The 72,089-nt window shown below is 42.3% G+C and overlaps 1 long non-coding RNA gene across 1 annotated transcript; it reads left to right on the forward strand.

The window, feature by feature from the left end:
- The first annotated feature begins 15,139 nt into the window (after positions 1 to 15,139).
- LOC128312215 (uncharacterized) lies at positions 15,140 to 43,849 on the forward strand. Its single transcript, XR_008291222.1, has 3 exons — positions 15,140 to 15,292; positions 15,388 to 15,550; positions 39,475 to 43,849. It is a non-coding gene; the product is annotated as an uncharacterized LOC128312215 (long non-coding RNA).
- The last annotated feature ends 28,240 nt before the right edge of the window (positions 43,850 to 72,089 follow it).

Here is a 72,089-nt window from a genome sequence, read left to right on the forward strand (position 1 = left end):
AATTTTCTTCAGCGATAAAGGCTCAGGACTAAAACTGGCACACTCCCTGTGGCTAAGCGGCTTTCCAGTGCAATTCAAAAGAAGTTCCATAGTGGTCCGGGAGGGTCATTTCATGAAGTTGACATGTCCATCAAAGCCCCGTTCACATTCCATAGAATGCAATAACTGTAGTGGCTGGCTGATTCCTGGAAAATGAAAAGGATCGTCCCAGGTTTCTGAAGATGGCTGTGTGAGCTCAGTGTGGCCACCTGAGGATGGTTGTTTACAGCCTTGTGTGTTGGTTTTGGTCGTGAGGCCAAAGGCTCAGTGTGTGTTGCTCAGAGCACTTTGTCCTGTGTGTAAAGTGTTCTTAATCGACTCAAAAGAGGTGATGGCATCCACTCTCAGCTGCACCCTTGCCTTATCCTTTCTCTTTCTGGAAGCTTCGGTCATATCTTATTTCCTCTGTGGTTTGAGTGTCAGATGAGTGTTTTTCAAAATATGGCATGGGAAAAGAATCAGTTTCTGACATTTAGCATTTAGCCTGGAGTTTCTTTGACACTATTAATGTTTTCTCAGTCAGGTTAAGTCACTGCAAACTTACCTCTATATATTGGCTCTGGTTCTTAGTCAGAAGTTTCAAACATGGGTTAGCAGGTTTTGCCTGACTCCAAATATCAAGGGGAGAAGGAAAAGTTAATCTAACAAGCACGCCCTTCCCGGGTTAAGGTGCAAATGATTCCAACCCCCATTCTTCCCTGGATGCATTGCCTGAACAGCCACCCTAGAAGGAAGCAGAGACACTGATCCCCTTCAGGGTTCTGCTGCATGCTTGTCTGGCTGGGGATCTGCGCGCATCTGCAGGGGAGGAGGCTGGTCTTCTTGGTTCTGTATCGTTGCGCTAACTGTAGTGTAGGGTTGCAGCTACCTAGCCGACAGGGGCCTCCATGAGTTTGCCCAAAGTACAGGCTAAGTCCTTGGCTTTCCAAAGGGTCCAGGTGCTCATGGGACGTCCCCCTCATGGTAATTAATCCACGTTCCTCTGTGGAAGGGTTCCTGGCTGTATTACCTGGAATCTTCGGCTTCAGATCTTCTAAACCTCTGTTCCTTGCTGAAGTCAGGGCCTCCAAGGAGCCTACATCCTGGGAGGCCATGAGATGTCTGAGGAATGTCACATTGAAGGCCGTCTTTCGGATGTAGACCAGAAGCTTCTCAGTAATATGATGGCTGTGAAGTCTCTCCAAGAGAGGACAACCGACTCCTCGGGTAGATGAACAGTGCTATTTATTTTATGTGTTGCACACCCACCCCTAAACACCCAAGTCACTTAGCCATCGCCTCTGAGTTCTCCTGTACAGACAGGTCCCGAGGAGCAAGTGCACATGAGGAGTATGGGGTTAAGGGCAGTTCTGGAATCTATCCATTGGAACCAGCGCCATGTTTCGACCCATCCACAGCCTACATGACCTCTGTGGAAGGGGCCGATCCTTCTCCAGGGTCATGAAGCTGTAGCCTCTGCACCTACCTTTCTGTCCTAATCTGAATTCCCCTGCCCAGGGAGACATTATAATAGAGAAGTTAATAATGTGTGAGATAAGAAAGTGGTTTATTTGGGAGGGGATTCTAGGAAGCACAGTTGGGAAGGGAGTCAGAGAAGAGAGGAAAGATAGTAAAATATGTATTAGTAAACAGGTAACCACCAAGGGCGACGGGGGCTCAAGGTGACTGAGGACCCTCTGAGACACTGTGCCTCAGGACACCTCAGGACTGTTGCACTCAGGCACAAGGAACCTGGGATACCCAGCCACCAACTAGCACCCCTTACTCGTTAAGAGTCAGGGCCTTTCTGGCCAGCCCTGCCTGTGGCACAGCACTCACCTGCCATGAGAGGGCGCCCCACACAGAGAGAGGCGAGGAGCCCTTGGTGTGCGAGGAGAAATTTGCAGATGTATTCCAGAAGGGCTGAGGGGATTTGGGTGGGGCATGGAGAGTGTCCTCTTCTTGCAAGAATACTACACCCAGTGTCTGCAGCCTTCGCACTGTCCCTGCCTATTCTCTGGAGTGTCCGGCAAATCGTCTCATCGAGAAGGACGGAGTGGAACGCACATGCATACACTTGATCCCTCCCAGGGAAGCCCCACCACGTTCAGAACAGGAATCTGCAGATAGGAAGTGGGGGCGGACAATGCGAAACACCAGAGGGCTGGTCTTGCCTGGAGGTAGGGGGTGGGACCTTTGTAAACCCTTCCCTTCCAGCGGCTAACTGAGGAGGTGGCCTGGGGCATCGGCGATTCCCGAGAAGGGGGCCACGTGTTGCCCACAGCGGCCGGAAGATGGCGCCCTGGCAGATGAAAGGGGCCAGAGTGGGAAATGACACCATCCGGGACACTCTTCTTCTCCATCAACGATTCTAGGACTTAATAGCTATTTAAAATTTTTCTTTGATTGTGGTTTAGCGCACTGAAGACACATCTCGTGTAATGTTGGGAGCATCTGACGACTAGATGTTATCGGTGTTGCCCATCCTCGCCCTCTCTCTCAACATGATTTCAATTAAGCCGACGACCGTGCAAGTCAGAGAGATGGAACATTTCAGGTAGCTGCGTCACCTGTGGGGGGATGATCTGAGGACGTGCAGTGTGGCATTTTGTCTGCCCCCATGTGCTGCAATGGAATCAGTAGTATCTTTTTTACCTCGTCCCGAGAGGGTGTCATGATAGGTTCCCAAGCGGATGGTAGCTGCTTTACACGAAGAATCTGAACAGCCTTCTTGGTTGATCACAAATTAAATAGTTGTGGATGTAGAGATAGATCCAGAAGTTGGGATGGAATAGATAACCAGGGGAGTTTATTGCCTCCTTCTGAGCAGAGAAGCAAAGCGTCCACCCAGGAGAATAATCTTCTAATGGCTGGGAAGACGTTCTGGGATGGCTGGGATGGAGACGAAGGTTTTCATAATGGGGGGAGTGGGTTGGCGTTGCAATCCGCCCGAGCCAGAAACAGAATTTACTACGTGCTTGTGCTTGACCTTCAGGCTGACACAAATTGAAATGGCAGAATTGATCTCCTCCTTAATTTATGACAGGCAAAGAGGGACAACAGACGCTTGTTTTCCTGCGTCTCAGAGAATCCTCGCCTCTATTCTCTTCAGAGAAGCATTTTTGTACCCGGAAGAAAACACCCTTGAACAGTAGCATTAATGCCAGAAATCTTGCTTATCTTTCTAAAAGTATCACTACTTTTGTTAATTTGCAGAAGAAAAAAGCAAGGCTCACCGCAAAACAAAAAAATCTATAAAAGTTGTCTTACTCCTTGGATTTATAGTGGTTAAGGGAGGGTTTAGGAGCTTCAGGGAGAAAGAATTTTTCCCAGATTGGGCTTTGAGTCACCATTCCTGAAGTTAGAACGAAAAAATGAGGCAGTTATAAAAGATGCCCACGTGAACTGCTGGTAGCCAGCGAGGTGACTTCGTGCTCAAAAGCCTTTTACTCCTTACCAATGGCACAACCCTGGTGAATGTCTAAACCCAAGCTTCAATTCCTTCTGTTCTTTTTTACTTTTGGCCTAAAGGGAGTGATATGAGGAGGGGGTTGTTTTCCAGATGTACTAATACACCAAGAAAATGTTTATTTTGGAAGTCAGGAATGTGAAGCGCTTGTAAAACAGAAAATCGCTGTACCAGTGAGAAGCATCATTATGGCTATTGGAGACAGACTCCGGAACATGCAGAGGTTGGAATGTGTCATCAGAGTGCTGGTCCCTGCAGAGACCTTGCAAGTCCTTGATCATCTGCTCTCACTGGCTCATTTGGAGTCAAGGGTGGACCCCTCGTGCAGGAACTAGCCCTGATTGGACTCCATTCTATAAAGGAGGCTTCCAGATAATCTGCCCACCCAGATTCAGACTTTTTTTTTTTTAAGTTTATTTATTTGTTTCTGAGAGAGAGAGAGAGAGAGAGAGAGAGCGCGCGCGTGAGCATGTGAGCACATGCACACACGGGGGAGGGGCAGAGAGAAAGAAAAATCCCAAACAGGCTTCAGCACAGAGCCAGACTCAGGGCTCGAATACACAAACTGTGAGATCCAGACTTGAGCTGAAATCAGGAGTCCGGCGCTTAACCAAATGAGCTGCCCAGGCGCCCCTAGACTCAGACTCCTGATCACAAATTTAGTCAGATCCATCTGATAGAATACCCTTTTAAAAGTACATTTTATATATTAAATATAAATTTATATTTATATAAATTTATTTAATAGTTACATATTTATGTTAAATATAAATATAATTATAATCTTAAAATATAAATATATTTATATAAATTTATTTAATAGTTACATATTTGTTCTATTTATGTTAAATGTTTATGTTAAACATATTTATGTTAAATATGTAACTATTAAATAAATTTATATAAATACATTTATATTTTAATATATTTAATATATAGCAGAAGAAATACTTGATAATGGCTGAATATGATAAACTCACACCATGCACATATTTAACTAATATAAAATCAACCGCTCCAGTTAGCAACATGGGAAAATATTTCCATTGTTTGCTCTGAAAGAAAGAATTACCCCCAATCAAATTACATCTCCCTCTTCATATTCCCAGAGGAAGGAAAGCCACAGACAAAAGGCAAAAAGAAACAATATAACTTACTTCTTGGTTTTTGAACACCAGTGGCTCTATGTCTTGGTGAGTTCAACTCTGTTGAAGGGATTTGCAGGCCACAGTTAATTTCCAGAGTCCAACCTCTGTGAAATGCACGTTGTGGGAAAAACTATTTATAGCAACTAGGGTTTATTTAAGTGGAAATGTATGCACATCAGCTACCAACTTTGTAGCTCTCTCATTGTATTTAGTTACATTTGCAGCTCAGCCCTCAAAGTAAACCTCAGGGAATCTGTTTCACTGCATCCTAAGGGACAAGAGCAAGGAGTTAACCACCAACCTTGCCTCACAGAGCCTTGGGGAACCCCCCAGCAGGTCCTGGTGTGGTCTGATTCCTCCTCCTCTTTGGGTTTCCGGTTGGTTCTGTGTTGGCTGAAGAGATCCATGCCCCCACAGTAAAACTGTAACACTACTCGCTTCCTCCTGCTTCCACGAATCCTAAGGCATTCTTGATCTTTTTAATCTGCAGCGACTCATGTTCAGCCTTAAAGTGCAGCCTCATCTTTCATAAGTCTTTTCTTCTTTTAATTTTTTTTAATGTGTATTTATTTCTGAGAGAGAGGGAGGGACAGAGAGAAAGAGAGACAGAATCCAAAACAGGCTCCAGGCTGTCAGCACGGAGCCCGATGCGGGGCTCGAACAGATGAACCGCGAGATCGTGGCCTCAGCCGAAGTCAGACACTCAACTGACTGAGCCATCCAGGTGCCCCTTTCACAGGTCTTTTATGTTGAGTGATTTCTAATTTTGCCATCTGTAAATCCATAAAGTGCTTGAAAGGTGACACTTCTCAGATGGAATCTTCTCTGCAAATGCCTCCCGTGAATGCTGGTGAAGTTTTACAGCGCTGATTCATAGTGGAAAGAGAGTAACTCTTGTGCTGAGTGATACCTGAGGACTTCCAGCCCATAATGGGGAGAAGCCTTTTACTTTCTGGTAGTTTCCCATTTGTTCTGTCATCCCTCAGGCAGCTCACTGGTGATAAAAAATTAATCTATTTGTATTGCTCTGGGGATAGGAGGGTTCTGTTTAATTGCTGTGGCAGTGAAAATAAATGCTCCCCCCACCCCCAGCCAAATGTCCACAATGCCTGGAGCCTGTGAATGTGTCAGGTGACAGGACAAAGGGGAATAAAGCTTGTTTTTATTTATTGCTTCCATGAAGATGGAAGTAAGGTTGCCAGTCAGCTGACCTTAAAATAGGGAGATTATCCTGAATTGTTCGGATGAGCCCAACGCAATCTCAAAGGTTCTGAAAAGTGGAAGAGGGAGGCCAGAGAGGAGGTCAGGGTGATGCCAAGAGAGGAATCTCAGCCCTCCATTGATGGCTTGGAGATGGAGGAAGGGATCTAAGAGCCAAGGAACATGGGCAGCTTCTAGAAACTGGAAAAGGCAAAGAAATGAATTCTTCCCGAGTTTTCAGCAAGAAACACGGCTGACACCTGGATTTCAGCCAGGGAGACCTCGGTTAGATTTCTAAATGCAAAGAATTGTCAGGTAATAAATTTTTATTGGTTCAAGTCACTAAGTTGGTGATCCTTTGTTGCAGCACCCATAGAAAACCGAGACAATTGTGTAATTTCAAATTATATGTGGGGTTCCTTGGATTTGGGCAATTGGTACTATAATTTTGCTGTTGTTACTTGAGAGTGGCTACTGTTTACGGAGTGCTTACCGCAGGCACAGATGGATTTTACAAGCAGGTTAGGTTCAATGCCTCTCTGCTATACCGTCGCCTTGCTTTGCCACGTGGGAAAGCAAGCCGATTTTGTAGGTGGGAAACTCTAAGCCCTGAATTGCCTGATGAGATGTTACCGGAGCCAGAGCAAGCCCCCTCTGGGCATGTGGTCCCCAGGATTGGGCTTTTTAGTCAATAGTGGTGCTTTCTAAGAAGCATGAATGCTCCCCCATCTAGATGAAGACAACTGTTCAGCTTGCATATCATAGAAGGGGCAGCAGGGGGAGGTGGGAGCGGGATGGGAAGAGGGGAAGGCATGGGATGTCAGGACAGAAGTTGTAGGCAGCCAACTGTGAATGGTCTGTGGTCTCCTGTTCTGTGACCTCTTTTAAACTCTGATATGACACACAGATTTTTTAATTAATTAATTAGTTAATTCTGAGAGGGAGGGAGAGCATGAGCAGGGGAGGGTCAGAGGGGGGTGGAGAGAGGATCCCAAGCAGGCTCTGTGCTCTCAGCAAAGAGCTTGATTCGGACTCATTCTCATGAACCATGCGATCATGACCTGAGCTGAAATCAAGAGTTGGACGCTCAACCAGCTGAACCACCCAGACTCCCCCTGTGATCTCTTTTAGTAAGCGTGATGGCTTCATCTTCTGGGGCCAAGAGTATGGCTTGAGAGTCCATCAAAAACTAACGAATGTGGCATGACAGTGGGGTGGCAACCTGAAAGGGTAGGTCTCACGACCACGGTTCTCCTACTTTTGTGGGCCATTCACAGGGTGCAGCCACCCCTTAATCCACCTGCTTCCACTTGGCCAACTAATTAAAAAAAATCAGATGACCACACTGAAATCAGCACAACAAATCTCGCCACTCTGGATGAGAGAGGGGCCAGGTGTCTTCCTGGCTTTTATTTAAGACTACAAAGTGAAAGTATTCAAACATGACCCCCCCCCCCCCCAAATATATAACCGTTGTCACAGAAAGATAAAAAAAAATAGGATCTTCCAGCCCCGCATCAACCTTTCCATGACACTTTAAGGGCCTTGCTTAGGACATCTGCACACCACTGATCTGTGGTATGAGTGTGGGAGTACAAAAACATGTTCTCCATTGTCTCAGGTCACATAACGTTCATTTTTCAGCATGCTGGGCTGATTTTTTTTTTTTTTTTGTCTTTACTCTCTAGTCGTTCCAAGCTTTAGGATTGTCCAACCAAATTAAAATTCATCTCAATAATTTAGGTTAATGTAAGTCTTTTCAGTGGAGACTGGTATAAGTTGCATAAAAAAAAAATGAGACCATTAAAAGACTCCTCTGGCAGCGTTACATAGAAACACAAGCACGGACTATGATAGTAATATTAATAATATATTGTTTTATGTGTTTTTCATCCCAAAGGATTTCAAAGAGCTTTACCAACTTTGCAAATAATGCTTGTGTATACAAGTAATGCATGTATGCATTAACCTTGTGGATATTCCCTAATATTATCAGCACCTACTCCCCCCATTTGAGCCTTAATATCTTTATTAGGATTCTCCATATTTTCATATTATATACTTTATCCTCTTATTTTTTAAATGCAGTGAGCACCCTGACTTTTTTGCTTGAGTACTCCCATCAGTAAAAATGCTGAGGTCTGTACCACTATTACACATATATGTAATTACATACCCCATACTATGGTATTGATATATACTGTGTATTATAAAACATAACTAGAAAAATATTTTTTAAATAAAACATACCTAGAAATATAGAAATTAAAGATGATGATATAAAGATGAAATATACAAAGTTTTGAAATGTTAACTACCTCTGAAGTCTTCGCACTTTCAGTAGCTTATATCTCAAGACCCAAGAAACACCTAGAGAGAAATTTAGTAATGATACTGGATGTATACCTAAATTTCAAATAGCATCCTTGATAATTTCTTCCTCCCTTTAGCCAACTTAAAAATTTCTCTAAACATTTAATTGTGAAAAAAAAATTAAGTACATAAATGTAGAAAGAATAGTATAATGAAACTCCACATTTTTATCATTCACCTTCAACAATTATTTTTTTAACCTTTTTGTTTTTAGAGTTTATTACTTATTTTTGAGAGAGACAGAGCACGAGGCAGGGAAGGGCAGAGAGAGAGGGAGACAGAATCTGAAGCAGGCTCCAGGCTCTGAGCTGTCAGCACAGAGCCTGACAAGGGGCTCGAACTCATGAACTGTGAGATCATGACCTGCGCCGAAGTTGGATGCTTAACCAACTGAGTCACCCAGGTGCTCCTCACCTTCAACAATTATTAACGATGATCATCATGATTAGATCATCATTAACTGGTGATATGGTTAATAAACACTTTATAATGGAAGCAAGGTCACAACTCTGCTGTTTTATTTTTGTTCATTGTTCTTGCATTTTTTTTTGGTAAAGATACAGTAAATAAGCAAGCCAGCCTGTGTGTGTGTGTGTACATGTGTGTGCACATGAGTATGCATGAGTGCATGTGTGGGCCATTAGCTTCACCTTGATCACTGTCACAAGGTAGATATCACAAGGTTCATCCTCTCTTTAATACTCTCTTGGTATGGGAAGAAGGAAATGCAGGCAGAGAGAGTCCATACACAAAAAGCAGTCAGCAACTGCAGTAAATACTGGAAAGAGCAGAATCTCTGCAAATTGATTCTCAGAGAGCAAAGACGAAAAAAAAAAACTTTTCATATGCCAAAGGATAATTTTCAAAAATGTAAAGACTCATTCAAATACAGAATGAACAAGTGTCAAAATGTATTAGCTCATTACTAAGGGAACCAGGAAGTTGATAAAGCTACAGAGGGCATTTAGAGAATTGGAATTTACTAAGTCTGTTAAGGGAGACACACATGGAAATGTGCACGTGTGCATGTGCTTGTGTGTGTCTGTGTGTTTGTGCACATGTGTGTACAAGTTAGAGGAAAATCTGGTTATTATCCTACAGGACAATGTAACCGTAACCTTTGGGGCATCTCTTCTACTGAATAGAAGTAATTTGCATTTCTACCAGACACAAATCCACAAGTTAACATTTAACTTCACAGTGTCTGGGCTCTAATCAATAGTAAATAGAAATGTCAACAGAGGTACAGTCTCCAAGAGAATTAAATAACCCCTCCAGGGCCAGGAGCAGTATTTCAGAATGGCATTGTAACTGTGCAGTCATCCTGCCGGCCTGGTTGCCAAATCTGGATCCATTTTCTTAACACAGGCAATTGCTTTAATCCAGTTTCCCCATGTAGGGGAACTACTTCAGCAACCCAATACCTGTCTTGCACAAAGACTGATCAGGAGTTCCAGACTGCATCAGCAAAACATGACCAAGGCTGGGGCGGGCGTTTGTCAGGATGGCCCACAGTCAATCCTTCCAGAGAAACACAGATGCTGGAGGCCCGTCCAGTCAAGCCCTTATTTTAAAGGTGAGGATTCTGAGGCCCAGAGAAGCAAAGTGACTTGCCTGGCATGCCCTTTCTTGCTTTGTCTTTTAACACCCAACCCCAAAGCTATCTTTTTTCTAATACCCAAATCCTACTCGCGTTGGTAGAAGCTAGGTCTTCCCTGCCACTGTGATCTCATGGTATTTTATTCCCATGTTTACCGTAAGGTGTATCATATTGTTTAATACCCATTGGTTTGCTTGCTTATCTCCCTGGCGGGGCTTTGGGTATTCAAGTGTACGAAGAGTGACAAATTCATCTTCCTTCCTGAGTGTTGAACTCTGTGCCTGACATGTAATAAACACCCCGTAAAGGTCTATTGACTTGAACTGCAACTGACATCCCACCAGGTTGTGGCAGAGCCCAGCTCTCCCAGATCCTAGACAACAACTCAGAACTGCACTCCTGTATTATCATAAACGGTAGCCCAGTATCATGAATCACGTGTGTAACAAATGGTATACGCAGGAGTTCAAACACATGGAATCTTTCCTTCCTTAGACTTCCTTGGTTTCAGTCCTTATAAGGTGAGCAGCACGAATGCTAATCCATGCGAGCTCCCAGCTCTGGCTACAGAGCTAACAGTCTTCATTGGTTGGCAGCTTTTCAGTCTCTCCTAAAATTCCCTATTCCTATAACAATTTTACATATTATAGTTATCTGATAACTATGTATAGTTATGATCAATAATTATATATATAATGATATATATATGATAAATAACTATATGCAATTACTTTTTAAGTAACTTTTATGAGATGATATGTAAAAAATAGTAAAGAAGAAAATGAAAAATTTAAATCATCCACAATTTCATCATTCAAAGGCAACTGCTGGTAACAAATTGTGTGTACATCCTTCCAGTCATTTTTCTGCACATGTATATCTGAATATGCATAACATATTTAGATGAATTGTGATCATACTGCCTATACTTTTTATAGTCTTCATTTTTTTTTTATCTGCACTTTTAAATTACCTATGTGGTATGAATGTCCTGCTCTGTCAATAAGTATATATATTTAAAAAAAGTTTTCTAGTGTTTACTTTTATTTTTGAGAAAGAGAGAGAGAGCGTGAGTCGGTTAGGGGAAGACAGAGAGGGAGACATAGAATCTGAAGCAGGCTCCAGGCTCCAAGCTGTCAGCACAGAGCCTGACATAGGGCTTGAACCCATGAGCCACGAGATCATGACCTGAGCTGAAATCAGATGCTTAACCGACTGGGCCACCCAAGTGCCCCACAATAAGTATATTTGTATCTATAATTTCTAATAGCTACATATCTTGCCATTGTTTTGATTACCATAATTTATTTAATAATTTTAAAAGGTTTTTCTTGGCCACTTTGGTTGTTTCTAATTTGTTGCAATTATAAACAATTGAGAGATAAATATCATGGAGACTAAATCTCAGCACATATCCTTTGAAAATCATATTTATTACATGAAGGTTTTGTTTTTCTATTTACAAAATTTAGGTTCTTTATTGGTGGTAATTTTCTAAACCTTCTTTCTTGCTTCAATTCTTTCTACCTCAGTGTTTCATCATTTTCTTTCCCTGGGTGCTTTGAGCTAATGGTGTGCCTGTCTCTGCCTCTTCTCCTCCCCATTTGCTAATTCTTTTTTTTTTAATGTTTATTTATTTGTTTTGAGAGAGAGTGTGTGTGTGTGTGTGTGTGTGTGCATGAGTGGGAGAGGGACAGAGAGAGAGGAAGAGAGAGAAACCTAAGCAGGCTCCATGCTGCCAGTGGAGAGCCCGACATGGGGCTCAATCTCACGAACCGTGAGAACATGACCTGAGCCGAAATCAAGACTTGGACACTTAACAGGCTGAGCCACCCAGCAGGCTGGTGGCCTGCTAATTCTTTCTTTTTTTTTTTTGAAAAGAGGTAGTGCCAGAATGAATGAACAGAGAGTCTCTGCCACCATTGTTTGTTCTTTCTTATTTTTTTCAAATTCTCTTTACTTCCTTGCCTTTTCTTCAGTACATTTCAGGGATGCTTCTCGTGGCCAGCCACTTGGAGAACCAGACAAGCAATATGGTAACTGCAGCCAGTGGACAGGTCAAACAACACCTTTGATTACTATTACCAAGATGTTTCATCTCCATTGATGTCATCTATGCTTCTTAAAGAAAAAAAAAAAAGCTAACCAATCCATTTGCCTAAGAAAGAGCCATACGCTTTTAACTATTAACGAATCATTGAAAATTATCATTTCAACAATCTTCGGGGAGTGAAATGTTTTCCACGTGTGAGATTGCCCAGTCATCTTCGTAGCACCTGCCATCTGGAATAGCTGTTCTACATGAGTTTTCTAACTCTTTCCTAACATCCCCATAAGATACTCAAGTCTTGAAATGCTTATTTTTTTTCTGAATTTTAATGAACAATGTGGCAGCTGAGGGCACAGTTGGTTGGAGAAATGATTTAATAATATCCAGCCCTGTCTGGATGTGCTGGAGTTGAGCATGATTGCAAGGTTGCCTTCTTGCCTTCTTTTCTCTTCTTTTGGTTCTTTGTTTTGCATGAAGACCCTCTCCCTTTCAGAGAGCATTGATCTTACTTCATCACATATGGGAATGGCAACATGAAGTTAATGCAGCTGTGAAAGATTATAAGTGAGAGAACGGTGGGGTGGGGGAAGGTGGGGAGACCATCACATGTGGTTAATAGTTTCCTCTTAAATATTTCAGTAAACTATGAGATGATTGTCTTCTCTGCTCTCCCTTTCTGCTGACCTTACTCAGAAGATGAAAAAAAGTGTGTGTGTGTGTGTGTGTGTGTGTGTATGCAGTGATGGGATTCTGTCTGAAAATTGGCTGAAGCCCCACAACAATTATTATCAACTGTCTCACATTCCAAAGTCAGGGGTCCTCTCTGCCTCCTAAGATGACATTTAAGTACTGACTTAGAGACCATAGCTGACCACCCATTCCTGGTTTATGAGCGGTTGAGAGCCTACAGAAGAAGCTGAAGATTAGGTCGAGGATTTCTTCGGAGGGATCTATGCTCTGGGTCCTACTCCTACTCCTCACAGAGGGGGAATGAGGGTGTTTCTCTCTTTTCTCATAAGCTGAGCTTCCAGAGACCTTTGGGGTCCTTTGATATGTGACCCCTCGAGTCTGAAGGATGGTGCAGGGTCCCTACTCCAGAAATCTGAAGGATTTCAGGCTGGCTGATGTAGTCTGTATCACAGAACCAAAGGAAGCCTGCAGTTAAGAGCTGGGGTCTTCACAGGGAGAGAGAGGGTGGAGGTCCCAGGCAGGGAAGACATGTCAGGACTGTGCTGGGAACCTGCAGGTTGGAGGGTATGCCCATGAAGGTGTATCGGCCAAGATTCCAGCAAAGCACCTCATGACAGGACATCTCCCACTGTGAGAAAACACCACTGTAAAATCAATGTCAGTGAAGTTAGAGTTTTCCGCTCTACCTCTCTCTTTCTCACCCCTTCCCCCAACATGGGCGGAGGGTCCGGGAAATTCCAAGTGAGGGAAATAAGCCAATCATGCCTCTCTTCCTCACTGTGACATTCCTGCCTGAAGGGGCCTGGCCTGGCCAACTGTGAAGCTTAACTTCTAAACGAAGTTTCGAGTTTGATTATTACCTTGGACTGGATACACTGATAATACTGAAGTGAGACAAATTGAGAGATTAAAGAGAACAGAGGTGGTTTTATTACCTGACGATCTGCAGACAAGCATCCATGCCTGCTGGGAATTGTCTCTAGGGCAAGGGAAGAACTAACCATGGACCAATCACGTCATTGGACCAAACAAAATCCCTTGTGATTTGCTTACACGAGTATTACTGTTTCAACATACAGGTTACCTTACATATTCAAAAGCAAACTTGGACCTTAAATAGACACTAAAATGCTTCTTTTTTAATTATGAGAGAGGTGTAAGCTCTATATCTATTATGTAACTTCTATAATGACTCAAAGAATACTACGAACTGTAATAAACGTAATAAATCTTGTCAAAGTATTATATCAGTCATGGCACTATATAAGCCAGTAAGAAGATACTGGTTTTGATTACTGGGGACATTCCCCCCAGTTTAAAATTAAAGTCCACCCATGGCTGGGTGGTTGGTCTAGGCCCAACTTGACCTTTTATCATCGAAGTGTTCTTTCCCTCTGTGAGGAAATGACCCAAAGCATTCATTGTTGTGTGCGGCAGTGGATCAGGTCATTATCATGGCGTGACAAACTCAGTGACGTGAGACGATAACCTTTAATTATCAGTCTTGCAACTGCGGGTCAGCCAGGGGTCAGTGGATCTAGCCTGGGCTTGACTGGGCAGCTTGTTCCTCTGCCCTGGGCTGGCTCACATATCTATGGGTTGGTCAGCTCTGTTCTAGTGTCCTGTCCTCCTCCTGGGACCAGCAAACTGGCTGGGATGTGTTCTCACAGTGACAGCAAAGGCCCTAGAGGACAAGAGGCAATGTGTGAGGCCTCTTTAAAACTTAGCCGGGCTTGAAACTGGCACATCTTCACTTCTGGCACATGCCCTGGGTCACATGTCTAAGTCCAAAGTCAAGATGCAGAGATGACCACTTCATCTGTAAAGGGGCCATGGCAAGGGTACGGAGGCAGGAACTGATAAAGAATTGGAGCCCCAAATAGCATCTACCATAGATGGACCTCTCAGAAATGTCGAAGGTCCAATAAAAACATCACATCCTGGAGGAAGTGGGTACCTACTGTTTCGGCAATGTTTGGGCCTTTAATCCAGATCTGTCTTGGGTGTAGGAGGTCATACAAGGAGCTGGGGAGGGAGAATCGGTAGTGAGTCCACCCAGGGCTGAAAGTTCAATGTTCTTTCCTTTTGCCAATTCGCAAGGCAATCGGGACCAAGAAGCTGGCGGAAGCTATTATTTACTGAGTACCGACTACGTTCCAGGAACTAGGCTAGATGATTTTGTAGAGCGTCTGGTTTCATCTTCACCAAAATGATGCTGTGTGGTGGTCCATAATCTCCCCATTTAATAAATGCGAGAACCGACACAGTGAGCAGTGAGTCGCTTGTCCCAAGCCAGCACACTGGTGCCTGGATGAAGTGAGTGGACGAGGTGGTCCGTGTCGCATCTGCCACTGCCGTCACGCCCGAGACGAGGGCTTCGCTCCAGAGAGAGTTGCTCACAATCCCCAGAGCACCAGGCTTACACACTTCTGCCACTTTGCACACTCTCACTGAGACTCAGGCAAGTGCCCGGTGGGAGCAGGAGAGGTGCCTTTTCTAGACGAGGCACGTGATGGGGGGTGATTGGACTATTTGACTGAGCCCCGTATGTAACACTTCCAGAAATACCGAACTTCCCCATCATTATGAAATCTTGCCTTGTCTCTGAAACTGAGGCGCCCTGTTTCCCAGAATGGAAAAAGTCAAATCCGTATCTGGTTTATCTTTCAGCAAGAGAGCGACTCTACCTTCCTGAGGTCCCAGACAATCTCTGCACGTGCATCCTGCCCGTGGCAGGCCCGGAGGTATGCTCCCCTCGGGCCCCAGCCTTCACTAGTTTCCAAGAAACAAAAACACAGGCTCCGCATCTCACTGTCATCTTTTCCTGGGCCAAATGCAGGAGAGGGTTGTCATGGCAACGGCGGCCGAATTTAGGACACGGAGGATGTTTGGGCCCTGCTGCATCGTTGACCGAAAGTTGTGCCGTGTGACTGTGACAGCATCGCGACTGCCCATTCGGGGCTCTGGGTGCATGTCTCCCTCTCAAAGTTGTGAGCATTTTGGTGAGTTATTTTCTGTTCTCATAGGCTCAACTCTTGTTCTTGGTACCCTGCTTCCCCTCCAACTCGCCAGTCAGGATACATTTTCTGTAATCAGATGGACTCTGGCCAGGCTGGCAGTGGAGGAAAGCATACATGTGTGTTCTGTTGAGCTCCGTTTTCCCATCCTCTTAGCCTTCGTAAAGTCTCGCCCCTAGCTTCCTCTCCAACACACCTTGAAACATCATTCCCAGATGGCCCTCTGATGCCAGTGATTGAGTCGGGGTCATCTTTGAAGGAGTTCTTAAAATGACTTTTAAAATTCATATCACGGTTCTCTTTGGGGACAACTGGAGGAAGTTTGAATGTGGATTGGATATTTGATGTGGTGAAAATTCACTGACAAAGTGGCAATCGCGAACAGACCTGATAGTTACACTAAGATGTTAGTAAGATTAATCTCTGACTTATGGGAAGATGATGTATTTGCTTTCTTTTTTGCTTAATTTTTAAAAAAAATGTATTTTTTTTTTTTTTTAGAGAGAGAGGGAGAAAAAGAATCTCAAGCAGCCTCCACGCGCAATGCAGAGCCTGACTTGGGGCTCTGTCTCATGACCACGAGATCATGACCTGAGCCGATATCAAGAGTTGGATGCTCAACCAACTGAGCCACCCAGGTGCCCCCCATTTTTGCGTGATTTTTTGCAATGCACATATAGTGCTTTTGTAATTATAAAAATTTGTCTTCACTATTAAAATAAGAAATCAATGTCCTTCTTTAATATATTAAAATTCCCAAACTGGTTAAAGTTTGTGACTAAAATCAAATCAAAGCAGAAGATATAGTTTCTGCTTTCTTTTCATGCTGCACACAGTCTCAGAAATTCTGATTTGTAACCCTCGCAGAATCACTTTTGAGTATATAAAAGTAAAAACTGAATGAGATGATAGAAATGGGTACTTCTTAACCTATTATTATCATTTCCTCCCTCCAAAAGCCCAAGAGCCTAAGATACTCTAAGTCCACGATGAGAAATTCAATGGTGAATCTATTCTTCCTCTAAAGCATCTTACCTTCCACCAATCTGGCTTATCACATAGCCAGGACCCTTCGCAAAGGGAGATGTCCTACCACCTTGCCCCTTATGGTGTCATCTGGGAATCACCAGCATCGGCAACACATGGGAACTTGTTAGGAAAGCAGAAACTCAGCCCCCACCCTAGATCTACAAAATCAAAACTTGCATTTTGGTAAGATCGCCATGAGATTCAAATAACATTAAAATTTGAGGAACACTGCCCTGTATACTACCTCTGGGCCTGAAGAGTATGCTTACCTTTCAGACGATGGGACCTTGGCCTCAGCTCATACCCCTGTCAGACACACGGCACACCCTATGAATGGGCAGCTTTTCGATCAAATTCAGAACAGGAAAATATAGATGTGGACCAACATTTGGCTCTTTTGGTGCTACTCCCAGAGCTGTTCCTCTTTAACTCTGCCTTGCTCTGTTACTTCCGTTACATATGCCCCTTTGTAATAGTTATCTCTGCTGCAGACCAAATTACTCCAAAACATAGTGACTGAAAACAACAGGTACCTGTTATCTCGCAGTTTCTGTCGGTCAGGAAAAACGAATACAGTAGAGCTGGTTGATGCCTCCCCATCAAGTTGCCAGATTTAGCAAATAAAAATATAAGGTGTCTAATTAAATTGGAATTTCAGATGAACAATGGGGTATTTTTTAGTACAAGCCCCATTCAATATTTGGGACATACATAAAATAGAAAAGTTATTTTTCGCAACACTGTCCACACCTCTTTGGAGGTTGTGATCAAGCTGTTGACGGGGACTGTTATCATCCCCAAACATGACAAGGATTAGCGGGATGGTTAGTTTTTGTGTCAGATTGACTGGGCCACGGGCTCACAATACTTGGTACTTGGTCAATTATGATCTTGGATGTGTCTGTGAAGGCATCTCATTTTTAGATGAGATTAACATCTGAATAGGTAAACTGAGTAGTCGAATATGGGTGGGCCTCATCCAATCAGACAGCCCGAATAGAACAAAAAGGATGACCCTCTCATAAGCAAATTGGAACTCCTCCTGCCTGACTGCCTTGAGCTGGTTCAGCTGTGTTTTCCTGTCTTTAGATTTGAATGGAAACATTGGCTCTTCTTGGGTCAGGCTGCCAGATTTTGGACTAGTACTCAACATCATCAGCTCTCCTGGTTCTCAAGTCTTTGAACTTGGCCTAGAACTACACTATAGTCTCTCCTAGGTCTCTGGCTTATTAATTGCAGATCTTGAGATTTCTCAGCCTCCATAATCACATGAGCCAATTCCTTACCATAAATCACATCACACATGCGCGCACACACACATATGTGAACACACACGCACAAATCCTATTGGTTCTGTGTTTCTGGAGACTAATACAATCTGCTTCTGATCACTCTCACATGGCTGTTTGGTTGTGAGTAGGCTTTGGGCCCTTACCACGCATGTCTGTCTACAGGGCTGCCTCATGACATGGCTCCCCGGTGAGCCATCCATGAAAGAGCCATATGAAGAGAGAGTACAACCAGGGTGAGAGCCAGTCTTCTTATAACCGAATCTTGGAAGTCACATTCCAATACTTCTGCCACGTTGTATTGTGAATCACTATGTCCAGCCCACATGCAAAAGGGGGATTTACACAAGGATGTGAAAACCAGGAGGCAGGAATTACTGGGCCATGTTAGGGGAGGTCCACCATACTCTTGCTTCTTTCCGCCAACCTGGAAATAGGGGTTAGAAGGGGACATAGATACTAACTTGCAATTTATGTTCTGGAAGGCTATAAAAGTCACAGGAAGGTAGTGAAGTCTGAGCCTTACTCGCGAAGACGTCTGGTGGTCATTCCAATGATATGAAGATGGTACAAAGAACTGTGGGAAAACGGATCTGGAAATTAAAGGGGCAGGAGGGCCCTGTAGGGTCTGAAGGTTCCTAGCTGGGGATGCCCTGAGCAGAAGCTCAGTTCCTGGATCCACCACCAGGAGTTTTGTTGGGTTTCACGTGGCGATTCTTACATAGACTCCCTGATTTTCTCAGGTTTGCCACAATTACATGCTAGGATTGAAAGAGAAATGTCCCAACAACATTTTTTTTTAGCATTTTAAACACAAAGTGTCTTTAGAAGACTGAGAAAGTAGGTTCAGGGATAGGAAGGAGAGGATGTATTCTAGAAAAATCATCCAGAGAGGATTCTTGTTTCCAATTGCATTCCCAGAGCTCATTCCCAAAGGCAGAAAAGTGACTCCTCCCCTTCCATTCTGCCTTTCCTCTCCCTGCTTATAGACAGAGGAGTCACAGATGTGACTGCACCGTAGGCCAGCCCAATTCTGATCCAATCGTGCTCAGAGCATTTTATGGTAGAGGAAAATGGGATCAAATATAAAGGGAAATAAAATGGTAGTAATGAAGGGCTTTGAGCCAAAAGCGCCATTAAAATAAGAACATGAAATAAAATACATTTAACTATCTTAAGGTCTTTTTGTTTTTGTTGTTGGTGGGTTTTTTTTTTTTAACCATGCTATGCAAACGTTACAAAAATGATTTTTACAGAACTCACTCAGCTTTGTTTGAGGCAGCCATGGAGAGCCAGTTTCTAGTAATTATAAGGCAATCTCACAAAAATAAAGCTAATTCCATGGCAGCCTATCAATTCAAATTCTCACAAAACAAAACGTCTTTCCAAAGTTTCCATTAAGCATGGGGTGGGCTTGCAAGCATATATGGATTAAAAAGAATAGGGTAGAAACAATTGAAGTAAGTGATTTTTACATTGAGTTCCCAGAGCATTTTGCACACAATATAACATCAACTGTATCCCAAAAGTAGTCTGTACATTTAAGTTTAATAAGATACAATTGAAACCAGGTTCAATATGGAGATATCCCCAGTGACCTGGGAATTTTCCTTTTACTTATGTTACAAAATTTGGATCACATCCTTTGTTTAAATTTATTGCAGAAACAAAGCTTGTTGAAGACTTCTCTTCTAATCCTTCCAATCCCTGTCAGAAAGAAGGAATTTCTTGGTGGGTCTAAGCGCTGTCACAGAGTTGGTTAGGCTAAACATACTAGCATTGGTATTTTCAAAAGGGGCTTTGGTCTTAAAAGGCAAGAAACAAAACTGGATTCGTTTTTTTTTTTTTTTTTTTTTTTTCACAGAGCTGTGTGCAGCTTATGTTTTCTCAGTATGTCTCTGTTTCAGCCCCCAGCCAGTATGGCAGTTTTTAAAACATTCATTAAGCATTCAAGTCAAAATATATTTATTTTGTTAAAGGCCGTGTCCTAACAGCAGAAGAAAAAGGTGGATATGAAGAAACTTCTGCCCTCTAGAACCTTCCATCTGTTAGTGGGGTCCAGGCAAGTGTGCCAGGCATGGCCATTGTTAACTTTGTTGCTGCATGCATTTACATTCTAGGCATTGCTCCTGGTGCTTTACGGGAGGTAACTCATTTCATTCCTACCACAGCCATATGAAGGAAGTTCCATTATCATCCTCATACTATGGATGAAGTAACCAAGGCTAACAGAGACGTTGAGAACTTTCTCCAAGGTAAAGCAGCTAGGTTGTAGTATAGACCGTGTATGAGATGGAATTGTATCCCTCCAAAATTCATGTTAAAGCTCTGACCCCCTACGACCTCAGAATGGGAGTGTTTGGAGATAGGGCCTTTTAACAATTAAGCTAACATGAAGCCACTTGGGGGAGGGGCTGCCTAATCTCATATGACTGGTGTCCTTATAAGAAGATGAAACGCGAACGTAGAGAGGTACAAAGGGAAGACCATGTGAAGCTATAGAGAGAAGACGGCCATCTGTAATCCAAGAATTCAATGCCATAGACACCCTGCTCTTGGACTTGTAGTTTTCAGTACTGCGAGGAAACACATTTCTGTTTTTGAGCCACCCAGTCTGTGGTCCTTTGTTGTGCCAGACCGAGCAAACAAATGCAGACAGGATCCAGACCCAGACTGGCTGATGTAAGTGTCTGTGCTCTTTACCATGCAGAGCTTGGTTATGTCACCTCTTTTAATTTGAAGAGGAACAGAAGAGAGGTGCAAGCATGTGGCAGTGGAGACTCAAAAATGGGCCAATCACCTCTCTGATGGTTGTGGGAGGGGCGTGGAGAGGCTCCTATATGAAGAGGCACTTGAGATGATCCTTGAAGGTGGGAAGGATTTGGACAAATTCCGACAGTAGGGAGAAGGCATTTCCAGTGGAACAAACAGATGGGACAAGAGTGCTATAGTCAGAAAGCATGGAGTAAATTTATCAAACCAGGAGCTGTCCCGGCCTGGATGGAGCCCTGGGTGTGATAAGTTAAGATGAAGAGGTTCTTAACCCTTTATTACTATTATTTTGGTCCCATGTATTTCTTTGATGTTATGGCCAACTCAATGGATGTCTGCAGATTATGTTTTAATTGCATAAAAAATACCAAAAAAAAGTTTAAATACAGTCCCCAAAATAAATATTAAAAAGTCAAGGTAAGTAATTAAAAAACACATGTGCATCTTTGTTAATGAATTTGATGAGCAGATCTATTGGAAGGTCTAAGAACCACCATAGTTTTGAAATAACGCACATGTGTGGTATTTTGAGATGTCTGCTCTACACGCAGCATAATAGGAAAGGGCTTATAATTTCTGCCGAGAAAAATATGTGTTGCAATTACTTACTGTGCTTTGTCACCTCATTCACAATCAAAATAAATGCTAAATTTCAGTTCGAGATTAGTAAAAATAAAGATCTACTTTTTTTTTTCCATCCAAATTGATAGACCCCTGGCTTCGAGCAATAATTTTTTTATCTCTCTGGGTTCCTTCACTCCTTCTAGAACCTGATGCAAATTGTAGATCTTCCTGTGTCTCCCACTTCTGACAAATAATAGTAATAAAAAAGCCCATATACATGAAACCCAATTTTGCATGCAATTTGAGAAGATAAGTGGACTGCTAGCCTAGAATCGGACCAGACTGGAAAGACAGGTTCAGACTATATTATGGAGAATCATGAATAATAATGAGACCTTCTACTGAAATTGATAGCTAATGATAGATAATTGGAAGGTTTTCAGCAGCAAAATAATGCAATTGGAGATGTGCTCTCAGAAGAGTTATCATAAACTATTTCTTGAGAAGTCGCATAATCTCATCTTGATTGTCCCTTAATTTCGATTTTACAAATGTATGCATCATTTACTTTTAAATACCTGCATGATCCTGATAATGCATTTTCCATGTAATTTCTTAGTAATGCAGTCTTCTTGCTTACCAACTTTGTGGAGAATCAATAGTATAAGGAGCTCCAGCAGAGCCTGCCTCAAAAGCATCGGTGACCACCATATCTCAGGTGTTGTGTTCATGGTCATGGCTGAGTACTGAGCCATTGATCATCTGCCAAGTATTCAATCCAATTTATTTGTTAAAATGGCTGGAACAACTAGGCAAGTACCACTACAAATGCTTAACCACAGGGCTGGCTTAACCACTCATCCATCAATTGATTTTTTTAGCCCATATGACAGCTGAGAAACCCAAGAATAATCTCCCAACAGTCCATTCACTGGCACTCCACAGACGCAGCTGCTCAGGTGAGAGAGTGCCCTTCCCTTTCTCCCTGGTGTCATAGGCAACCGTTGTGCAGGATCCATCCCGCCACTCCTGGGGGAGGGAATGAGTCACAGTCTCTGAGGCTGAGCGAGGGTCTGTGAGAACCTTTCCAAACTCCGTGCCCTGGGGCTCAACCTTAGAGAGGACTAAGGGTCAAAGAATACAGTCCTGTGCAAATCAGCCAAATCCTTGACTTGCGCTTTGCAAAAGCCACGTGGGGATCCACAGCAACTCCCAGGAGAAGCCTCTGACTTCTGTCTACTTCCATCACTCCGGGAAGGTATTCTTCAATAGTGTCCCCACAATCCTTTGCCAAACCTCTCTCAACGTCTAGGCTGAGCCCTGCTTCATCTCCAGCTTCTCTTTTGCATTTCCTCCACCTCTTTATTATGTAGATTGACTAAACCTTTCTAGCTGGGAGGAATTCTTCCTGTTTCAAAGGAAGGTGGAAGGAGGGGAGACAGAATCTGTGCTGGCAGGTGAAGGGCTGTCTTTGAAGGGTTGGATCATGAGGGGGCTATGGACAATCCACATTAACCATTTTTTTCAAAAGTTCTTTTTTTTAAAAAAAATATTTATTTATTTTGAGATAGAAAGAGAGAGAGTGAGCAGGGAAGGGGCAGAGAGACAAGGAGAGAGGGAGAATCCCAAGCAGGCTCAGCACTGCCAGTGCGGACCCCAGTTGGGGGCTCGAACCCATGAATCATGAGAACATGACCTGAGCCAAAACCAAGAGTCAGATGCTTAACCAACGGAGCCACCCAGGTGCCCCCCCCCCCCCACCGCGCCCCATTAATCATTTTTGTCTTTGCCTCACAGGCAAAGTCTGAAGACTGCTCAAGGTAAAGGCAGCCTTGGAAACCATGAATTTACAGATGAAAAGAGAGATGGTTTCAGAGAGGTGAAGTCACTTCCTTCACTCTTTTGGTTAAAGTGACAGAAAAACTTAAACTGGCTTGAGTCAGAAAAGGGAATATGTTGACTTCTGTAACTGAAAAGCCCTGGAATAGTCTTCAGGAGCAGCTGGATCCAGGTGTAAACATGAATTTACCAAAATATGTTGTTTCGTCTTTTTGTTCCCTGTTGAACTTATTCCTGGGGACTACTTCCTAAGTGATAGCACCGTTGGTCTGCAACAGTTCCAAGTTACAACTCAATGAAAGAATGTGCCTCCGCCCTCATTGTTCCAGGAAACATTCCAGGAACAGTGGTTCAAAGTCTACCATGTGCCCATCCCTAAAGCAACCTCTCTGAATGTGATTGGCTGTGCCTAATTCTTGTTCTTGTCCATGGAAGGAGGATGCACTGAGAATGTGTGTATTGGGCAGAGATAGACATTTGACCAAAGAAAACAAAATGCTATTAGTAGATAAAGGGTTGAAAGGATATTTGGCAGTAAAAAAAAAATGGTCAAAGCCCTGCAGCCTAGTTGCTGGCAGAGGGTTGCTGTCTGAACAAGATGCTGCAGGTACCCTGTGGTATGGTTAATCACTGTTCTTCTATGATGGTTCTTGGCAAGATGGCTGAAGTACTGAGGACTTCAGTAGAATTGTCAGGACTAATGCTTCCAAATGCTGAACCTCTGTGTGACTCAGTTTGCAGCCTGGCTTCTTCTTTCTGGGTTAGTTGGGAACCTGGGCTCCTCTGTCCTCAAGTGCAAGACATTGCTAGACCATCTATCGGAGACCTATTTCCTGTCTTATTCTTTCCCGGATAGTCTCCCAGGTATGGGGTTTTGCTTTGCTATTTTCTTGGACCTGATGCTTGCTTTGTTTGGCACTCCAGGCTGGTGGTTCCAAAAACAATGTCTCCGGTTGTGCTTGAGTTGGTTCTCTTTGCATTTCAGTATCTCCTTGGAATTGGACTAGTTTTGTGGTACCTTTATTTAGACTTAGGTTTGATTTGTCAAGATTTCACTGTGGTTGCCATTTATAGGCCCCTGTCTGCCTACATAAAACTCTGTGCTCCTTGACCTTGATTCCTATACACCTTAAATGTTCAGTAGAATTCACCAGTGAACCCTTCTGAGCCTGGTGTTTTCTGTTCTGGAAGGTTATTAATTATTGATTCAATTTCTTTAATGGATATCTGCCTATTTAGATTGTCTATTCAAATCATATTTATTTTTTTAATTTATTTTGAGAGAGACGGAGACAGAGACAGTGTGCGTGGGGGAGGGGCAGAGAGAGAGGGAGATAGAGAATGACAGTGCGGAGCCCGATGTGAGGCTCAGACTCATGACCTGTGAGATTATGACCTGAGTTGAAGTCAGATGCTTAACCAACTGAGCCACCCAAGAGCCCCTCAAATCATACTTCTTAGTCAAAGAATCCCATACAATCCAAATCAGGTTAGAAAAACTCCTGCTACAAGACAATTGCCTGCATTTGTGGAGTTCCTACTTTGTGCCCAACACTAGGCTAAGCACCATGGATACAGCAGTAAACTAGGAAGATCACAGTAGTGGACCCAGGAATTTTAAAGTGTATTGAAAATATGTGTAAGAAAATATTTATATTTAACTAATTAATTATAGTTCTGACAGTATAATAGCACAATGGAAGAGCACAGAGTGCCAAGAGAGAAGATTGAAATTAGACCAAATTAAAGAAGGGCTTTAAGAAGAATTTCCAACCTGCTTGATGGGCCCCGTTGAGTCAGCCAGATTTACACCAGAAATTCTGAGCACCTAGCACCATGGTTTCCCAAAGTACCTGTGAAATCTTCTCTGCTAGCACTTCCTCTCCCGTAATTACATTTGAATTTCCAGAATAAAGTAGTTGGTAAAACAACGTATGTCCAGACTTCTCTAATTCTGCTCTGTAACCTTGAGTTGGGGAGAAAGGGTGGTTCCTTTTCCAAACTTCTCAGTTTTGAACATCCCGTCCCTTTCTTTTGTCCCCTCAATTCTAAGGGTGATAACTGTTTCCTGATGTTTCTAATATCTGGCTACCCCACAAACGTCTTTTTGTCTTTGGTTCTTTCAACGATTGTATAATCTCTTCTTTGCATTAAATTCACTCTAGTTCAAATACCCAACGTGGTTTCTGCTTTTCCAATCTGATCCTGACTGATAACAAACGTCAAATATATGTTTCAATCTCAACTGAACTTGATCTCTGTATGTGAAGCAGCTTTTGTGTAGAGATATTGTTTGGGGAGGGGGGGGGAGTGGATTCTGGTTACAGCTCAGCCACTATTTCATAATTTGACCTTAAGCCAACCACTTTGCCTCTGTGGGTCTCTATTTGTTCATCCACAAAATGAGGAGTTGAACTTCATCACCTCTACTTGAACTTCATCCACCTTAACATTCCATGGTTCTGTAGTTTAATCATTTTAGCTTCATCTCAGATTTCATGTGAGCAGTTCACTAGATCTTCCAATTCTCTCTTTAGTGTATATCTTTATATCTTCTAATAATTAGAAAATTCTTCACACTTACAGGTGTTGTTCTTCCTTCTGAGAGCACCCTCCCTAGCCTACATGTGGTTAAGTCATCTCTTGGCTAGACTGTTTTCTCAAGGAGAATTTAGCCATCCTAGACAAAATTACTCCTTTCTCTCTAAGACAGCTTAAGGATTGAACATCTTGGTTCAATGAACTCCTAAACTCTTCTCCAACCCTCTGAGTTTTGTGCTAAACCATTTTCTCTCTTAGTATGAAGCTGCACGTCTCAGCAATTATTGCTGGCATGTCAGTATTCTGTCTACACACTCTTCTTGACATGGAGCAATAATAACAGTCATAAAAAGAGTAGACCAAATGTGTAACAGATGCCAAGTGCAAATTGAGGTGAGTGATTGTGGATAAAGAACTGTCATCACCTACATCACAAACATATCCAGCTGGTATCTGAGACATAATTTACATGGAAATGTGGAATACACCCTCAACCTCTAGCACTAAAGTAAAATAAATATTGTATTATAATGTTGATGAAACTAGTAATACACTCAGGATATCCCCCACCAGTTTCAAACATGTATGCGTTTTCGAAATTGGTTCACCTCTATGCCAAATTAGCCCAATTCTTATGCTTGGGAGCAATACCAAAATCTGGGACCAAAATGGCTGAGACAGTTCTGTGGTCCTCATCAATGGACAACATCCTTCCATTGGGCAACATGTGACTTTCACTGGTGCCATAACAACAAAATTAGAGATTGAAGAGGATGGCAAAGAAAAGAAACAGAATTTAGTCTTAGATGACATGGGTATTTTTTTTTCCATTTCCAGGCACTCTGTAGTCATATTTTTTCTTCGATTAGTAACTCTAATTTCCAGGAAATAACAATGGAAGAATGTCAATTTTTCAGTGTCCAGTTTGGGTCTCTCAAAGTGTTTTGGTTGGGCTTTATCCATTGTCCTGAGAGGCAGTAGATGAGGAAATGCACATACCCACTGAGAAGGCTAATCTTTCTCATCTGTGGGTTGAGTACGAACATCACCAATAGTCTTTTAGGGGATTCTTTAAGAGCCACTTAACTCCTTTGACAGCTTACCATTAATTGGGAAAAGTGTCAAAAGGAAGAAGGACTTGAGTTTGGATGCCAAAAACTGAGAGCTCTTTTCCAGCTTTAGATCCATGAGGTAGGACAATGCTTTATGTTATAATATTTACTCTCATTTTGGAGCCAGAGATCTTGATTTCTTCTATTTAAATTCTCATCTTCCAATTATTTTCCTTTCAAACCTCTCTGAGACTCTTCTGTCTACCCAACAAGTCCTTCCATGAGATACTCTATTGTGAAAGAGTTTAGAGTTTGTTGACCTCAAATACTATGAACAGCATTAATGGCATCGGTGTTCTTGGTCTTATTAAATGGTGTTTATATGAGTGTTTGGGGTCACTGGTGATCCACGGGGGGTCATAGCACCCTTCAGGAAGAAAGACACACAGTGGTATTAAGCATTGGATCCCATTTGCAGGTCCAGACAATATTGTTCAGCAAATAAAGTTTTTCTTCTGTCTATTGGTCGTCTTTTTTTCTTTTCCCTTTAGGGATCTCTGATCTCTTTTCCTTTTCTCTCAGCCTGGTATCCTCATTTTCACTCTCCCTTTAAAAATCTCCTCTCAATAATGGATCTATTAAACTCATTTACACTGAGTTATGTAGGGCAGATGGGACTTAATGTGTCCATTATCATAATCGGTTGGAATAAAAGATAAGAAAGCATGATAGGGCAAGTGCCCAGAGTAGTTCGCATTTAAAAGGAAATATACTCATGAGTGGAAGGAGTGTCTAATTAGAAAATGGAATACATCAGTGCATTGGTAGAAATGTTTTAAAACCCCAGAATCATTCTACCTCCATGACCATCTACTCATGGTTCATCTTGCCCAGTTCTGAAAATCTCCAACTGCAGACAGCAAAACTGACATCTCCAATTCCAGAAGTTTGGTATTTTGGATGTCCTTCAATCTGAATTGACATTGTGAGAATTTGTATCTCTCGGGGTGGAGATGATCCAATTTTACATGGGAAAGTCACTGGCATCATTGTATATGTCACTGATATGCTAAAAAAGCACATAATCAAACACATTTGATTTTTTCTTCCACCTCACCCTTATTTTATTTTTAATTTTCAAAAATGTTCAGTTATTTTTGAGAGAGAGACAGAGTGCAAGCAGGGGAGGGAAAGAGAATTTGAAGCAGGCTCCAGGCTCTGAGCTGTAAGCACAGAGCCTGAGCTGTAAGCACAGAGCCTCACATGGGATTGGAACTCATGAACTGTGAGATCATGACCTGAGCTGAAGTCAGACGCTTAACTGACTGAGCCACCCAGGCGCCCCTGCCTTTAAAGTATATTGTATGGTGAATCGTTTATAATACCTCTTGATGAAAACTTTTCAGGTCCCTGGACTTTTTTAGTCATTCTTTTGTAATAGACATCCTTAAAATAACTTTAAGTCATGGGGACATTCTCTCCTAATAATCAGAATGTCTAGAAGACATTGATCAAACTTATGGAGCTGATTTAAAGTGAAATTATCTCTGTATTTGCAACTCTTGAGAAAAAGTAGGTTTCTGAAGCTCTCAAAGTGGTCCCATGAAACCCCCTTCCTTGGGCTTTAGGTAAAGAAGGTAATATCCCTTCCCTCACTCCCTTGGGAAATTAGAAACTTGGAATGGCAACAGTTCTTTTTTAAGGAAACAATTCCATCTCTTCACAACATGTCCAATTTTTCTAGCCTTGGTATTGCTGAAGAGTCAAGAGTATGCAACTAGTTCTCTACCATTTCTTTGAAAATTACGTATTTGAACATTTGTCCTGCACTCACTTTGATAAATGGAATTTATCTTAGAGATATTTTAGTTGAAATTAAGACAGGAATAGTTCCACTCTAACACCTTCTTTTATCACTTAACTGTTCTTTCTCTTAGTGGTTTCAGTTTGTAAGTTGGAGTTGGGTAGGGTCCCATGGATCAGAAATATTGAATACTTTCTATTCTGTAGCTGCAAGCACAGAATTGGTATTTTATGTCCAAAGAATGGCTACATGGATTAAGAAAGGGGGCCATTGATTAGACATCTGTTAGATATCATAGAGACTTGCATTTGCTGCTAATTTAAAATTTTCCTTTCTGCATTTAAGTTCCATGGGACAGTTTGTAGTCTTTATAATCATGGATCATGTTTCTGTAAGTGTTGTTCTTAATCTCTGGAAAAGCAAATATAAGAACTACTTTAGTTATGATTTTACAGCCATGTGAGTGAGTCATCTTGGATACAGATCCTCCAGTTCCAGTCAAGACTTCAGATTATTGCAGCCCCAGCTAATATCTTGACTACGATGTCACAAGAGACTCAGAATCAGAACAATTCAACTAAACCTTCTTTTGAATTCCTGACTCATAGAATCTCTGTGATGATAAAGGGTAAAAGCCTCTAAGATATGAGGGCAATTTGTTATGCAGCAGTAGATAACTAATACACCTCTGAGCCAAGCAATATTTTTTGCATGTCTCTGAAATGGAGACTCATTGAAGTTGAACTGAGCTGAAGAATCATGCAGAGTCTCGTGATGGTTTGATCACATTAGGAGAAGAATTGATTGGCATAGGAATAGAGTCTGGGAAAGCCACAAACAGCAGTAAAAAGTATTGGAGAATTTTCCAGTGAAGGTCACTGAAATTATTGAAGGAGGCTACTGGTAACAGGAGGTTTTTTGGGGGTGATAGCAAAGAAGAAAATAGAACATATTTTCATAAAGGCATTTTCATTTACCAAAAATGGAATCTTAGGGGCATTCACATACTAGATTTGGCAGTGAATGTATTCAAAATAGAAAAGCTTAATTCAAACCCAGTTTGAATGTTCTAGCAGATTTGAGGAATCCCTACACTTGCTCTAAGAAGATTATACTTCTCTAGTGCCCCAGGGTCTTGCACGATCCCTTGCACTTCCCTTATACCCTGCTTACATCTAAGTGATAATGAAGGACCTAAATAGGGTCTTTATTAATCTTTCCTTGAGCTTCTTAATTTGAGAATATCATCTCTTTCTTGCCAGTGGAGTCCTTAGAGATTTTCTTAAAACCCACAATATTGTCTCTTTGTCTACAGGCAAGCATCAGGCCTTATCAAAGGCAGGATCACATTACTTTTATTTGAGTGTCAAGCCCACAGTATGGAGTTAATACAAGTTTAATAAATGTGTAAACAAAGAGGAGGTAGAATCAAAACACATAATAAGAAGGAAGGGAGGGAGAGAAAGCATGTTCATCACAGAAGCGTATTCTATATGAATCTAAGAAGTAATACACCCCATCTCCAATATTATGGAACTTGGGAATAATATAGAAAGCTGCATATCTTTCAATTCTTTTCAGATAAAACTTGACCTATAAGGTAAGCTTTGGGTTTAAGAGCCGTGCTTGGAAATCAGGCAGATATCTCTGAGTCCTTTTCTCTTTCCAGTTTTATAAACTTGAGAAAGGCATTTAAACTTTGGACCCTCACTTCCTTCATTTACAAAATGGGGATAACAATACCTACATCTAAGTGTTGTTATAAGGGTTTGATGAGGTTATGTTTGTAAATCATTTAGTGTAGGGTCAGACACTTGGGAGAGTGTAATAAATGAAAATGCTGGGGGTTTGTGGATTTTTGTCAAGGCCTTATGATTTCCCCAAAGACATAGTAAGTTGAAAATTAACTCAACATAAAAGCTTAAGCCAATGTATGCAGTGGATAATCTTTCCTCCTTTATCCCACATTATAAATATTGTACTCAAAACATGTAAGTCATGCCTGAGTCCCATACACTTGTCCTGATTACTCAATCAATTCTTATGCGTTGGGCATTTCTATCCTGTCCCCTTTCCTGTGTCAGCTACGCTTCTACCTTAGGACCTTTGTACTTCCTGTTTTCTCTGCCTCAAAAGCTCTTCTCTCAGATATTAACACATGTCCATGATTCGCTTTGCTCAGATTAATACACAGACATAACCTGTTCCCACAGGTCTTCCCCTTACCTGGCATTACTTTTTTAAATAACCCTTATTACTATCTGGTATGTAGGCATACTTACTTCTTGGGGTATTATCTGTCTCTCTAATCCCAATGTTAGACCGAGGAGAGCAGATATTTGCCGTGTTCTCTACTGAGGCCCAGTTTATAGAACAGTGCCTAGTACCTAATGGGTACACAATAAATACTTGAGGAATTAATGACTGAATAAAATTCTAAGAGTTATAAAGATAGCAGTGTATGACATGACACCCGAATGATAGCTTACAGACTATCTCCCTGCATTTGTCAACTTGTTTCTTCCCACCTGGAATATGCTCACTCCAAATTATTACATCCATATTTTAAAACTCCATATGTTTAAAGTTAATCTTCCACTCCCAGCCCCAACTCTCAACTTTTCCCAGAAAGACTTGTCCATTCCATGCAATTTATATCTCTGACATTCCTTAGGACAGATCTCGATCTTGATCAATGAGAAATAATTAAACAAGAGAAACTTTGTGGCTGATTACCTATATTTAGGAAGGATACTCTGTATTTTGGTGGAAGCAATGTCTATTAAACGTCTTCAACCCAATAGTTTTGTGAATAATTTTGTGAATAGTTTTGCAAAGAGCAATTATCTGTAAACTCACCTGGTGTTTGCAACTTTGTCTTCCTCTGAGACCCTCCTGTGCTGGCCCCATAGGTGAGAGGAGACATAGAAACTGGCCGACTCAATTTCCAATACATTCACTTTCTAGTTAGATAAGAGAAAGAGTATATGTGCTGTCAAAATTCTATTCCAGACCAAGGAGACCTAGAGTATTATTCAGTCATCATGCAAAGAGAGGTGATGGGAACATGAGGCATTTCCCAAGAGCCATAATTAATGAGTTAATACATCTTTGACACCAGTCAAAATGCACGAATCTGCAACAGAAAGATATGCTCAAGCCACATCCCAATTTTTATAGTGGGTGGTTCATTTCCACTAGGGCTCCTTAATGTTCTGACATTTGCTGGATGAAGACACTGGTATTCCTTCTGTTGACAATATTTCTACCTCTTCTTTCCCTTTCACTCCTGCCCTTGTCAAAACCTCTTTGGGTCAATGCTCAACACTCCTTTACTCAACGTGAGAAAAAGCAACAGAGGAAGGAGAGGGAAAGTTTTGTTTAATACATGCTCCAGAATGTTTAGTAAACTTTTGAGGATGTGAGGGTGATCTGGATGCTACATCTGTGACCCCTTGATTGTCAGGGTTGATTCGGCTGATGTGGCTGGCTAGGCAGCTGTCCATTTCCTCTCTCACTGTTCCATGTGCGTCTCTCCCAAAGCTGCGTGCTCAGTAGAAGAAAATGACCTTCCCTGATACAGGAGGACTGTTCTTTGGTCAAGGGTATATGAGTAGCTGACTAGCTGCACTCCCCTACTAGAACGTCCAAACAGGCTCTCAAGGCCCATTTTTAGGAGAACATAGGGTAGTCAAACTTCCAAGACTCTGAACACATTCAAATAAGGCATTGCAAGTGGTAGTCTGCCTTTCGAAGAAGAAGAAGAAGAAGAAGAAGAAAAAGAAGAAGAAGAAGAAGAAAAGAAGAAGAAGAAGAGGAAGAGGAAGAGGAAGAGGAAGAGGAAGAGGAAGGAGGAGGAGTTGAAAACTTTCGAGTAGAAAGTACAGGTTTCCCCTGCTATCTGAAAGTACAGTGTCCCTACGAACCCTTTCACTAACTGAAATGGTGTAAAGCTAAGAAGCAATTACCATTAATTTATATGGAAATCTTTTGAGCGTTCCCAGACCCCAAAAATAACCTCTCCTAGGCTTTTCTGATACTCTAGGACACATCTTGCTAACGGATGCACAAAATAAATTAAGATAAAGCACAGATGCTCACAAACGCATTCAAAGCTCTGGCAGCTCGATGCTGAGTGCTGAGTGTGGTTTCCCGGAAGGAATGGGTGGGGCTGCTCTCTGCTTGGAGTGCATTGCTGTCTTTGTAACGGTGCACTGCCAAACAAAAGCTAAATGCTATTTTTACTTCTGCCCTTTTTTCAAAAAAGCAAAAATCCTCTTGGGATTTCTTTCCGTTAGCGAAAGCTGGTACTGATGTGATCTTTCGTAAAAGTGAAATGGCGTTAACATGAACTTTCAAAAAGCAGGGGATACCTGTGGAGTGAAATGTCTTCTAATTGTACTGTATACTTGCCACGCAGTGAATGTTAATTTCTGGGCAGTTGGTGCTTTGCATAAAGGCGGGATATGAGCTCTTACTGGTTGAAAACCCAGAAAAGTTACCAACCCGGGCGCTATGTCTTTGGAAATCCATTCCCTCTAGAACTTTTCTCCAGAATCCCTGAACAGGCAGCTTTCTGCTTTTTCAAAGACCTAACCAAAGGATTTTGCTCATGAAGAGAGAGGGCAGGTTCTCCCTTTCACTGAAATTACAACTTCTTTTTCAAGCTCCCAAATCAGGCATTGCTGTGTGCATTGCCAGGTTTTGGTTATGTAAGGGGATGTTAAAATGGAAGCTTTGGTAGAGACCCGTAGGCACTAAATATCAGATATTGAAGTGAGTTGTAACACATCAGATTGTAGGATTTCAAAGAAGAGAATCAAAAGTCAATTGCTCCCCTAACCTCATCAGGACTATAAAAGGGTCTAGATGGGTAGAGATAAAGGGAAGATTTGTGACAAGATGTCTTTGAAGGGAGATGTGCTGACACCCACCGCCCCTTCCCCAAGAGAAGGGGCAGGGGAGGCTCCCTCTGTAGAGAGTGGCTGTAACGAAACGACTCTGAGAGCACATCTTATATCCTCTGAACTCAAGAGCACACAGTGGTTCTTAGATATGGAATTTTAGCTTATTATTAAAAAATAGTCCTAGGGTGCCTGGGTGGCTCAGCTGGTTAAGTGTCTCACTCTTGATTTTGGCTCAGGTCATGATCTCCCAGTTGGTGGGTTCAAGACCCGTGTCGGGTTCTGCGTTGACATCGCGGAGCCTGCTTGGGATTCTCTGTCTCCCTCTCTATCTCTGTGTCTGTCTCTGTCTCTCTCTCTCTCAAAAATAACTAAGTAAACTCAAAAAATAATCTTTCCATTTCATCTCCATGGCTGGAGTATACCTCACCTGCCCTGCAATTTGTCACTCTACCATGTGATTTGATTTGTAATGGGACATTAACAGATGTGATTTGAGCAGGGTGTGGAATATGCTTGCATGGCTGGGCATGCACTCCTAGCACCTCTGCTTTTGTCTTGATAGGAGCAACATGCCTGGCTAGCCCCCTGGTCCACAAAGAGTGAAAGACATGGGGAACAGCAATTCCGCTCCAACCAATCTATAGGTACAAGAACAAATTTTGTACCCCCCGAATCGGGGGTAGTTCACTATGCGGCATTATCGGGGTTATTGCTGGCTAATATTTTTGACTGTTTGATGGTAGAGAGAAGGGGAGCTGCCACCTGCGATGTCGGAATTAACCCCCATGCTAAGCTTATCTGAAGACACGTCCCAGTGTTTCTGTGGATCGAATGTGTGCTACGTGCCGGAAGGAGACTTAGCATGGGGATGGTGGCAAGCAAGGCTGATGGATTTTGGCTGGTAAAGAAACAATGATCCCTTATTCGATTCAAATTCTTTGCTACCCACATGGCAAAAGCAAGAGTAGCAAATGCGCTAGTTTTCTGTGTCCCTTGTTCTGTCGGACGACACCAGAGCAAAAGGGGCTGGATGATTACATGAACGATAAAGCATTCTTGGTGCTGACGAGCCCGTGCCCTGCTGTAGCTAAGCCTTTTTATGGCCTGCGGCTGTACCCTAAGTGGGAGTGAGACAGAACGCCTCATACCTTGTCGGAATCCAGGAGGCAGTGAGGAATTGTCTGGTGACAGCCTCCCGGGAAGATCGGGAGGCAAGTGGAAGATGGTTCTTGCAGCAGCAGCTTCCACACCACGTATTATCATTAGTCTTTCAGCTTAAGAAAAGTGTTTGAATGGACGGATCCCAGAAGTATTTTCAGATTCCAAAATTGCAAGCAAATTTTTGAGTGCCAAAACGAGATCTGCTGTAATAATAAAAAATGAACTAGCTCCTTTTATAATTATAGAGATGATCAGAGATCTTTTTAAAGGCATAGCCATGGATAGACGTAATCACGATGCAAAAAAAAAAAAAAAAAGTTTCCCTCTGCTTGTCCAATGTATGTATTTTTCTCACAAAAAGACTTGCTTATAGGCTGCTGTGAATACAAGTTCTTCTACATAAAAGTTCAAAAATAATAGCGAATTTTTGCAGAGACTCTATGGTTGAGTTGGACTTTATGAAAAAAAAAATAGGGGAGATAATGCAAATACAAATTTCAGTAAATATTTGCATAAAAGTGCGAACAGAGTTGAAGCAAAGCATAGACAATTCTATGGGAGATTTGGGTGTCCTATCCATATTTTGCAAAATGTTACTCAGACAGCATCTGATATCTTTGCTATTGACATCAAAGTTAGGAAATTTTTCTTGTATTTCAGGCATTTACATTGTGTGAATTGAGCAATTAAAGGATTTTTGTGATCCTGTTGGTATTTAGTATTCTTCAAATACTCTCATGTTCAAAAAACCTATTGGTTTCTCTTTAACAAATGTAATTGTGAGAATCTCCAGTTTTATTTGAAGCTCCGAAAGCAGATTTTAATTCTGCAGGATAGGTCCTCCAAATTCTTGTTGACTTTTTAAGTAATCTATTGAATGAAGTCGACTTATTTTTTTCTTACAGTCTCCAATATCTCTTTAGCAATAGGATTATGCAAATTGAAAGAAAAGCAAATAGTATTATTGAAGACTCCATGGCTTACAGAAACTCATTGAATGTGTTAAAGAAAGAAATGACAGAAAAATTTATCTCTTTAAGTGTCAAGGCTGTTCTTAAAAAGACAAACTTACTTATGCACAGGAAAAGAAATTCTGACTTGAAATGGATAATTATCACAGCCATGACTTGCCATGACTATCTTTTGAAATAGGTTTTATCCCCTGAAGAATTCAATGATGCTATATGGATGTTACTAAATACTCTTACAGCATGTGTAGTGTTGAAGAAGGGATTAAAAATTGATGACCGTGCTCTTTTTTTGTTTTTGTTTTTGGTCACTGGACACTTAAAATATTGCTGAAAAGATTCAATGTAATTGTGAAGAATTGAAAAGCAAGTTATGCCGGGAAAGATGGCATTATATGTTGCAGGAAATCACATTTGAGGAGAATTTCTTAGAGTTGTTACCTTTCTATAAGTGCATGGTTAGTATCCTGGCCCATAATGTTAATGTTGAGCATGGCTTCTCGTTAATGAATGTTCAGTGGATGAAAGAACAAAGCAAATTGGACGTGACCACCATAGAAGCTAGATCACAGGGACAGAGCCGAAAGCGGCAAGAAATTTTATCAGCAGATTCTGCTGAACAGGTGACTGCTCAGGCAAGCCAAATCATCACAGAAGTACAATTCAAGGAAAAAAGTATGCAATTTAGATCCCCGTCAGCTTTATCAGATAAACGACAAGTAATTTTTAAGTGTAATATATACCAGGCAATACATCTTTTAATCACAATCTACAATGCATGGGCAGCTCAAAATAATTAAAATGTACTTGGGCATTACATGCTTTTATTTGCTTAATCTGACAACTGCAAGGAGGGGTCAGATGGAGGGTGACTCAGGGCTCTCCTAAGCTATCTAACTTACTTAGGAGCCAATCTCTGGTGTAAGCAGAACATCAGATGAAGAGGTAACCCCTAGAAACTAGAGGTAGCCTAGTCCCACAGCAGGAGGAATCTCATCCTTAAAGATGGCCTTACAGCCCCGCCTCACAGCCTAACTCTGGAAAAAGCCAAGTAGACTGTCAATGCACTTGTGGTCAACATTTCTCAACACCTTGCAGGCTTTTCTTAAAGTCACAATTTACATAAAAGTCATTTCTGGCTCTTGCTGACTGAAGACAAAGTTAGCATTGAACTCTGGAAGATGCTTCCCTCAAAGGAGTTTGCTTTGAGCACCAAGGAGGAGTGTGTAATCCATCCACCCAAGGCTCGCCCATCCCCGGGGGCAGTGGAGGACTCTGGGTTGCATTTTTAGTGTTTCTTAAGTAGCCGCAGTACTTCCATTAACATATTTCCTAGTTAGAAGGTAAACTTCATTCATGGAAATGTTCTGTAGGCTTTCCTTTTTTTCTAAAATGCTTCTCCTACTGGTCTCTCAAAAAAATTACATTTTCTGTTCCTGTTTTAATTGTACACCAAGAAGCCTGTTTCTGTGTCCTGGCATGAGCATGGGGTTTAGCCAAATCCTAAAAACATTCTTTTGCCTGCATGTTACCATTAGAGGAAAGGTGAAAAGGAACAGCAAGAATGGCAGCAGGTGGGAGTCACAGCAGAAGTAGGACAGCACTTCCTGTATCAGAGATTCTTCAACAAGGGAAGATGCCTGGTGACACTAACCGGGCGCCTAGAAGGTGCCTTGGAGGCAACTCACCAACCTGAGTTGAGCCTTAAGGAGTGGAAGTGAAATTCATGACACACTGGTATAGGAAGAAAAGAAAGAAAGAAAGAAAGAAAGAAAGAAAGAAAGAAAGAAGAGAGGAAGTCAGGAAGGCAGGGAGGCAGGAAGGAAGGAAGAGAGAGGGGGAGAGAGTAAGAAAAGAAAGAAGGAAAGAAAGAGAGAAAGAAAGAATGAAAGAAAAGAAGGAAGGAAGGAAAGGAGAGGAAAGGAGAGGAGAGGAGAGGAGAGGAGAGGAGAGGGGAGGGGAGGGGTGGGGAGGGGAAGGGAAGGGAAGGGAAGGGAAGGGAAGGGAAGGGAGGGAGAGAGAGAGAGAAAGAAAGGCAGACAGGCAGGCAGTCTTTGGTGGAAAAAGCAGTGGATTGATGCTCTTACAAATTTTTATTATGACTGATCTGAGTTCAAGTGTTTGCCAGAAGAATATCAGCCCCTTCAAATGTGTTTCTTCTTTTGAAAAAGAGGCGTAAGGAAGGGATGCCCTTTTCACAAAATTGTGTGAGGATTAAACGCACAAGGCCCTCAGTAAATGTTATGTGTCTTTCCTTCCATTTACTCATGGCTGTATAAAGTCATTCAATCTATAAACACTTATGGAACACCTACTTTACACCAGCCAATGAAAAACAAAACTGCAAGCTTCAAAATAAAATATGTTGTGTTTATTTGGGGTCTTTGAGATTGCAATCTGTTAGATACACTTTCGACCTAAATGGAAAGCGAGCTCCCAAGAGACAAAGGAGGTTAGAGTTTTTGCAGAGGAACACAGAATTTACATAAGTTGTTTTGAACAAAATGTGATTGGTGCTGGTGTAGCTCCAGTTACACTAAACTCTATGTGATTGGTTGCTGGCCTGTATTTGGATGGAAAGCCTGCTTATGTCCATTTCAACATATAGCCCATGTCCTGGCTTTTGGCAGAGGTCAGCAAAAATGCCAAGAATTTGCGACAGATGATGTGCATGAGCCCCACTTCTTTAATGCCCTCCCAGCTCCATTTAAATAACCCTCTTAGCAATGCTTACTCCATTTTATTTACTCCTTTATCATATGTGATGGCACTCTTCTAGGTACTAGACATACAATGAGGACCAAACTCTACCCCCTCCAAGCAGTAACCCCCAAACCCATGATTGTCACTTTCTGTGGCATTTACAGTGGCAAATGAGACAGGCGTGAATTAGACCTTAGACTTCAGAATATAACTGGGATGCTGGACGTGAAGGGAGATTATGATGCTGTTAGAATATTAGAGGCCTCAGGTAAGCTTTCCCTGAGGAAGTTAAGACCGAGTGCAGATTCACAGGACAAGTAGGAGATAGCTATGCTAACAGGACTAGTGTGTGCAATGTTGGGAGGGAGCCGGGGGGCACCCCAGGAAGGGAAAAAGGCCAGCAAGGATGAAGCAAATTGGAAAGCGTGAAGTGCAGCAGGTGAGCAAATGGGTTGTTCTTATCCGCAAAGCTGAAGTAGCTGATATCGGAACGCTCTGATCAGCCCTCAGATTGAATGCGTACAGCTTCATGCTCCACTACACTGACCCTTTGTGGACTGACTCAGTGCACAGCAATGGATTAGATTTTCTTTAATGGTCACTCAATTCAATTATTCATTGACTAAAGTAACCAGATCATAAACAATTATTTCAGTCTTCTTAATAACACATTAGCTTGATTACAGCAATAATTGCGAAAGATGACCCAGTTAATTTGTTTAGGGGAAAATGGGTTTTCCCATATATGTAGGACTTAATGTAACCTAATACGGTTTGGTTAGAACCTAGTTGGAAATGGAAAGATGTGTTCATGACAAGCTAGTTTAGGTTTTAAAATTATGTCTTTGTTTATGATCTTGCAGTACTGATCTCATATTGACCCGACGTGACCTGATATATTATGCATGGCTTTCAGGGTCCAAGGATATGTCCATATATCTGTCAGAGAACCTTCAGCCGAAGTACTAACCCTGAGTGTTTAACAGAGCAAGATGCTATGTTACAGTGTGAGAAGGCTACGATCGTTTCCAAACTGTCTATCTTCAGAGATAGTTGGATAGATCCAGCCTGAGATTTGGAATCACCCAAACTGGGGTTTTGAATCTAACCTTGGCCGTGAGCTGGGTGACTTTGGACAGATGACTTAAGCTGTATGGCGCCTTAGGTTCCTCATCTGTACAATGGGGATATAATTCCTATTTCTCAAGATTAGATGAGACCAAATACGCAAGAGCAGATATCTAGTAAGTATTTACTGCTCTATCTCCTTCTTTTGTAAGATGAGCCAAGGATCCTGAACATGCATGGTGAGGAAGGAGATGACCCGAAATAAGAGTTCTCCAGGGGAGAGAATGTCAAGTCAGGGACTCAAGGAGAGAGGACAAACTCTGGGCTCAAAGGACTACGTCACCCAACGATGGGGACATCCATAGCGATTGCTATTACACCCATTGGACCTGTCTGCAAAGGGGCTGGCATGCCTGAGAATCAAGGAATAAATCAGGAATATGTGTGGCTGAAAAGACCCAATATGCAAACAGCTGTCCTTTGCTCTGGACAAAAAGCAGGGCTCTGAATGTTGCTGTTTCTTCAGCCCCAAAGACACCAGACTCAGAAGGCCCAAGGAGCACTGATTTGCCAGAAATGGTGTGAAGTTATTCTTGTGCTCAAGAAGTCTACCCAGGGGAACTGGCTGTCCCTACTGCCATCAGCTGAGAAAGAAACAGAACTCACATTCTGAGGAGACCAGTGTCAGTTTTCCAAGATCCTACAGACTCCTCGGGCCGCCAGAGAATTCTGTCGGCGCTCGCTCGGAGCTGGCTGCAATCTCTTGTTAAAATCATGATCCCATTAGCCGTGGAACTATTAATCTTCTTATAGACTGTTAGACAGAAAACCACAGGCAGTGAAATAACAGCTGGTTGGGGGTGACGAAACTTTCAAAGGGCACAGTTGAGGGGCCCGGAGTGAAACCACACACCAAAGCCCAGCCTTTAGGCAACAAACCCGATTACTATCCCCCATAGGCTGGCTGAAACTCGTCCAGAACTGGGAAGATCCACAAGGTGGGTGTGAGAAGCCTGAAATGACCTGTTACTCATGCCACTCACTGCTCAAGCCCTGGAGGAGTCAGCCAAAAACTAAAATCTCTGAGTTCACAAAAATTCTGACCAGCTTACCACACATCTCTCTCCCTTCACTTCCCACACTTATCCTTGTCAGTAACAGCACGGGCACTGGCGAATTGCCTGGCGAAAGGTCTGGGTGCAGGTTGCAGAATTTCTTTTCTATTAGGACTCATATTTGCTCTCAGGGCAATTTTCTCTGTACCTAGCCTGGGCTTTAGCTCTATGCTGGCATAAACAGTTACATTATTTAAGCAGAATTTAGTCCTGTGAGTCCCGGCACTTAAACTGAGGATAACAGTAGCCAATCGGGTCAGCCACAGGGGGATTATAGCTTGAAGGACAGGACCTCTGCCAAATTTCTGAGCTCCCAATGGCTCCCAGTAGTCTCTAGGCCTGGATATGTAAGTTGGATTTGATACAGATGTAAAGTTACTCAGCCTTCTTCCACGAGCCAGGCAGAATATCAATGAGAAAAAGGAAATTCCAATATTCAGCTGCAAACTGTCACACCACGGGGCCGCAGAGTATAGGGGCAAGAGTATTCCTTGAGAAACAGCCGGTAGAGCCTAGCATCTCTGGTGCCCGACAGCATTTTCCTAGGTGCCTGTGAGAGGTATATCATGGTAACGACTCAAGGGTTACCTTATCTATTTTCCAGGGCTTTGCTTTCTCAGATATTTTCCTTTTATGATTTGCCAAAAGAAATCTCCTGCGTGAGGATGTGGAACAAGACTCCTACATTGCCGATAGGGCATGCACTTTGCAAAAAAAGTCTGGTAGTTCCTCAAAAAGTTAAACACAGAGTTATCATATGACCCAGCAATTTCACTCCTAGGTATATACTCAGGGGAACTGAAAGCATGCCTACAAAAAATGTGTATATGAGTGTCCCTAACAACATGACTCATAATAACAACCCGAGTGTCCATCAACGGATAAATGGGTAAAGGAAATGTGCTATATCCATAAAATGGAATATTGTTCAGCCATGAAGAGGGATGAAGTACTGACACATGCTGTGACATGGGTGAAATGTGAAAACATGCTAAAGGATAGAAACTAGACACGAAAGGCTACATACTGTATGACTCTATTTAAATGAAATGTTTAGGTGAAGCAAATACATAGAGGGCAGAAAGTAGAATTGTGGTTGCCTAGAACTGGGGTAAGTGGGGTGGGGAGTGACTGCTAATGGATATAGGGTTTCTTTTTGGGTGAGAAAACTGATCTGGAATTGGTGGTGATGACTGCACGTACTAGAACCCACCAGATTGCATGCTTTAGGATGGTGAATTTTATAGTATGTGAATACTATCTCAATTAAAAAAAAGAAATCTTTGCCAAAATGAAATGACACTCTAGTAGGAATTTATAGCTAAGGGACAGATTCTGAATTTGTACTTGGAGATTCACATGCTTATTTTGACTGTGGATGGACATATTTTGAGCATTTTATGATATCTATAAGAAGTACTGTTTATAAAAGGGTAAAATCATGACTCTCATACAAATGTAAAATAAACCCATATCAGAGGCTTTATTTAATTCATGAATTAATGAAGGAATGAGTAACATTAACAACAGGTTCAAAGGAGAATTCGAAGAATGAAAAATACGTGGGCATAAGGGATAATGGAATGAAACTTCAAATAATTATACAACTGGTCTACCCACAAGGCAATAATCAATTGTGTTCCACAGGACATAATTCATTTCCATTTGTATAGAGAAGAATCATTTGCATTCCTGTCGATTTTCTCCAACTTACAAAAATTGTAAAATAGCTCAAATCAATAAAAGGCAGAGGAAAAACCCCAGAAGAATGCGCTAGAGAGGAGACCCAATAATCAAAACTGTTTGTCCATTTCCAAGGTCATCATTTTTCTTGCCTAAGATATTGTAGGTGCTTTGTTGGTTGAGTGGTGGAATGAATGAATACTATTGTTTTCATTATGAGTATCGTAGATGACATAATAAATGACAGCCATGTCAATCACCATCCATTTGATAAACATATATTTAATAGTTATATGTAGTTGGGGAGAGCTGGGTGGGAGGCACAAATTATATTGAATATGAAAGTGATTAGCCTCTTAATGAGAAACACTGTCAGTGTAAGAGAGAGTTCCAGAGGAAGGAGGGATCTCTGTGGGTTGGAGCAATCTTTGGAAGGAGGTGATACTTGGAGCTGAACCTTCAACACGACAAATATTTGATAATCCATCACTAAAGGCAATAGACTAACCTACATGCTTGGATTCAGGAGACACCCAACCCGGGCTGAATCCCAACTTTGCTATTTGTGTAATCTTGGACAAGTTACATAACCTTCCTACCCCGGGGTTTTCTCATTTCAAAACAAGGCTAATAAATGGAACCTATCTCATGGATTTCTTGTGAGGATTAAGTGAGATAGGAAATGCAGTGTTACAAATGGCACCTTGCACACAGTAAACCCTCAGTAAATGATAGATATGTCCACCAAACTTTCCTGAGGTCCATTCCTTGCCCTGTAATAGTTCAAAGTTCAGGGATGATAGCCATGCATAGGGAAAGGCACTGATTTCTTAATATGTCTATAAAGTGGAGGCCCACCTGACACTTTTATATACAGCATCTCCTCTAATTCTTACAATTAACTTGTGAGTTAAATAGCATCAGACCCTTCTTAGAGGTTAGGAAAAGCAAGCCCACTTTGGGGTGAGAATCAGGGTTTGGCATATATACGCGCCGTCCTTAGAGCAGGCGTATATGTGCATGGTGCTCAGAGAAGGCAGAAGAGAAATCTTTCCCTCTCAGGAGAAATACCATGGCAGGGGGACAGCCTTCTGTGTTAGGAAATGGCTGAACAGAGGCACAAAAGCAAATGGAAAATAGGAAATGGGTTCTAGAAACAATGACAAAGGATACACATGACAAGGACAAGTGGAAAGACTAAAAATACCTTTACATTTGGATGCAAATGCACAAAAAGGGTGGAAGCCTGAGAATGGCACCATCAGAAGGAGCCAGTAGAAAACCTTTAACTCCTTCTCTCCTGGCCATTATCCCTGGGTCAGCCTTGTCAGGCATTTCATGGTAGCATAAGGGTCCTTTTGTTCAAACATAACCCCAAACAGATCAGTTAAAAATGGGCCCGTGATTGAGGCTGAAGCTGGGTGCAGACCTGCAAATTGGGAATGTCTTTGCATACAGTGGTTTGTATAATACTTGCTAAGGGTTATTTGAATCTGATAAGCTCCTTTGTTGCGTATGAAAAAACCATGCATGCCGAGAGTAACAATCTAGTTATCCAAACTGCTGGTATCCAAGATACTGTCTCTCAAGATTAATGTGTTTGCGTTATGAGTTTGCCTCTGAGTGAGAGACAGTGGTCCTAAATAAATTGCATTGAATCGCTGTAACAAACAATAAAAATAAATCAACTTCTTGTGTCAATTCTAGACTGGGGTGATTTCCACTGTGGATAGAGCAAGGCCAGTCTTGGGCGCTAGAATTAAAACAAAGTAATTTTGTGGATCATGAAGAACCATGACAATCCTTCTTGGCTAACAAACTTCCTTGTTGTCCTTCTGGAAGCACTGTCACCCACAATTGTCCTTTTTTATTATTCTTTCCTGCAGATGTTTATTTCACCCAGTGGCTTTCGACCCCACCCAGATGTGTTCACCTAGTCCTGGGGGTGTCCCGCCCGAGGCAGAGACGTTTCAAACATTGGGGTTGGCTCTAATTTAGTGATTAAAAAGTGACCCTGGAGCCACATTGCTCGGGTTCAAATGCCAACTTCTAGATTTACTGTGCACCCTGGCAAGGGGCTTAACCATCTTGTGCTTCTGTTTCTTTATTTGTAAATGAGGATGATATTACAAAGATACTATTTTATTTTATTTTTTATTTATTTAAAAAAATTTTTTTAATGTTTATTTTTGACAGAAAGAGAGACAGAGCATGAGCGGGGGAGGGGCAGAGAGAGAGGGAGACACAGAATCCAAAGCAGGCTCCAGGCTCTGAGCTGTCAGCACAGAACCCGATGCGGGGCTCGAACTCAGAAAACTGCGAGATCATGACCTGAGCCGAAGTTGGACGCTCAACCGACTGAGCCACCCAGGCGCCCCTATTTTATTTTATTTATTTTATTTTATTTTATTTTATTTTATTTTATTTTATTTTTATGAGGATAAAATGAGTTCTTCACGTAGGTCTTTAATAATGCTGGTTATCATGATCTTCGCTATTACTATGTAGTATGATGGATAGGGTCCTGGATGTGGAATCAAAATAGCGGGGCCTAAATCTTAGTTCCACTGTTTGGAATTCCAGATCTATGAATTTGGGGAATGTTATTTGAACTCTGAAGTCTGTTTTCCGTCCATAAAAGGCAGTAGCATCTACTTTGTGCGGTTTCTGAGAGGCTTAAGCAGGAAAGCACGCGGAAGCAGGGGTAAAATTACATAGTGGTCTAGGGCGGATGTATATTATGGAGCTGCAATGACCTAGGCCCAAATCTCCGCCAGCTATGTGGCCTCAGGTAAGTTATTTTTTTCCTTTCTGAATCTTAGATTTATTGTTTGTAAAATGGGAACAGCAATGCTACTTATTGCTATGGGGATTAAATGGTTCAGCACAGTCTGGTCAGTGTTCCATTGAGCAGCCAATAAGCAGTGGTGGGGGGTATTGTCACTAAAGCACTCAAACAATGTTTGGCTCCCAATGGGCACTCAGAGCACCCATTTTCCACCTCCTCTTTCTCTTCCCCCACCTCCTCTTTGGGAGCAGCCAGCAGCTTCCTCTCCGGGCGTCTAGTTAGGATCTGCTGCTTAGGGTGGTCAGCATTCCAAGATCCCTTCTCCCTAACATAAATCACACCTCCCCCCTCCCAGAAGGAATTGGCTATGAGATCCCAGCAAACAGGATCCCGTCCTGGACCTCTTAGGAGGGAAGGTCCAGAGCAAGGCAGGGAGAGACGTGTGCCATCGTGGGTCTGATCCGAGTCTAGGTTTCTTTCTGTGGCTGCTGTTTCTCCTGGCAAGACAGCAGACATTCTTCTGAATGGCTCTCAGCAAAAGCAATTCTCCATGCCTTTGGTGACAGAAAGCTTACCAAATACTGACACGGATTATTATTTCAAAGGCCTCAGCTCATGAAAGTGACTATTTCTTCTCCTACTCATACCAACTCAGGGAACAGCACTTCACGTTTTTTTGTAATGCTCTGTGCTTTCCAAAGGGTTTGCATGACAAAAAAATTCTATGGGATAAAGGGGTTTCTTAGCATTAGATCAAGGGAGTACGGGTAATAAGACTCATTTACTGAGGGTCAAGGATGTGTCAGACATTCATGAAACAGATTTCATAGCCCAGTTTTGTAGTTCCAGAAGCTGGAGCACAGAGCGATTGATGGCCTTGCTCACCGTGACACAGATCCAGATCCGGAGATGATTGCTATTCACCCAAGGGTCTGTTTGATTTCCAAACCTTGAGGCTCAAATACAGGTCACAAAAAGAATCAGGGCCTTGCCACAGGTGTATTATTACTAAAATTTGGCAGAGAGGAGTTATTTGAAGCAACGTTTGTGTTTGGCTTTCTTCATTAAAGAAGAAATAGTGAGACAATGGAGCACCTGGGTGGTTCAGTTGGTTGAGTGTCCAACTTCAGCTTAGGTCATGATCTTGCGGTTTGTGAGTTCAAACCCCACATCACGCTCACTACTGTCAGCCTATCGGCACAGAGCCTGCTTTGGATCCTCTGTCCCCCTCTCTCTGCTCCTCCCCTTCTTGTGCTCTCTCAAAAATAAATAAATATTTTTTTTTTTTAAAAAGAAAAAATTATGAGGTAACTGGGGTAGTTCAAGAATCTGCCCCTGAGAAACTCATAGTCGATGAAATTCACTTGTCTCTCAGAGGGAAATGTCCACGTGACTCTAGCATGCAGTAATTCTGAAATAAACTTTTAGTAAAATCTAAACCTGCATTGCACAATATGGTAGCTACTGGCCATATGTGAATATTCACATGTAAGCTTAAATCAACTAAAATTAAATACGGCTAATGCAATTAATGCTATGTTGTCCGGGTCTCCTGCCTCTCCCGTCTAGTCAAGAGCTGGGAAGAGCTGTGCCCTGTAGGCACCTAGCACTGGAGAGCCTGCACTGGTCTAGCAAGTGAAAAAAAAAAAAAAGCAAGCTCTCCAAGAGACTAAAGAGAAACTACCCTAGAACCAAGAAGGAAAGCATTTTGTCTTCCAGCATGTTTTCTAGAAAATTCAGAAGGGGCATGAGGTAACTTTTGGGACATAGAAACATTTTCCGTGTTTGTTCCAAAAAAATGTGGTCAGAAGTCAGGGCAGTGGTTAGTCTTTTGGGGACAGTGACAAGCAAGGAGAATGTGAAGAGTGTTGGTACCACATTCCTTCTTGGCATGGGTGATAGTTACGTGGGGCATCCAGTTTGTGAAGGCTCCCTGTACTGTGCCCTTATGGTTGATGCCCTATTTGATATGTAGATCATACTTCAGTTTAAAGTATACAAAACTCTCAGCACTGCTTGGTACAACTCAGAGCCCACAACCTGTTGGGTTTGAATCTCTTTTAGGGGAGCTTGTGCTTCTTCAGAAGGAATGGGCTATTCCCATTTTAGTATCTTGTGAATCCGTTCACCTTGACTATATATATCCCAGGTACTCTTTGCAAGAACATATGGGGCCATCACAGGCTGTGGGACACTATAAGTGCTCTTCAACTCTGTTGCCAGGTGGAAGAGGTGCCAGGTTGTGTAGAAAGAACATTCTGGTCCAAGGTGGTGAAGCCCCGGGATGGAAGCAGGTGAGCCTCCTTCGGTTGGTAGAAGTTTCAAGGAAAAGGCCTTGAGCTCTTTGGTTTGTTTTCATTCTACGGGGTTAGCTTGGCTCTTTGCTGTTTGTGCTTCTAGGCAACAGGAGAATTGAAGATAGGCCAATACCATTGGTGTGCTTCTGGATGTTGAATGATAGAAAGGCATCCTGTGTAACAGAGGGAGCTCGGGGCTTGCAGTTAGGCTGTGGACTTGAGCTCTGAGTTGCCACTTAGTGTATTAAGATGAACTTGAGCAAGTTATGAAACCACATAAAACAGAAGAGATACACCACATTTGGGGTAATATAAGCATTATTGTCATAATTGTATATACTTATTTTGATCACTATCTGCATTAAGATAAACATTCTACACACACACACCCACACACACTACAAAATAATACTCTTATTATGTGGGATGCACTGATATTTTCAATTCCATTTTTTTTTTAAATAAGTGCCGATTGCAACCATCTAAATCGACTTCATCATCTACCAATAAGCCACTGCCCACAGTCTGACAAAAAACTAGCACAAGGCACATAGTTGTCAGACATGAATGAGACCACCATAAAGGTTGGATCAAATCACTTCTTTAAAATTCCATCAGACTGAAGTCTGCTGTTCACTAGCAAAACTGGGTCTTCCCAAAGCAAAAATGCCTGAAAAGAGTGGTTCTTGGTGGGACTTCTAACTTTAGTAAATGGTTCTCAACCTTGGCTCTATATTAGAATCACCTCTTGTGCTCTAAAAACTCTCTAGGCCCAGACCACGCCCCAGGCCAATTAAATCAGAATTCTTGAAGGTGAGACCCACATCCTGAAGCTCCCCCATTGATGTCAATGTGCATCCAAGGCTGTGAACCACTGGTCTAATGGGCCACATGAACAGTCCGTCCCTATTCCAACCCACTCTTCTTCCTCAGGGATCAGAGACAACTGGACATTCAGCCCTCCCTTTTGTCCAGGCCTCAAATGCCCATCAGAAGCATTAGCAATGCCCCGGTGGTAATACCTTGATACCCACTGATGGGAGATGGGCGGAGAACTCACTTTCTCTGGCTCTGAAGCGGTGACTAAATCTGCAGTTATCTGAGAATTCACCTGCAGTCACATGAATGGGAGCCTGCCAACCTCCTCAGGCCGTTGTTGGGATTAGCAGGCTAGTGTTGCTAAAGCAAGTGGAGGTCCCTGGATCAAGTAACCGAGAGATCATACAAGAAAAGCTGTAACTTTTATATTTCACTATGGAGCAGATATAAAAATAAGGCAGTTATCTCCCTTTGGGATATGCCCAAATCACACACTCTGCAAGTTTACTCCGGCTTGCAGAATGTCTCATCGTGGGATGTGCAGGTATTTGGCTAACTGGGAGACCAGAACTTTCCCTTTTTACCTGCATTCTGAAAGATGGTCTGGACCGTGGGGCACCAGGGTGGCTCTGTCCGTAAAGTGTCCGACTTCGGCTCAGGTCGTGAACTCATGGTCTGTGAGTTTGAGCCCCGCGTCAGGTTCTGTGCTGACAGCTCAGAGCCTGGAGCCTGCTTTGGATTCTGTGTCTCAGTTTCTCTGCCCCTCCCCTGCTCGCACTCTGTCTCTCTCAAAAATAAATAAATGCTAAAAAAAAAAAAAATTGTTTTTGAAAGATGCTCTGGACCAAAACATGTCATGGCCCAGAAGTTTCCAATCACATCAGAACATAACTGTAAAGATGCCCTACCTTTCTAATCTAATTGTAGGACTTCACCTTACCAGGAATCTCCCCCATTAAAGAAAATCTGACCGAAAAATGACGCAACAGAAATGCTCACCGAGCTTTCTTCTCTTGATTTTTATAGGCCACCAGAGTCTAACCTCTTGCAAATAAACATTGAAAAACAGAGATTTATTTGCTTGTTTACTTCTTGTATAAAGATATATTTCCATTTAACATTTTCATTAGGGAGGAGGGAAAGAGGATTGAGAGAGAAGAGAGAACATCCATCTCTCGTGTGCAATTCCGATCAATCACTACATTTATCACATGATACCAGGCACACGGGTTATTGCATTATGGGGCTTATCGAGCTCAGATCTCTGAGACCCCATTTACTCTTCCAGATGTATGTGCTCTGATTAATAATAGATGGTTAGCCACATAGTTAAGTAGAATGACTGGCACCTTTTATTGGTTGTCTTTAAAACTAATTGAATGAAGCTGGCTGACCAGAGAGGGGAGGTTTGTTGCTGGCCGGCTAACAAATAAATGCCTTCCTGCTTATAAACTAAGAAAGCCCTCTTTCTGAAAATTGAGCTCTCGATACCCTCTGGACATTTGCTACATTGTATGGGGTGCTCAAATCCTTTTGGAGACTATGCCCTGAGTCTTCCCTTCTTTTTAGTATAAGGATATTTCACCATTTTGGTAATCGGCAAAAGTTTGTGCTGATACACGCACCCCTCTGAGCCGGCAACATCATTAGAAATTAACCACTGATTCGCTGAGACTGTATCCCATGAGCCTGGTAAACTTTGCAAGGACAGTTTTGCTGAAGTTTAGTTGCTAAAAACGCCACTAAAGAATGGGCAGTGCATCAGGGTGCCTCAGTGGCTCAGTCGGTTGAGCTTCCGACTTCGGCTCAGGTCATGATCTCACAGCTCGTGAGTTCCAGCCCTTCATCGGGCTATGTGCTGACATCCCAGAGCCTGGAATCCGCTTCTGCTTCTGTGACTCCCTCTCTCTCTGCCCCTAACCCACTCACATTCTGTCTCTGTCTCTCTCAAAAATAAATAAACATTAAAAAAAAAAAAAAAGAACGGGCAGTGCAGTGAATAAACACTTTAAGCCAAACCCTAAAATTTAAAAAAACAAAAATAGCGGGGTGAGGGACAGGGGAAAATGGGTGATGGGCATTGAGGAGGGTACTTGTTGGGATGAGCACTGGGTGTTGTATGTAAGTGATGAACCACAGGAATCTACCCCAAAAACCAAGAGCATACTTTGCACGCTGTATGTTAACCAACCTGACAATGAATTATATTAAAAAAAAAAAAATGAAAATAGAAAGCTTGAGTTAGCTTGAGTTGCAGTGAGCATTATGTGCGTGTGTGAGTGTGTATGTTGAGATCTCTACTGAGCATAGGGCAGGGACTAGGGCAGAGTCATGGGTTTCTCTGTGAGTGCTGGGGGCTGGGGCGATCCGGGACATGGAGGTTCCCTGCTCTCCCTCCATGTGCTGGGCAGTGACACGGACTTTACAGGCTGACTTGTTCCACGCTTAGACTGACGTTTGTTGGGTTTCTTCTGCTTCAGCTCCCACCTCCCAACCCAGACCCGCTCTTACCTAGTTCTGGGCCCCCAGGAAGCTGGTCTGCATTAAATGCATCAACGGGCTCCCTGTTCTGGGACTTCCACTTGAGTGTGACCAATAGTTTAGTACTGGCAGAAAGGAAGCAGGAGAAAAGCAGTTACTCTTCTGGTCCATTCCTGTGAGCTTGCCAAGGGTTGGCTGCAACTCTCAACCAAAGGCCACAGCACTTGTCAGATGTCTCTGGCTGCAAAGTTACCCCTCTGGGTTCTCATAACCATTTCTCTCCCAGCCCTTCGGATCTAAGACTGCTCATGCAATCTCCGTACCACCCTTGCTGGTTTCCCCAAACCCTACCTGCACCCCATAAATAATCCCTTAATTCAGTTGTACCATCACCCAGCTCGGAAGGCCCACCTGATTCTTGCCTGGGCCGTGGCTGAGACCACATCCCCAGCGCTGTCGGTAGAGATGAGGCATCTGAAGATCAGATCACATAAGTAACTTGGCTCAGCTCCTACAAAGAAGAACTGGTGAGATTCTGTTGGGTCTTTTATGAACACAAAGCAAAGTATCCTCAGATATGGCAGCAATGGAGACCACAGCTGGAGCTGAGTTTTCTCAAAGGGGACTGATGGCGACTCAGGCAGGCATATGAAACCGGGTGAGGAGGGCAGGTGCACTGGCAGGCTCTTCCGATGCTTCTCAGTGCCAGTCACCCCTTGGGCGGCAACACGATAATAAACAGGGGAACACAGGCATCAGCACATGTCTGCGTTATAGGGTAATGTGGATCCTGGGATCATCTAGAGGTCAAACGGAACTCCTCAGGGACAGGAAACCACTGTCTGATGTTTGCTCTTGTTCTGTCAGCTGACAACTCACCAAGGGATTCTTACTTTCTTCTAGCACTTTCTTAAACTTTTGCAGTCCAGTGGAAATTAAAGGTTAACAGGAATGCTGTGTAGCAAATACGTTATGCTGGGGGAGTTGCTTAACCTATTAAAAACAATAATACAATGAATATTTCCCGAGTGGTTATTGGGCATTAAACACTGTGATCATAACTGTATACACAAATGTACTCAATTCTTCCAAAAAAATCCACGAGGGAGCTCCTGATAATGTTCCCATCTTATAGATGAGACTGTGGGTTGTAGAGAGACTCAGAAACTTGAGTTATGTCTTACAGCTAGTCAATGGTAGAACCAGCACTTCAATCCATGTTTGTCTGATATGAATATTCTTGCTTTAAACCATATGCTATATGAGTATATTGGTAGTTATATGGGTGTTCTTCTTTTCCTTGTCACTTCTTCTCTAAAACTGGCAAGACGGTGGCAATTATCTACCGAATATCCTGCCCCTCTCCACCTCCCCGTTAATACATGCTTTCTCCCATTTCTTCCCATGGCCTTTCCATGATCAGAGAGCTCCTTTCTCCTTGTTTAGGCAAGACACTGACTTTGACCTGCCTTAACTTCGAAATTATTGAACCTAGGTATTGTCCAAAGTCTCTCATCCATTCTTGAAATGGAGAGAGCAAGTTTGTACTAAATGTTAAAAGGAATGGACCAATATTGAAAGAGCACTAAGAGGTCTTCCAACTGAATGTTTCCCCAGAACATAGAAGTATTTCCAATTGCACTGCTTTTCTTCAAACCTAGAATCAACAAATGAATAACAGATGTCAACTTCCATGGAAGGAATACTCACTGAATGCTGGCTGTTCTTGCTTAGTAGAAACCCTTTAGCCTGGGTTCTTTGTGTTTCTGTTACCATGACAATATCTGGCCCCTTCCTATGCTTTCTTTTTCCAGATCTGAGGCACACTTCACACGAGTGAACTTATCATTACAAGCATTATTTTGCCCCCTACGATGGCAGTCTTAAGTGGATTTTGTTTATCGTCCTCATCAGGTTTGTGTTGCACATATGATTACTTCGGTTTGTCAAGCTATGGCATTTAGCGCAATTGATATTTATCCCATTTGTGCTTCAGCTTTCAGCTCAAAGGTCATTTACTACGAACTGCTCTCCTGACTCTGCCAGACTGTGCTAGACTGTTAAGTTCCCTGCATGACCCCCTTCGTTGCATTTTCCACAATCGGTGTAGCTTTCCTTTAAAAAAAAAAAAAAGTTATTTTTTTAAAGCAATTTCAGGTTCACAGAAAAATTGAACAGAAGACATAGAGAATTTCTGTATACCTGCTGTTCCTACACATGCACAACCTCCCCACTATCACATCCCACCCTGAAGTGACATGTTTGTTATAATCGATGAACCTATGTTAGCACATCGCTCCCCCCACCCCACCCCCAACTCCAAGTTTACATGAGGATCCATTCTGAGTGTGGTACATTCTATGGATTTTGACAAATGTATAATGGCTGTTACAGTATCACACAGAGTAGTTTCACTCCCCTAAAATTCCTCCATGCCCCACCTATTCAGCCCTCCCTCCCCACCAAAAAAAATTGCTGGAAACCACTGATGTTTTTACTGTCTTTATAGTTGTGCCTTTTCCAAAATGTCACAGGATTGAAATAATACACTATGTAGGCTTTTCAAATTGGCTTCTTTGACTTTGTAATATGCATTTAAATTTCCTTCACATCTTTTCATGGCTTAAGAGCTCATTCCTTTTTATTGTTAACTAATAGTCCTTTGGATGGGTGTAACAGTTTATTTATCCGTTTATCTAATGAAGGGCATCTTGGCTGCTTCCGGGTTTGGGCAATTACGAATAAATAATGTTCTAAACATCTTCGTGCAGATTTTTGTGTGGATAGAAGTTTTCAATTTATTTGAATAAACACAAAGGAACACGATCATTTGAGCATATGGTAAGAATATGTATATTTTTGTAAGAAACCACCAAACTATCTTCCAAAGCGGCTGTACCATTTTACCTTCCACCAGCTTCAGAGAGTTCTTGTTGCTTCACATTCTTGCCAGAATTTGGTGCTTTAATGTTTATTTATTTTAGAGACAGAGCACAAGCCGGGGAGGGGCAGAGAGAGCCGGAGACAGAATCTGAAGCAGGCTGCAGGCTCTGAGCTGTCAGCACAGAGCCGACATGAGGCTCGAACCCACGAACCATGAGATCAGGACCTGAGCCCTAAGCAGGACGCTTAACCAACTGAGCCACCCAGGCACCCCAGATCTTGGCAAATCTAATGGGTGTATAGTGGTACCTTATTTTAACTTGCAATTCCCTAATGACATCTCATGTTGATCATCTTTGCCCATTTTGTAAAATAATATTGTTTATTTTCCAGTATAATTGTTTAATGCCTGTGTTCCCTGAAGGAAGATGAAGCCCTTGGAGGCCGGGCCTGTGACTTTTTGTTACAGCTGTATTCTCAGCCCCTGGTCCAGAGCCTGTAGGAGTACAATAGGTGTTAGTTTAAGTAAAGAGTGAGGGTGTGCATGAATTTGACCTCTGCTCCCGTAATTAACAAAGCAGTCAACCTGGCATCATGGATTCACCGTATTGGCCACTGTGCTTACTTTGCGGCCACAGGTAATTTGGTCTGTTTCCTCATCTGTAAAGTAAAGATAATCATAAAACCAAACTTTGTGACGGTTGTGAAAATGATATGGGGTAATAAATGTGAAAACACTTTGTGAGCTAATTTTTTATATTTATGAGCTATTACTTATGATAAAGTCAAGCAAACTGGGCCTTAGGTAAACATTTCAGGAGAACTTTTGGCACAGGATAATTGTTAACAACTTCTACCATTTGCAGTCTGGGTACAGAGAAGCACCTGTTAAATGAGCATGTTCTATATGCCAAGTGTTTGCCACATCTGACTTTTAACCATTACAACCACGCTGCCCTGAAAGTTTCATTTTCTCTCTTTCACAGATGATAAATCTGAAGCTCAAAAAATTTCAGCAACTTGTGCAAGATCGCAGTGACTGAGCACAAACTTGAACCCCGTTGGGTTGGATAGCAAACACGAAGCACTTTCTCCTTGCCCTGAATGGTCTCTGACAACGAACCTACATGTCTAGTCTGCATATTTTTAGAATTTTCTGGAAGAATAACGCAGTCCATGCAAGAAGAAATTGAGACACTAGAGAATCTCTTTGCTCTCTTTGGGTAGTTGTTGTGAAAGTGTCCTCCCCTCTGCTCCCTTTCTTTGAGCTGCGTGTGTTGGGTCCATGGGAGACTGAGGCTCTGAGCCCTCATGCACAGATGGGAGACAGGGGCCCAAGAAGGGACTGCGCCTTGGCCTTGCTGTGAAAGCAGCTCATTCAGGCCAGAAGGACAGCAATGCTTTCCCAAATGGAATAGCATGTTTGAGCCTGAGGCCCAGATAGAAAGGCAGGAACATGTTTGTCCCTTACCCGTGGGCCCAGCATAAATCCAAAGATCAGACTGCACTTGATGCAATGCTCTTTATTACCTATGCAGGATTGTCCATTCATAGGTTTCCAGTGACTGAGATACTGGATTATTGAGAGTTGCTCTCATGATGATTATCCTCTCCATCTTGCTACAACCACAAAACGCTGGCATAGAAAGATTAGGAGGTTACCTGGAAACAGAACACCTCAAGAAGAGAGTTGGGAGCTGCAAACAGAAATACAGAAATAGACATTCCCGTATACTCAGCCACAACACAACAGATGTAGATCTAAAGGAGTCTGTTAGAACCAGTCCTGGGCACATTTTAGGAGCTTGACAATTGCTAGGGTTTCTATTTCAGTCTAGAGTCTGAAAATGTGTTTAGTGCTAATTCTACTGCCTAGGTACAGTATTCTCTCAAAGAATGCTGCTTCTTGCCCTACTTTTTCTTGTCTGAAAAGCTCTCCAAGGAAGAAATATTTCTCTTCTCTATGCTGCTGCAGATTTCTTCTTCCAGCATTTCGACCATGATCAAACCAGTAGACGGTAAGTGCTCTGTCATTACTGAAGGGCCACAAACAGAAGTGACCTTTCTTTCCCACTCTCCGCCCCTGGCCTGGCCATCATCCCCATGTGAAGACATTTGACAAGGTCTTTCAGGACCGCCAGTGGGAAAGGGTGTCCCCACCACTGAGTCTGACTTCTGCCCTGCATCAGTGCCTCAGTGCATTTTATTACCCTTATCTGCTTATTGGATTACCGTTAGCTACTTATCTTGACAAATGCACAACCATAAATATAATTTACTGGATTTTGAAACTGCAAGCCATGGCTTGTTTATATCATTCTTTGTTTCCAGGCAGGAGTTAGTAGTACATACGTTTTATTAAGGAATCTTTCCTCTGCTCTACTCCAAGCAAGGGACTGTATTACCCAGATCCTTTATTTCCTTGCCAAAGAGGCCCAAATAGAAACTGCTGCTTGGTTTATATCCCTTAAAATTTCTTTTTTTTTTCCTGGAATAGAAGAATATGGCGTTTGAGCAAAATATGGCACTTCCTTCACAGAAATTTGTATGTTCGTGATGATCATGAGCCAAAGAAGGATTCAAAACTATTCCTGACACCTATGTCTCATATGTGTGCCAGTGAAGTTTTAGACAGGGATTCGTGAAATAAAGAATCTTCTCATATTTTACCCTTAATGAGCACATGTCTTTCTTCATCTGAGCAGCATATATTTTATTGAGCCCTCAGAGACAAAGTACCTACAAACTGGGTCCCAGCTGCCAGACATGGGATTGGCAAAAGACTATTCTGCCTCAGCATCAGCTCTGGAAGTTCTTTGAAATGCCTCTCTTACTTGTTCTGAAACCACTCACAACACCCTATCTTTTGCGTGTGCATGCTGTCCCCCTAGTTAACTGATATTTCTACCTGAAACACTTTTCTGGAATCTGGCATGGGAAACTCAGGGGCAGGACATGAACACGTGGGTTGAACATTTTTCCTTGGAGTTGAAGGCAAATCCAGAAATAGAATTCAGTGGTGTGGGTGTGGAAAAATTTCAAGAGTCTGCAGACTCTGCTAATGGACTCAGCAGTCACCGCTTTTTAAGCCTCGTATCAAGCTATTCATAAATAAGCAGGGAAGACCTGCCCTTTGTGCACTAAACAGATGCTCTCCTTATGTCAGGTCTCAGAGCCCCCAAAGGGGACCCCAAGGCTGCCTTCTGTCCTCCAAAGCCCCTGGGTTGTCACCATATACCCTTGAGAGCTGGGAGCAAATATAGCTCATTCATTCACACAGGCAGATGCAAATAAAGAACAGTTGTAGGGGCACCTGGGTGGCTCAGTAGGTTGAGCATCTGACTCAGGTCATGATTGCAGGGTCATGGGATCCAGCCTCGCGTTGGGCTCTGTGCTGAGTGTGGAGTCTACTTGGGACTCTCTCTGCCCCTCTGCCCCTCTCCCCAACTCGTGCTCTCTCTCTGTCTCTCTGTCAAATAATAATAATAATAAAGAGAATTTGTAACTGACTTTTAAAAAATTTTATTTATTTTGAGAAAGAGCACAAGTTGGGGAGGAAGAGAGAGAGAGAGAGAGAGAGAGAGAGAGAGAGAGAGAAAGAGGGAATCCTAAGCAGGTTCCACATTGTCAGCAGAGTCTGATGTGGGGTTCGAACCCATGAACCATGAGATCATGGCCTGAGCTGAAATCAAGAGTTGATGCTTAACTGACTGAACCACTTGCACACCCCTGTAAGTGACTTTTATTATTTTTACTAAGTGCACTTGTGAAAACAAAATACTCTCTTGAAAAGACCCCAGAATTCACCATGCAAATGTCTCAACCTTCTGGGGTTGCCCTTTATCCTGGTATGATTCAAGAAGAGAATGCAAATCCCCATCCTACCCTCCATGGGCTACTTCTGCCAACATCCCAGGAGATTTCAGGGATGCTCTTGGTCTTCTGGTAAGTCCACAGAGCATCCAGCTTGGTATTATGGATTTACGTTTTGTCTTGTTGGTTTTCTTCACCCCACACTAGAAATTACTGCAAAATCTTTCTTCCTTCAAAGTACTACTAAGTCTTTTGTGTACAGTGAACTTTACAGAATGTTTAAAGCAACAAAAGGAGATTACTGTAGGCAACTTCATCTTAGATATTAGACATCACTCTCCAAAGATTCTTTCAGCCATTCCTTATCCCAGGCAATTTATCAGTAGCCAGGCTCTCTTGGGTGCCATCTTAGTTTGACCTTTTGGAGCCTCTTTCTCTTTCAATAGCCACTCTTCCTCCATGCTTCCTATCTCCAAAACATAAATGTCGTATGTGCCATTCCAGCTCTTACTTTCTCCCCCACATTAATTTACAAAGCTACCTCTACATAGCCAAGAACTTGCTGAGGTCTTCTCAAAAGCAAAGAATGATCTACTCCAACCAGGTATCCACATTTTATTGGTACAAAACCAGGGAGAATATTAAAATCTTCAACAACTGGTATAGCATGGCCATTGTCAATCAAGGGCCACCCATAAACTTCTACGTGGCCATACTATGTGTACCATTAACAAAAAATTCAACTAAAAGTATGAACTGAAGCTATGAAATTATGGTTTTTCTCAGCAGGAGACCCTCCTTCATCAAGCATAAAAGGAGTAGTTGAAAGAGGTACTCTCCCACTGGCCAGGGCAAGTCCCTTGTTTTTTTTCTCCTTCAAATTGCATTGATACTGTTTATTAGTACATGGAATATCTAGAAATAGGAAGTGAACATTCACTAGCTCCTGTTGTGGGGTTGGTGCCAAACACACATTACTTAAACTTTCTATACTGATGCTTGGAGACAGGTAACATAATCCACACTTAATGAGGGAAGAATGGGAGTTTCAGAGGCTTGAGGATGGTAGGTAACTTACCCAAGGTCAAGGTAAATGGGAGAGATGGGATTTGATCTAAGGTCTGGCTGATTTTTTGGTCTATGCCTTTCCCTACAAACACAAGAGTGAGTTCCCTCTGTCTTCTAGTTCCACTTCTTTGCCTTTTCAGTAGACAGGGAACATAATCTAGGCAGTCTAATAACCTAGGAAGCTTAGATCCTGTCATCTGTCTTCTAAACATACACTGAACTCCTTAGAGAAAAACCTTAAGTTCGCCAAAGCTTCATGTCTGTGTGGAGCACATGCTACCTTCCTCTACAAGTATTGTTACAGAACATTCACTCTGCAGAAAGGCTTGGGCTTCATCTACAGATATTCTTTGTTTTATCTCAAATACCCATTGACACTAGTCATTCATATACCCCCTTGTTGTTAATATTCTAGGAGAGAAATATAATAAATGAAATGAGCTAGAATGTAGAAATGTTCCCCTTGTTCCACTCAAGTGGAAGCTTGAGGATCTTTTTCCTCATGTTTTCCCATTTCCTACACTGATCCTCCCAAGGTCAGTGTCTTGTCCACTCATTTGGGATAATGACAGTGTTATGGCAATATTGGGGAGATGGAGGTCAGAGATGGTTAGGAGTGACTCAGGCTTTTCCCTGTTTCTGAGCTCTTCAGATTACAACTGTATCTGCTGATGGATGCAGACCTGCTGGCTCACAACAGCAGAGAAATGAGAAATCTTTGTATTTTTTCTTGGCATCTTAGAGTAACCAAGTTTCCTAAGAACTTCTTCCCTGGGGGAAGGGCAGAAAGGATTCACTGACAGATCAGACCAGAATTAGCCATTTAATAAAGACAGCCTGGATTATGTCAATTGCCATTGATGAAAGGTATCCTTCTCCTGCCAATGAGCTTCAAAAGTTTCAACAGAAATCCCCAGGGTATTGCTGAGACAAAATCGTGATGGGCAAGCCACTATCACCTTTCACATAGATTAGAGGCTCGACTCACCTGGTCTCAACGGCTTCCACCATGAATTGGGGGCCCCAAGACCACTCTCAGGCTCAGTGATTTGCTAGAAGGACTCACAGGACTTAGAAAAGCTGTTGTTTTCATACTATGGCTTATTACAGCAAAGGCATGCAAATGGAAATCAGCACAGGCAAGAGGCAATGGGACAGAGTCCAGGAGAAACCAGGCACAGGTGTGTCCTCCCAGTGGCCTTGCAGAGGACACACTTAATGTGTTGGCAATGATGTGTGACAACACGTGTGAAGGATTTCGCACAGGGAAGCCTCGGTGTCCAAGCCTATTGGGGGTCAGTCATGTAGGCATGGAACATCTGCACAACTCACCCCACCGACTCAGACTCCAGCCCTCTTACCTGGTCCAAGGCCTGTGGGCAACAACACTCTTATCACACAGAGTGCTCCAGGGGCTCAGAGACTATCTCCCAGAAGCCTCTCCCCAGCCAGGCTTTGTTGCTGTTGTTGAATGAGAAGGGTTTGAATAATCTAGGCCTGCTGAATTAACCCTTTCCCGCTCACACCCTCACTTGCCTTGAGTCAGTTCTCTGCAGAGCCAGAGAGATGCTGTTGAAAACTCTTCCCTTGGCGATAACCTTCATGACACCACGTGATCCAGATCCTCACCGAGACTTGGTTCACCTCGCTGCACTCCACCCACACTGGCCTCCTCCCTGCTCCTCACGACCCCAGGCACATTCCTACTTTCAGGCCTTTGTTCCCTCTGCCCAGAAAGCTCTTCCTTCAGCTATACACACAGCTTCTTTTCCTGGCCACACCGTCTAACATTTGGCCTCACTCTCAGGACATTATACATCTTATTCTTGCCTATTTTTTCCTCCTTGTCACTCACCACTAATGATCATACTCTATAACTTCTTTATTGTCCATTGCTCCTAGAATTGCTTCTTTATTATTCATGTCTCCTAGAATGTAAACTCCTTAAATGTTTTATCTATTTGATCACTGCAGTATCAGTGCCTGGCATCTTCAATAAAATTGTTGAATGAATCCATAAAGGAGGCAAATATGGTTGCACCTGTCCCTATTCTCAGTAGGTAGGAAGCGATCATCAATGCCACCATCATCAAGAAAGCCTTACTCTTTTTTTGGCCATTTACAGATTACATGGAGTTCTCACACCTGTTAACCACCTGAGCCTCTCCACCTGTACAAGACCAGTGTAAGTGTGGGCACCTCTTCTGTTCTGCTGTGGGTTGTGACCAAGTGGAAGAAAAACAGGGACAGGCAGAGGAAAGGTTAGAGTCAATGTCTTCCACACTTTGGGTCCTCACAGATTTTCATTCTGTGGGGCTTGTGTGAGTCAGTTTATCATGTATGGCTCGTTTCACTTTGTCTGTAAACTACAGAAGTTGAACTTGTATCTTATCATTTTAAGTCATTCATCTTGCAGAAGCTGGTTGTAAAATCCCAGTTTTATGAGCTCCAGTGAGGTTTTTGTTTTTTGTTTTTCCAACTAAAACCATCTACCTCTCCTTCTGAGGAATGACAGCTTGGGCCAACAGTCTTCTTAAGCTCCCATGATTGTAGCTGGGCCCCTAGACCTGTCTAGAGATTCACCTAAAGCTTTCTGTACCAATCCTTGCTATTGCAACCACGATAGGTCATTTTACCCCTTCTAGGGTTACCCCTTTAGTCTAACCAGGAGTCTTTTGTGATCTAAAATATGTAACAATGTTTTAATATCCTGGAAAAACGCTTATGCCATCTACTAAGTGTAAAGAGCAGCATCTAAAAGTAAATGTAAAGTATGATCTTAATTACAGAAAACCATGTAGAGCAAGACCACTGGGTCGAAATATGCAAAATGTCGACTGTCATTTCCTTTGCGCAGTTAACTTATGATTTTCCCAGCCTAGCTATTTGTTCATTTCTGTATTTTTTTTCAAATATTCTAAAACAAATATGTATTGTTAAATAACGTTATTTATTTAATTTGAAATTTTAAGACAAAACCCCAAAATAATAAGAACAAAACATAAAATATAGAGAGATATAACTTATAGCAATAATTTTTATTCTCCCGGATAATATCATGAGACTCTGAACATAGCCAACAACAAAACTTTAATGTTTGCCTTTCCTCTGCTTGAGTTTTATGTCAACACTTAAATAATCCCAACTGGTAGCCAAGCTCTCCTTTTGGGGTTGTAAGCTACAAAACCAGGAACTTATTTGAGGAGGGTAGACATTGGAATTACAAGTATTTTTATTTTTAGTTTATTTTTTATTTATTTTGAGAGAGAGAGCAGGGGGGTGGGTATGGAGAAAGGGAGAGAGAGAATCCCAAACAGGCTCCATGCTCAGTGCAGAGTCTGATGTGGGACTCAATCCTACCACCATGAGATCATCATGTGAACCGATATCAAGAGTCAGATATTTAACCAACTGAGCAACCCAGGCGCCCCTGGAATCACAAGTCTTCATGCAACTTCAGTTGCTTCCAGAGTTAACTTTTGTTCCAGCCTGAGTTTCTACTCACCACAATTCACTGAGAAGAAACTCAGACTGAGAAGGCTTTGCTCTTTCTCAGTTCTGGGACAGACAGACCCAAGCAGGAGCAAGTTCATGTTCAAATGGACCAATGCAATGATGTTTACAGTGGTTCAAATTAATTTAGGACAATTCCAGAGCAAAAGCGTGTGTGTTTGTGTGCATGTGTACATGTGAGAGAGAGAGAGAGAGAGAGAGAGAGAGAGAGAGAGAGAGGTTCTTGCATTCTCTTAAACCGAGTCATGTTTCAGTACTCCCTCATTGCCCATGCATGACTGTCCCTCATTTTAGGGGAGCCACCACATACAATAACAACAAAAAAACCCTACGTGAGCCATTTCTGTGCTTCATTTACACAACATCATTTATGTGCTGAGGTACTTGAATTTACATCTTCTCTCTAAGTGTGCCAAATCCGATTGTAGATTCTTTTACATGAAAAGTAAACTCTGTTTTCCCAGGCATCAGGTTTTATAGGTGGCGGTTGCATAGATGTATTTGTGTGTGTGTGCGGGGTAAACATTTTGACCTCCATTATGGATGAAATTTACCCAGTTTATACCCCTGCCCACCAGCCTCTGCCTAAATATCCAAAGGATTGGGACCCAATTGAGCTTTTGATAACACTAACTGCCCAATTGTGTTTGCATCCATGCATGTCAGTGCACGTACTTCCTCTCCCTATAAAAAATTACAAGCTTTTAAAGATTAGGGCTGAATCTACTTTTAAAAAATTCCCGTATCCCATCACACAGTGTCTTTGTAACAAGAGGTGACAGGTTGTCACTGAGACTACCTATAACTGGGCACTAAGTGGCCCATGGTTAATGGAATGGGGTGGGGGGGGCAAGAACAGGCAAAGAACTAAATGCACTGAGCACCACGTCTTGACAGTTACTGTATTATGTACATTACAAAAGCTCATTTCTTCCCCATAATATATTTAAGGTGCGTGTTTTAGGCTCACTTTATAGATGAGGAACAGGAGACAGGAAAGCCATGCCATTTATAAGTGGAAGCATTAGGGTTCAAAATCAGTTCGGTCTGGGGTGCCAGGGTGGCTCAGTCGGTTAAGCATCTGACTCTTGATCTCGGCTCAGGTCATGATTTCACAGTTCATGAGTTCGAGCCCTGCGTCCAGCTCTTTGCTGACAGTGCAGAGCCTGCAAAGAATTCTCTATCTCCCTCTCTGCCCCTCCCCTGTTCACATGTGTGGGCTTTCTCTCTCTCCCTCCCTCTCTCCCCAAAATAAATAAATAAACATTTTTTAAAAATCCAAGATCAATTTAGTCTAAGACTTCAATTCTGTCTTGGATTGTTGTTCCATGACCCCATAATGTCCTTGTCTTTGAAATGTCCTCCTGATTATCTGGCAGGCATGAAGACTATATTTAGGACAGCAAGCACTGGACCACCTCTCTCTTGCATTTCTGTCGTGTCCACTTCCCTATCTGTGAGGGGCATCCAGAGCCTGGGGAGAACTTGTATTTACTTTGAAACTTGGCTTTGAAAAGTAGACCCACTTATTGGAAAAGCCCTTGGGGGCTGATAGCTCTAGCATTTGCAGGTTGACTCCTGTCCAAATCGAGATCACCTTTCACAGAGTAACAGTTCAAGGCAATGGTCTGTCTTTATCTCTGCTTTCTTGTATTGCTCTCGGCAGATAACTCAGCCATCAACAGCACGTCAATGGTAAATCTTAATTTCTAATTATTTAAACCTCAGGAGGGACATTTTCAAATGGACACATAGTATGACACGCCCCTGAATTGTTTGCTGGAAACATATGCATTCAGTCCAATCCTTCACTGACTCCAGAAATGGAACATACCAGAACAGTTTAAAAGTAAGTACATGCTGTGCTTTATTGATCACTCTAGTGAGCCAGCCTCTCTCCCTCCTCCCACACCATTACAAGCAGCCCATGATCTTGGGGACACAACTTACATATTTAGGAAAAGTGGGACTGGGAAGTTGTTGGAAATTATAGGAATGAGGCACGGTATGAGCTCTATGCAGCCAAATACTGCTCAAGCAGGTAAAGGTGAGGTTGGAAATTTAGAGGGGAAGAGTCAGGAATAAACAAAATGACTACCTCATTAAGGAGCCCTTCACTCTTCAGGGTGTCCGGGGCTCCTTCCTAACCTTTCCTTACCCCCCAGCTTCTACCAAAGTGGTCTGTGTTTGCAGAAGGCTTGGTAAGAACCTCTGCTCATTTGAACATTTACTTACACAAAACCTGTGCATTAAGAGCTCACCCTGAGATTTCACTAAGCCCTTGACATTATCCAAAAAGAGCATTGGGAAATGGGGCAAGTGTGAGTGTGTCTGCCCGCGTGCAATGGAGACTTCAGGAAAAGAGCTACTTTGGACATAAATGGATGGCCAAGTGTCATGAACTCAGCCCAAATATACTCTGTGCTTTTCCCAAACAGGAAGTGACCATGGAACTCTGTGCCCATGGTTTCTCTCAAGTTCTTCCTTCTGAAGATTTTATTTTCCTTATGCTTTTCTTAGGAGAAAAGCATGGGGGGGGGTTGTTAATCAAAAATACAATACATGTCACTATTTTCTTAAAATTAGAATTTCATCCCTTCATACTGAGAGACCACATGAAACGAGATACCCTTCTGCAGACAAGGCACAGGACGTTGCATAACCCTGGTCACCTGCTTCATTTTTCCCTAATGCAAAGCCTCTGGCTTTATGGGCATGGGAGGAGTCTGGGAAAGACTCATGGCCGTGGTGCTCCCGAAGGAACAGGCTGGTAAAATCCCTCCACTATGAGCTGTTTCTCTTTCCCTCACTCCCCACTCTCTAAGTTCTTCCTTCATTACTTAACAGAAGAGGAACTGATTTGGGGTAAAAATAAACTTAAAAGGGACTTTGACCTGTCCCTTACTTTAGCACCTTCTCCCAACTTGAGCTTCTATGTACCATACATCTGTGTTTTCCCATACTGTTGTAGACATTTGCCTACTTTCGTGAGCAGACACCCTCAAACGTGTCATGACTATGTTCCTAAGTCACTTACCAGTTTGTGTGAGAATTAAGAATGGGTTGTGGTTAGAGGGTAGATTCCAAGGCCAGCTCACAAGGGCCTGGGGTTCACTGTGGTCATAACTGACCCTGACCACTGAGGCTGAGTATTGTTATGTGAATCAACATTCTGATTCCACCTTGCTAAGGCAAAATGTGGCTGAAGTTTTGTAGAAAGATGGGGAGGTCAGGGGAAGCTGCCTGTGGGGGATGGAGGAGGGTCTGGACGGAGGAGCTGAGGTGGGACAGAAGGACATTGGACCCAAGCTCATTCCCTCTCTCTGTCCTTTATCAAGTGCTGAACAGAAGAAACAAACATAAAACAAATCAATTCGTCTATGCTCTTTCAGACAAGTGTACATTTAAGTGACTTTCTCCTTCATCAATTTTATTTTTCTCCCCATGTTTCTCACCCTCTTCGGGTGGCACCTCAAAAGACAAGGCATAAGTCTCCTCTGGCCAGAAACTTAGGCAATGTGGCTGTCAAGGGAATATAAGGAAGGGACAGCCCCTCCTAGATCATATCAGTTCTTATCATCAAGGTGCCTGCTGACTGTCCATGTGAAGGCCAGCTTAGCCAGCCCTCACCAACCCCGAGGTGGGCCAGCCATTCCAGAGGAGAGTTGCTCCACTGTCCTCTAGGCAGGTATGTCACTGGTCAGAAAGGAAACCGTAAAGAGAAGGGTTTCCTTTGACAGTGGGCATTCACGCCCTGTTTCACCAGTGCTTGCTCCCTGATGGGCCCTGGCACTAGCCCATCAAGCCCTGGAGCTACACCTTGGGATGGCTTGGCATCTCATCAATGTGCACATCTGGGATGTGCAGCTGGATTCAGAAGTTTCCAGTGGCCTCTGGCGCTCGGCAGAGTGTTAGGCTTGTTAGCATTGACTCAGCTTGGAGGGGTTACAGCACATCTTTCTTGGGAAGGCCCTTCTTGCTCCATCCACACCTGCAGACCAAAGTAGGGAAAGGAGCCTGTGCTCCACTCAGGCCAAGAGAGTGAACGCATGATCAAGTTCAATGAATGAGGACGGCAAGTCCAGATGTCCGTCAGCCATGGGATGATGTTTTCCATCCAGAGGAGAGTGGTGAGCCACAGAGTGTGACTAGGGGTTCGCAGAACTGACTGGCTGCTTCCCATCCCCCTAGCAGTCCCTGGCCACCTCATGGCACTCACAGGTCACCAGGTTGCCAAAGTAAGGCAGGCTGATGAAACCATTCTTACCCTTTCTCCTGCCAACCTACTTCTACCGTGTCTCTGACTCTTGAAAGGCAGCAACAGCTATTTATTGAATATTTACTGGGTGCCAAGAACTTTACATACATTGGCTCACTCAGCTTTTACAATAACCCAAAGATGTCTTATTCTTATTCAAATTTGAAGCAAAGGAAACTAAACTCAGAGATATTAATTATCTTGGTCCTAGAGATAGGAAGCGGCCACATGAGATTCTGTGTCGCTTCTTTGTGACTTGAAAATCCATAACCGTCATGGCTATGTCATACTACGTCCTGAACTCTTGAAACTCTACTTCCTAAAAGTTTCGACAGGAGTTACAGCTTTAGACATAGCATTGGAATGTCTGGCTTATCCAGCCTATGCTGTGACTGCTATGACAAAGACCCATGGTGAGAGTAGCTTCTACAAATTGGAAGTTTCATTTCTCTCAGTCCAGACAAAAGCAATCCACCACTGATGTGGCAGCTCCACAGGGTCAGGTAGATAGATACTAGCACTTCGTCCTCATCCATGGTTCTTCTCCATGTCTGCTTCCGACTGGCAGGATGAAGAAGAACAAGGCAAGAGAGGGAACACCCCCAAAATGGCCACACCCAATTGACCAAAACTTAGACACAGAGCCATGCATGGTAATAAGGACAGCTTGAAAATTAGCCTTTATTCTGAACATTTGTGTGGATAACTAAAACCTCCTTCCAAAGAATTATAGAAGAAAGGAAGAATGGATGTTGGGGCACAATTCTTAGCCTTTGCCATATATTCTGAAGGTCAATCTGGATTTCAGAAGGGAAAAAGTATTATACTTCTAATGTAAAGACACCTGGGATATCTTGGAGGACAATAAGATTCTGAGGTACAATCAGGTCATTTTCTGAAAGAGAGAGAGAGAGAGAGAAATAGAAGAGGGGGAGGAGGACAGACATTTATAGTCACTGTGGTTAAAACTTACTTCTGTTCACAGACCACTGAACAAAATTGGTCACATGGCTCTAACCAAACTGCAATGGAGGCTAGAAAGTATAGGGGATCTCAGGGATTTGGGGTAAGCACTGGCTATCTCTACCATGGATATTTTCACATAAAAACAGGAATTTCCAACTTTTCTTAGAAAAATCAGATGTCGTAAACTCAGCTCAACTTTTACTGGGCAAGATCCACTGGAGCTCCTCAGCTGCCCCTTTAATCAGAAAAATTGGTTTCCAGTGTGTCTTACTAACCATTGTACAGCCCCACCGTAAGGACTGATATTGTCAGAATACAGTTCACAATGATTTCAGGAGCCTTTTCTTAAGTTGGTCTTGATAAGCCAGGGCAATTTGTCTTATAACCAGGGTTAGAATCATTTCTCCCTAAATGTATTACCTTGCATTTTCCTCAATGACTCTCTACACTTCCTCACAGTTTGCCTTGTGAGAATGACCTTAATGTAAACCTGTGGAATTGATATTTTATTACTCAAGTATTATGGAAGCCATCTAGTATGAGCTGTGTTAAGTAAGTATAAGAAATAATATCATTTTGCATACTTTAATCAAAGCTTCGCAGATGGCCATGCTTCCCCTTTTAATTCTATTCATGGATGTTAGGTGGAATTTTCAATCTAAAGACATAGGTTGGAGATGTGGTCCTAAGACTTGGTGGCTATCTGCCAATGGGTATATCTCTGAATCTCTTGGAGCCCTCATAAACTATTCAGTACAAAGGTGGTCATGAGGGTTGTAAAATGCAATACCAATTCAGTTTCCAATCTAGTTATCTGCCAAGTTTTGTTGTTTTCCATTTCTTTTCCATTTTCAGTGATTCATTCTCCTCTACATTTTACTATTTTATTTTCTATTTTATTTTACTTCAGAAAAAGAATGCAGGAACTAAGAAACAGTTCTAACTATCTAGAAGGGACATTCCGCATTTGTGAATTTGTCTAGTGGCCAAAATGTATTGGTAATTCCAAAAGCCACACTCCTGGAACTTTGCTGTCATTTGCAGACATGTGCAGAGCAGTGAAAGATTTGAGTCACCCAACATGCATGTTCCTAGCTGAGATTGACAAAAGGCCTGCTTGCTTTCTTGTTTCAGTCTCAAACTTGTTTCAAGTGGCCTTTTTTGCATGCTTTTAAGTTTTTGTGCTTTTTGATGGTGCTTTCACTATTTAAAATGGCCCCCAAACACAGTGCTTCAGTGTTGTCTAGTGTTCCTACATTCAAAACTGTGATGTGCCTTATGGAGAAAGTATGTGTGTTAGATAAGCTTCATTCAGGCATGAGTTATATTGCTATTGGCCAAGAATTCAATGTTAATGAATCATAGATATCATATATACACACACATACATATATGGTATCTTTAAACAGAAACACACAAAACAAGATCATGTACTGATTGGTTGACAAAAATGTTGTAACCATAGTCTCATAGGAACTTAACTTTATATTTCCATTAGGAGCAATGGTTCAGAGTAGCTAATTCTATGTTTGAGGCAACTTTAGAGAATGTAATTACTATGAATAATGAAAATCAACTGTGCATTGTCAAATGTGAACCCTTCATCATAATTAAGAAGCTTTAAAAATATTGTTTTCATTTCAAGCCCTCTTCACGTATAATGATGGAACCAATGAAAAGCTCTGTGTCTTGGTGGGGCATCCTTGGCAAGCCATTGACATTATCGTTAATTTTGGAAATACATGGCCAAACTTTTGTTTCCAAATGAGTGGAGGCATGATCCTAAACTCAAGATTTAGTTTCTAAACTCAGAAATGAGTAAACTTCATTCTTTTTGACTCCACAATCAAAATGAGCTAAAAGTTGAGGAATTGGTAGGTTTGGTTAGTGCGACAGTAAATGAAACATTCAGATTTGTCTCTCCTCTTGAAATGATTATGTGATCCAATCTTTTTGCCTTTCTTCTGTCCTTGCCTTTATTTTCTTTTTTCTCTCTTTTTTCCCCCTATTTTCACCCCGTTTTCCTCTCATACTCCTCCCTCATTTCTCCTTTCTGATGTCATTACATTTTCCTGTAGACTTAATAATTATTCGTTTAATTCTAGGAATACAGAGAGCTCACATCAAGTCCACCTTGAGAACTCTCAAAATGCAAAGACCAAAAGGCAATCTGAAAGGAGCTGTGTTGTGAGATAACCTTTAAGATTCCAGTTTGTTCTTCTCCTAGTTCAGGGCAAAGGAATGAAAAATAATGGGAATCCATTTTAAAGAAATTCTTAAAAGTAGCCCTGCCTTCATAGGTAACTTAGATACCAAAAGTGACATTAAAAAACATAATTAGATGTTAACTGCATTGAAGAAAGCCTGGTAATGAAATAAAGAAGTGATTTCACTTGGACATTTGGATAGGAATTAAGTAAAGCTGGACCCCCCATTGCCCTTCAGGAAATATCCCCACGGTTTGCATTTTGAGACATTAACGTACTAACTGGTCTAGCTTTGTAAAGATGTGTGCACGTCAGAGGTAATGTGCTTGAGCTGGATTAGACTTGCTTGGTTTCTGTCTCTTTTCCCCCTTAGATGCAGGAGTTTCAGTCCTGATCCTTCATCCCAAGAGAAGAACCAGAGAGCTTTTAGTTGAAGAAGAGCCATTTAGTGCATCTGAAGGAAGTCTCAGGGCCGCTTCTCCGTTTGTCCGGAGTCACTTTAATGATGCAAGGGAGCACATAATGCACTTTATCATGACATTTCATTACTTTAGGCACTAACCCATTGTCAGATCCACCATCAATATCTTATTAAATTCGTCATTATGTCCTTGACATTATTTTAATAGCACTGGCAACTGCATGACAGAAATAAATAAATCACGAGCCTGAATTTTCTTTTATGTGACGTCCTGACTCAATCTACCACTCACTTTTCCTTAGCTCTAAAAACACTTAGGCAACCAGTCGCTCTTATTCATTTGGTGGAGACCGAAGATGGGCACTTCTCATGGTTGCTTTCTGTAGCAACAACTTCAACAGTGCAGATTTGTACATGGAACCAAACCCTAGAACATCAAAAACTAAATGTGTTTGCTCGACCGTGATAAGTAAGAATTTGGCCACAGCATTCTTCAGTTCAGGCACCAATGCTAGTTACCTAGCAAAAATGTGTTCTCGTGGTTCCTTCGCGTAGGGAAAGTGTGGACCGAAATGTTTCCTTCAATCTTTGCTACATGGGAGCATCATGACTATTTCAAGCTTAACAAGCAGTCTGGTTTTCTATATTTCACAACTTGAATAAACCAAACATCTCATTCTGAGAAGTTCTCTGCCCTTTTCTTTATTTCTTTCTTGTTTTTTTTCCCCCTAGCAACATATGAGCCTTTACACCATTTACTGATGCTAACTGTGGATTTTTTTTTTAGAACTATGCTGTGGCTAGCTTCTTTATGCTATAAATACTCTAGCTTGACTGTTTTAGAGACAGATAAATTATGAATTTTGCGGAAAACCAGGGTAAGATCAGGGTCGCGTTAGATAATATTATGGCCAACAGGGCACAATTCCCCAAATCACACCCTTAGAACACCCACCCTTCCCTGGAATGTGCCTGAGAAGCAGACACAGTAACAGGGTGATAGACTGCAAATAGAAGACAAAGTAACATCCCCCATCCTAATGAAAAACTCCAGTGAGGTGGGTTGAGTCACAGGAAAACAACTTCTTCTTCAAGTTAGACACATGGTTCTCAAACTTGAGCACATACCAGAATCAACTGTAATCCTGGTTAAAATACAGATCACCAGGCTCTGCCTCCAGAGTTGCTGAGGCAGTAATTCTGGGAGGGGGAGGGGGCTGAGAATTTGCATTTTCCCAGGTGACATTACTGCTATTGTTCCGGGAACCTCTCACTTCGAGAACCACTAAGTTGGACCTTTATTGCCTCAAAAACAAAACAAAACAAACAAAAAAGCAAAAAATATGGTCTACTTACCTATTCCCCTCAAAGTCCACACCTAAATTTTTGATCTTACTGTTGTGGGTGTTGGGAAAGCTCCTTCAGTTTCTGGGCATCTAACGACATTTCAGTAGTTCTAGGATCGCCTAATGGGTGAGAGAAACTTACTACTGGGGCCCCATGGGTGGAAGAGGAGAATGAAGACAGTGCCTCTTGCTCATCCACTGCCCTGATCAACTTTCAGAAGCCCTGCCCTCCACCCTAAGCCCTGCCCCCTACGCTAATCTGTATGCTGGGAACTGACCAATCAGCTGACCCCCACCCCTCCCTGTGTGTCCAGAATTATTAAAAGAGGGAATCGTATCTCTGTTTCTTTCTCTAGTAGCAAACTGCCTTCCACAAACCACAGCCTATGGTAATTTACGAATCTCATCGCCCCCCTGTACCAGTGTGTCTTTGTAGGTATGCCTCTATCTGGACAGCTGGGGTCCGCTGTAAAATTGCACAAGTATGTTTGAAAACAGATTCAAAATGCTAAATGTGTTAGCAGAAAATATCACTGAACGCAATCCTCTAATGAGTATTTCTGCAAATTATGTCCTTTCTCCTTAACTCAGCCATTTTATATCCCACCCCCCCTCCCCTACCCCCCCACCCCCCCCCCCCCACCCGCCTCGTGCACACATACGGTCTGCTCTGAGTGAGGCATGCACATTCACACCTATTTGCCCACTGCTTCGTGTGCACATTTCATTGTGGAAAATTGCAAACATGCTTTCGTTTTTCAATTAAAAAATTCTTCACCTTAAAAAAATGTTTTACCCAACTGTTCTATTGTTCCAGCTTTATCTGGTGCTGAGGGAACATAAATAAAACTCTCTAAGGAATTTACTCTAAAGATAGATAGTATACTTCTTGTCACATAGTATTTCCTTCAGGAAGCATCAGTGTTAGGAAAAACTATGTTTTCCTTAAGGAACAGGTACGTTTGCATTTGACAATGTGACTCGTTCTGATCGTGTTTCCCTTAACTTCAGCTTGAAGACACTTAGACTAAATGTGCCATCAACTTCTAGCAGTTGTGCAGAATCTTGGGCACTCACGTAAGAATACTAAGGTTGCCCTTACTTTCTTTTCCTTGTCTCTCTTTTTTTAATTAAATTATTTAATTTAATTTAATTTAATTTAATTTAAT

This window comes from Acinonyx jubatus, chromosome D4 (assembly GCF_027475565.1).
Source record: "Acinonyx jubatus isolate Ajub_Pintada_27869175 chromosome D4, VMU_Ajub_asm_v1.0, whole genome shotgun sequence".
Lineage (NCBI taxonomy): Eukaryota > Metazoa > Chordata > Mammalia > Carnivora > Felidae > Acinonyx > Acinonyx jubatus.